Source organism: Melospiza melodia, chromosome 17 (genome assembly GCF_035770615.1).
Source record: "Melospiza melodia melodia isolate bMelMel2 chromosome 17, bMelMel2.pri, whole genome shotgun sequence".
Lineage (NCBI taxonomy): Eukaryota > Metazoa > Chordata > Aves > Passeriformes > Passerellidae > Melospiza > Melospiza melodia.
The window spans coordinates 15,609,441-15,681,529 of record NC_086210.1 but is presented as its reverse complement, the minus strand read 5'-3'; positions in this window follow the sequence as shown (position 1 = coordinate 15,681,529).

Sequence of the window (72,089 nt, the reverse complement as noted above, 5' to 3'; positions counted from 1 at the left end):
CCCGGCCACGGGGTAGACCTGGTGTCCCGCCGGATCCGGGGTAGACCTGTTGTCCCCGGCCACGGGGTAGACCTGGTGTCCCGCCGGACCCGGGGTAGACCTGGTGTCCCCGGCCACGGGGTAGACCTGGTGTCCCCGGCCACGGGGTAGACCTGGTGTCCCGCCGGATCCGGGGTAGACCTGGTGTCCCGGGCTCCGGGGTAGACCTGGTGTCCCCGGCCACGGGGTAGACCTGGTGTCCCGCCGCATCCGGGGTAGACCTGGTGTCCCGCCGGCCCCGGGGTAGACCTGGTGTCCCCGGCCACGGGGTAGACCTGGTGTCCCCGGCCACGGGGTAGACCTGGTGTCCCGCCGGATCCGGGGTAGACCTGGTGTCCCGGGCTCCGGGGTAGACCTGGTGTCCCCGGCCACGGGGTAGACCTGGTGTCCCGCCGCATCCGGGGTAGACCTGGTGTCCCGCCGGCCCCGGGGTAGACCTGGTGTCCCCGGCCACGGGGTAGACCTGGTGTCCCGGCGGCCCCGGGGTAGACCTGGTGTCCCGGGCGGCGGGGTAGACCTGGTGTCCCCGGCCGCGGGGTAGACCTGGTGTCCCGCCGGCCCCGGGGTAGACCTGGTGTCCCGCCGGCCCCGGGGTAGACCTGGTGTCCCGGGCCCCGGGGTAGACCTGGTGTCCCGGCCGCCGGGGTAGACCTGGTGTCCCGCCGGCCCCGGGGTAGACCTGGTGTCCCCGGCCACGGGGTAGACCTGGTGTCCCGCCGGATCCGGGGTAGACCTGTTGTCCCCGGCCACGGGGTAGACCTGGTGTCCCGCCGGACCCGGGGTAGACCTGGTGTCCCCGGCCACGGGGTAGACCTGGTGTCCCCGGCCACGGGGTAGACCTGGTGTCCCGCCGGATCCGGGGTAGACCTGGTGTCCCGGGCTCCGGGGTAGACCTGGTGTCCCCGGCCACGGGGTAGACCTGGTGTCCCGCCGCATCCGGGGTAGACCTGGTGTCCCGCCGGCCCCGGGGTAGACCTGGTGTCCCCGGCCACGGGGTAGACCTGGTGTCCCCGGCCACGGGGTAGACCTGGTGTCCCGCCGGATCCGGGGTAGACCTGGTGTCCCGGGCTCCGGGGTAGACCTGGTGTCCCCGGCCACGGGGTAGACCTGGTGTCCCGCCGCATCCGGGGTAGACCTGGTGTCCCGCCGGCCCCGGGGTAGACCTGGTGTCCCCGGCCACGGGGTAGACCTGGTGTCCCGGCGGCCCCGGGGTAGACCTGGTGTCCCGGGCGGCGGGGTAGACCTGGTGTCCCCGGCCGCGGGGTAGACCTGGTGTCCCGCCGGCCCCGGGGTAGACCTGGTGTCCCGCCGGCCCCGGGGTAGACCTGGTGTCCCGGGCCCCGGGGTAGACCTGGTGTCCCGGCCGCCGGGGTAGACCTGGTGTCCCGCCGGCCCCGGGGTAGACCTGGTGTCCAAGGCCCCGGGGTAGACCTGGTGTCCCCGGCCACGGGGTAGACCTGGTGTCCCGCCGCATCCGGGGTAGACCTGGTGTCCCGCCGGATCCGGGGTAGACCTGGTGTCCCCGGCCACGGGGTAGACCTGGTGTCCCGCCGGCCCCGGGGTAGACCTGGTGTCCCGGGCGGCGGGGTAGACCTGGTGTCCCCGGCCCCGGGGTAGACCTGGTGTCCCGGGCCCCGGGGTAGACCTGGTGTCCCGGGCCCCGGGGTAGACCTGGTGTCCAAGGCTCCGGGGTAGACCTGGTGTCCCGCCGGCCCCGGGGTAGACCTGGTGTCCAAGGCCCCGGGGTAGACCTGGTGTCCCCGGCCACGGGGTAGACCTGGTGTCCCGCCGCATCCGGGGTAGACCTGGTGTCCCGGGCGGCGGGGTAGACCTGGTGTCCCGCCGGATCCGGGGTAGACCTGGTGTCCCCGGCCACGGGGTAGACCTGGTGTCCCGCCGGCCCCGGGGTAGACCTGGTGTCCCGGGCGGCGGGGTAGACCTGGTGTCCCCGGCCCCGGGGTAGACCTGGTGTCCCGGGCCCCGGGGTAGACCTGGTGTCCCGGGCCCCGGGGTAGACCTGGTGCCTCACCGTCCCCATCGAGCCCGGAGCCGGGCAAAGCTCACAGCCTCATATCACCCCGGAGCCAGACGGCTCGATCGGCCCCGTCCCGCGCAATGAACCCCACCCCGCTTTCCAGATTAATACCTACTTCATGGCCGCTCTAGTCGCTTGGAACGAGAAACTCATCCGGAAAAAACAAACAGACAATAACGATTGGCACATTTTATTTCTCCTCCTTTCGTATCCAGAGCACTCCCAGCCGAGCCGACGGGCAACCCGTGCCCCGTGGTCTGCCTGCTGACACGCTGAACTGGCGAAACAGCGCCCCCGCCCCCGCCCCCGCCCTGTCCCACCCACGCCCTCCTGAGAGCCTACACAGCCCGGCCCCCCTGGCCCCGATGCGGCTCGCCCCGCCCCGCCCCGCCCCGCCCCGCCCACCGGTAGAGGCGGCCGCCGCCGGCACCACCGCCAGCACACAGGCGGCCACTTTCGGGCGGGTTCTTTCACGGTCCGCAGAGGTCTTCCGCCCTCGACCTCAGTCCAGGGGGCCGTGGGGGCTCGGTGCCGAGGCGCCCGGGGCCGGCACGAAGCCGCCGGCCCTTGGCCCTCGTCCGCACACAGACACAGATACAGCGCCACACCCACCGACCCCCCCCCCCCCCCGTGCGCACGCTCACTCCCCAAGGTCATCCCTTCAGGCCACCACACCGCCCCCTCGCCGCCCCCCGCCACCTGCCCCCGCCCCCCCGCCGGGCAGCGGGGCACGCCCACCCGCCCGCCCGCCTGCCTGGCTGCCCGTCCGCATGCACGCTCTCGCGTGCCCTCACTCCCTGGCCCTGGCCCCGTCCCCGTCCCCGCCACCGCCCCCTGCCCTTACCCCTGCCCTTGCCGTCTCTGACGGAGCCGCCCACGCCCGTCGGCGGTTGGGGGCACCCCACCCAGCCTCTCCCATCAGCCTCCCTGGCGCCGTCTGCATACTTTTCCCGCTTGCTAGGCACCCGTAGAGGAAGGCCGGCCAGGGACCACAGGTCTAGCCACGGGCTAGGCGGCCGTGAGCTAGGGCCGGCGCGGGACACCAGGTCTACCCCGGGGCCAGCGGGACACCAGGTCTACCCCGGGTATTAGGACACCAGGTCTACCCCGGGGCCTTGGACACCAGGTCTACCCCAGGCCCTGGGACACCAGGTCTACCCCGGGCCCTTGGACACCAGGTCTACCCCGGGCCCTTGGACACCAGGTCTACCCCGGGCCCTTGGACACCAGGTCTACCCCGGGCCCTGGGACACCAGGTCTACCCCGGGCCCTGGGACACCAGGTCTACCCCGGGGCCCGGGACACCAGGTCTACCCCGGGGCCTTGGACACCAGGTCTACCCCGGGGCCCGGGACACCAGGTCTACCCCGGGCCCTTGGACACCAGGTCTACCCCGGGCCCTGGGACACCAGGTCTACCCCGGGGCCTTGGACACCAGGTCTACCCCGGGGCCCGGGACACCAGGTCTACCCCGGGGCCTTGGACACCAGGTCTACCCCGGGGCCCGGGACACCAGGTCTACCCCGGGGCCTTGGACACCAGGTCTACCCCGGGCCCTGGGACACCAGGTCTACCCCGGGCCCTTGGACACCAGGTCTACCCCGGGGCCCGGGACACCAGGTCTACCCCGGGGCCTTGGACACCAGGTCTACCCCGGGGCCCGGGACACCAGGTCTACCCCGAATGCGGCGGGACACCAGGTCTACCACGGGGCCGGCGGGGCACCAGGTCTACCCCGGGGCCGGCGGGACACCAGGTCTACCCCGTGGCCGGGGACACCAGGTCTACCCCGTGTCCGGCGGGAAACCAGGTCTACCCCGTTGTCGCGGACACCAGGTGTACCCCGGAGCCCGGGACACCAGGTCTACCCCGGATCCGGCGGGACACCAGGTCTACCCCGCCGCCCGGTACACCAGGTCTACCCCGTTGCCGGCGGGACACCAGGTCCACCCCGTGGCCGGGGACACCAGGTCTACCCCGGGTCCGGCCGGACACCAGGTCTACCCCGTGGCCGGGGAAACCAGGTCTACCCCGTATGCGGCGGGACACCAGGTCTACCCCGTGGCCGGGGACACCAGGTCTACCCCGGAGCCCGGGACACCAGGTCTACCCCGGATCCGGCGGGACACCAGGTCTACCCCGTGGACGGGGACACCAGCTCTACCCCGGGACCGGCGGGACACCAGGTCTGCCCCGTGGCCGGGGACACCAGGTCTACCCCGTGGCCAGGGACACCAGGTCTACCCCGGGTCCGGCGGGACACCAGGTCTACCCCGTGGCCGGGTACACCAGGTCTACCCCGAATGCGACGGGATACCAGGTCTACCCCGGGTCCGGCGGGACACCAGGTCTACCCCGTGGACGGGGACACCACGTCTACCCCAGGCCGGCGGGACACCAGGTCTACCCCGTGGCCGGTGACACCAGGTCTACCCCGTGTCCGGCGGGACACCAGGTCTACCCGGTGGCCAGGGACACCAGGTCTACCCCGGATCCCGGGACACCAGGTCTACCCCGGATACGGCGGGGCACCATGTCTACCCCGTGGGCGGGGACACCAGGTCTACCCCGGGTCCGGCGGTACACCAGGTCTACCCCGTGGACGGGGAAACTAGGTCTACCCCGGTGCCGGCGGGACACCAGGTCTACCCCGTGGCCGGGGACACCAGGTCTACCCCGTGGCCGGGGACACCAGGTCTACCCCGGAGCCCGGGACACCAGGTGAACCCGTGTCCGGCGGGACACCAGGTCTACACCGTGGCCGGGGACACCAGGTCTCTCCCGAATGCGGCGGGACACCAGGTCTACCACGTGGCCGGGGACACCAGGTCTACCCCGGATCCAGCGAGAAACCAGGTCTACCCCGTGGCCGGCGGGACACCAGGTCTACCCCGTGGCCGGGGACACCAGGTCTACCCCGGCGCCCGGGACACCAGGTCTACCCCGGGGCCTTGGACACCAGGTCTACCCCGGGGCCCGGGACACCAGGTCTACCACGGGGCCGGCGGGACACCAGGTCTACCCCGGGGCCGGGTACACCAGGTCTACCACGAATGCGGCGGGACACCAGGTCTACCACGGGGCCGGCGGGACACCAGGTCTACCCCGGGGCCGGCGGGACACCAGGTCTACCCCGTGGCCGGAAACACCAGGTCTACCCCGTGTCCGGCGGGAAACCAGGTCTACCCCGTGGTCGCGGACACCAGGTGTACCCCGGATCCCGGGACACCAGGTCTACCCCGGATCCGGCGGGACACCAGGTCTACCCCGCCGCCCGGTACACCAGGTCTACCTGGGGCCGGCGGGACACCAGGTCTACCCCGTGGCCGGGGACACCAGGTCTACCCCGGGTCCGGCCGGACACCAGGTCTACCCCGTGGACGGGGACACCAGCTCTACCCCGGGACCGGCGGGACACCAGGTCTACCCCGTGGCCGGGGACACCAGGTCTACCCCGGATCCGGCGGGACACCAGGTCTACCCCGTGGACGGGGACACCACGTCTACCCCAGGCCGGCGGGACACCAGGTCTACCCCGGGCCGGGGGCCGCCAGGTCTACCCCGCCGCCCGGGGAAACCAGGTCTACCCCGCGGTGGGGCGCGAAACCAGGTCTACCCCACCGCCCGGGACACCAGGTCTACCCCGGGCCGCGCGACACCAGGTCTACCCCGCCGCCCGGGAGACCAGGTCTACCCCGGGGCTGCGGGACACCAGGTCTAACGCGGGGCCGGCGGGACACCAGGTCTACCCCGCCGCCCGGGACACCAGGTCTACCCCGGGGCCCGGGACACCAGGTGTACCCCGGGCCGCGGGACACCAGGTCTACCCCGCCGCCCGGGACACCAGGTCTTCCCCGGGCCGCGGGACACCAGGTCTACCCCGCCGCCCGGGACACCAGGTCTACCCCGTGGCCGGGGACACCAGGTCTACCCCGTGGCCAGGGACACCAGGTCTACCCCGGGTCCGGCGGGACACCAGGTCTACCCCGTGGCCGGGTACACCAGGTCTACCCCGAATGCGGCGGGATACCAGGTCTACCACGGGTCCGGCGGGACACCAGGTCTACCCCGTGGCCGGGGACACCAGGTCTACCCCGGATGCGGCGGGACACCAGGTCTACCACGTGGCCGGGGACACCAGGTCTACCCTGGGCCCGGCGGGACACCAGGTCTACCACGTGGCCGGCGGGAAACCAGGTCTACCCCGTGGCCGGGGACACCATGTCTACCCCGGGGCCCGGGACACCAGGTCTACCCCGTGGCCTTGGACACCAGGTCTACCCCGGGGGCCGGGACACCAGGTCTACCACGGGACGGCGGTACACCAGGTCTAACCCGGGGCCGGCGGGACACCAGGTCTACCCCGTGGCCGGGGACACCAGGTCTACCCCGTGTCCGGCGGGACACCAGGTCTACCACGTGGCCGGGGACACCAGGTCTACCCCGTGTCCGGCGAGACACCAGGTCTACCCCGTGGCCGGCGGGACACCACGTCTACCCCGTGGCCGGGGACACCAGGTCTACCCCGGGGCCCGGGACACCAGTTCTAACCCGGGGCCGGCGGGACACCAGGTCTACCCCTCCGCCCGGGACACCAGGTCTACCCCGGGGCCCGGGACACCAGGTCTACCCCGGGTCGCGGGACACCAGGTCTACCCCGCCGCCCGGTACACCAGGTCTACCCCTGGGCCTTGGACAACAGGTCTACCCCGCCGCCCGGCACACCAGGTCTACCCCGCCGCACGGGACACCAGGTCTACCCCGGGCCGCGGGACACCAGGGCTACCCCGCCGCCCGGGACACCAGGTCTACCCCGCCGCCCGGGACACCAGGTCTACCCCGTGGAAGAGGACACCAGATCTACCCCGGGGCCGGCGGGACACCAGGTCTACCCCGTGGCCAGGGACACCAGGTCTACCCCAGATCCCGGGACACCAGGTCTACCCCGGATGCGGCGGGACACCAGGTCTACCCCGTGGCCGGGGACACCAGGTCTACCCCGGGTCCCGCGGGACACCAGGTCTACCCCGTGGACGGTGACACCAGGTCTACCCCGGGTCCGGCGGGACACCAGGTCTACCCCGTGGCCAGGGACACCAGGTCTACCCCGTGTCGGGCGGGACACCAGGTCTACCCCGTGGCCGGGGACACCAGGTCTACCCCGGTGCCGGCGGGACACCAGGTCTACCCCGTGGCCGGGGACACCAGGTCTACCCCGGGTCCGGCGGGACACCAGGTCTACCCCGGATGCGTCGGGACACCAGGTCTACCCCGGGGCCCGGGACACCAGGTCTACCCTGGATCCCGGGACAACAGGTCTACCCCGGGGCCTTGGACACCAGGTCTACCCCGGGGCCCGGGACACCAGGTCTACCCCGCCGCCCGGGACACCAGGTCTACCCCGGGCCGCGGGACACCAGGTCTACCCCGCCGCCTGGGACACCAGGTCTACCCCGTGGCCGGGGACACCAGGTCTACCCCGTGGCCAGGGACACCAGATCTACCCCGAATCCGGCGGGACACCAGGTCTACCCCGTGGCCGGGTACACCAGGTCTACCCCGAATGCGGCGGGATACCAGGTCTACCCCGGGTCCGGCGGGACACCAGGGCTACCCCGTGGCCGGGGACACCAGGTCTACCCCGGATGCGGCGGGACACCAGGTCTACCCCGGGGCCTTGGCACCAGGTCTACCCCGGGGCCCGGGACACCAGGTCTACCCCGCCGCCCGTGACACCAGGTCTACCCCGGATGCGGCGGGACACCAGGTCTACCCCGCCGCCCGGGAAACCAGGTCTACCCCGTGGCCGGGGACACCAGGTCTACCCCGTGGCCAGGGACACCAGGTCTACCCCGGGTCCGGCGGGACACCAGGTCTACCCCGTGGACGGGTACACCAAGTCTACCCCGAATGCGGCGGGATACCAGGTCTACCCCGTGTCCGGCGGGACACCAGGTCTACCCCGTGGCCGGGTACACCAGGTCTACCCCGAATGCGGCGGGACACCAGGTCTACCACGGGGCCGGCGGGACACCAGGTCTACCCCGAATGGGGCGGGACACCAGGTCTACCACGGGGCCGGCGGGACACCAGGTCTACCCCGGGGCCGGCGGGACACCAGGTCTACCCCGTGGCCGGGGACACCAGGTCTACCCCGTGTCCGGCGGGAAACCAGGTCTACCCCGTGGTCGGGGATACCAGGTCTACCCCGGGTCCGGGACACCAGGTCTACCCCGGGGCCTTGGACACCAGGTCTACCCCGTGGGCGGGGACACCATGTCTACCAAGGGGCCGGCGGGACACCAGGTCTACCCCGTGGCCGGGGACACCAGGTCTACCCCGGAGCCCGGGACACCAGGTCTACCCCGAATCCGGCGGGACACCAGGTCTACCCCGTGTATGGGGACACCAGGTCTACCCCGGAGACCGGGACACCAGGTCTACCCCGGGTCCGGCGGGACACCATGTCTACCCCGTGGCCGGGGACACCAGGTCTACCACGTGGCCGGCGGGACACCAGGTCTACCCCGTGGCCGGTGACACCAGGTCTACCCCGGGTCCGGCGGGACACCAGGTCTACCCCGTGGCCAGGGACACCAGGTCTACCCCGGATCCCGGGACACCAGGTCTACCCCGGATACGGCGGGGCACCAGGTCTACCCCGTGGGCGGGGACACCAGGTCTACCCCGGGTCCGGCGGTACACCAGGTCTACCCCGTGGCCGGGGAAACTAGGTCTACCCCGGTGCCGGCGGGACACCAGGTCTACCCCGTGGCCGGGGACACCAGGTCTACCCCGTGGCCGGGGACACCAGGTCTACCCCGGAGCCCGGGACACCAGGTGAACCCGGTTCCGGCGGGACACCAGGTCTACACCGTGGCCGGGGACACCAGGTCTCCCCCGAATGCGGCGGGACACCAGGTCTACCACGTGGCCGGGGACACCAGGTCTACCCCGGATCCAGCGAGACACCAGGTCTACCCCGTGGCCGCCGGGACACCAGGTCTACCCCGTGGCCGGGGACACCAGGTCTACCCCGGCGCCCGGGACACCAGGTCTACCCCGGGGCCTTGGACACCAGGTCTACCCCGGGGCCCGGGACACCAGGTCTACCACGGGGCCGGCGGGACACCAGGTCTACCCCGGGGCCGGCGGGACACCAGGTCTACCCCGTGGCCGGGGACACCAGGTCTACCCCGTGTCCGGCGGGAAACCAGGTCTACCCCGTGGGCGCGGACACCAGGTCTACCCCGGAGCCCGGGACACCAGGTCTACCCCGGATACGGCGGGACACCAGATCTACCCCGCCGCCCGGGACACCAGGTCTACCCCGGGGCCGGCGGGACACCAGGTCTACCCCGTGGCCGGGGACACCAGGTCTACCCCGGGTCCGGCCGGACACCAGGTCTATCCCGTGGCCGTGGACACCAGGTCTACCCCGGAGCCCGGGACACCAGGTCTACCCCGGATCCGGCGGGACACCAGGTATACCCCGTGGACGGGGACACCAGCTCTACCCCGGGGCCCGGCGGGACACCAGGTCTACCCCGTGGACGGGGACACCAGGTCTACCCCGGATCCGGCGGGACACCAGGTCTACCCCGTGGCCGGGGACACCACGTCTACCCCGTGGCCGGCGGGACACCAGGTCTACCCCGGGCCGCGGGACACCAGGTCTACCCCGCCGCCCGGGAAACCAGATCTACCCCGTGGCCGGCGGGACACCAGGTCTACCCCACCGCCCGGGAAACCAGGTCTACCCCGTGTGCCGGGACACCAGGTCTACCCCGCCGCCCGGGAGACCAGGTCTACCCCGGGGCCTGCGGGACACCAGGTCTAACCCGGGGCCGGCGGGACACCAGGTCTACCCCGCCGCCCGGGACACCAGGTCTACCCCGGGGTCCGGTACACCAGGTCTACCCCGGGCCGCGGGACACCAGGTCTACCCCGACGCCCGGGACACCAGGTCTACCCCTGGGCCTTGGACAACAGGTCTACCCCGCCGCCAGGGACACCAGGTCTACCCCGCCGCCCGTGACACCAGGTCTACCCCGGGCCGCGGGACACCAGGTCTACCCCTCCGCCCGGGATACCAGGTCTACCCCGCCGCCCGGGACACCAGGTCTACCCCGTGGTCGAGGACACCAGATCTACCCCGGGGTCGGCGGGACACCAGGTCTACCCCGTGGCAGGGGACACCAGGTCTACCCCGGATCCGGCGGGACACCAGGTCATCCCCGTGGACGGGGACACCAGGTCTACCCCGGATGCGGCGGGACACCAGGTCTACCCCGTGGCCGGGGACACCAGGTCTACCCCGGGGCCGGCGGGACACCAGGTCTACCCCGTGGCCGGTGACACCAGGTCTACCCCGAGTCCGGCGGGACACCAGGTCTACCCCGTGGCCAGGGACACCAGGTCTACCCCGGGGCCGGCGGGACACCAGGTCTACCCCGGTGCCGGCGGGAAACCAGGTCTACCCCGTGGCCGGGGACACCAGGTCTACCCCGTGTCCGGCGGGACACCAGGTCTACCCCGGATGCGTCGGGACAGCAGGACTACCCCGGGGCCCGGGACACCAGGTCTACCCTGGGGCCCGGGACACCAGGTCTACCCCGGGGCCTTGGACACCAGGTCTACCCCGGGGCCCGGGACACCAGGTCTACCCCGCCGCCCGGTACACCAGGTCCACCCCGGGCCGCGGGAAACCAGGTCTACCCCGCCGCCCGGGACACCAGGTCTACCCCGTGGCCGGGGACACCAGGTCTACCCCGTGGCCAGGGACACCAGGTCTACCCCGGGTCCGGCGGGACACCAGGTTTACCCCGTGGCCGGGTACACCAGGTCTACCCCGAATGCGGCGGGATACCAGGTCTACCCCGGGTCCGGCGGGACACCAGGTCTACCCCGTGGCCGGGGACACCAGGTCTACCCCGGATGCGGCGGGACACCAGGTCTACCACGTGGCCGGGGACACCAGGTCTACCACGGGTCCGGCGGGACACCAGGTCTACCCCGTGGCCGGGGACACCAGGTCTAACCCGGATGCGGCGGGACACCAGGTCTACCACGTGGCCGGGGACACCAGGTCTACCCCGGGTCCGGCGGGACACCAGGTCTACCCCGTGGCCGGCGGGACACCAGGTCTACCCCGTGGCCGGGGATACCAGGTCTACCCCGGGTCCGGGACACCAGGTCTACCCCGGGGCCTTGGACACCAGGTCTACCCCGTGGCCGGGGACACCATGTCTACCACGGGGCCGGCGGGACACCAGGTCTACCTCGTGGCCGGGGACACCAGGTCTACCCCGGAGCCCGGGACACCAGGTCTACCCCGAATCCGGCGGGACACCAGGTCTACCCCGTGGACGGGGACACCAGGTCTACCCCGGATCCGGCGGGACACCAGGTCTACCCCGTGGCCGGGGACACCACGTCTACCCCGTGGCCGGCGGGACACCAGGTCTACCCCGGGCCGCGGGACACCAGGTCTACCCCGCCGCCCGGGAAACCAGATCTACCCCGTGGCCGGCGGGACACCAGGTCTACCCCACCGCCCGGGAAACCAGGTCTACCCCGTGTGCCGGGACACCAGGTCTTCCCCGCCGCCCGGGAGACCAGGTCTACCCCGGGGCCTGCGGGACACCAGGTCTAACCCGGGGCCGGCGGGACACCAGGTCTACCCCGCCGCCCGGGACACCAGGTCTACCCCGGGGTCCGGTACACCAGGTCTACCCCGGGCCGCGGGACACCAGGTCTACCCCGACGCCCGGGACACCAGGTCTACCCCTGGGCCTTGGACAACAGGTCTACCCCGCCGCCAGGGACACCAGGTCTACCCCGCCGCCCGTGACACCAGGTCTACCCCGGGCCGCGGGACACCAGGTCTACCCCTCCGCCCGGGATACCAGGTCTACCCCGCCGTCCGGGACACCAGGTCTACCCCGTGGTCGAGGACACCAGATCTACCCCGGGGTCGGCGGGACACCAGGTCTACCCCGTGGCAGGGGACACCAGGTCTACCCCGGATCCGGCGGGACACCAGGTCATCCCCGTGGACGGGGACACCAGGTCTACCCCGGATGCGGCGGGACACCAGGTCTACCCCGTGGCCGGGGACACCAGGTCTACCCCGGGGCCGGCGGGACACCAGGTCTACCCCGTGGCCGGTGACACCAGGTCTACCCCGAGTCCGGCGGGACACCAGGTCTACCCCGTGGCCAGGGACACCAGGTCTACCCCGGGGCCGGCGGGACACCAGGTCTACCCCGGTGCCGGCGGGAAACCAGGTCTACCCCGTGGCCGGGGACACCAGGTCTACCCCGTGTCCGGCGGGACACCAGGTCTACCCCGGATGCGTCGGGACAGCAGGACTACCCCGGGGCCCGGGACACCAGGTCTACCCTAGGGCCCGGGACACCAGGTCTACCCCGGGGCCTTGGACACCAGGTCTACCCCGGGGCCCGGGACACCAGGTCTACCCCGCCGCCCGGTACACCAGGTCCACCCCGGGCCGCGGGAAACCAGGTCTACCCCGCCGCCCGGGACACCAGGTCTACCCCGTGGCCGGGGACACCAGGTCTACCCCGTGGCCAGGGACACCAGGTCTACCCCGGGTCCGGCGGGACACCAGGTTTACCCCGTGGCCGGGTACACCAGGTCTACCCCGAATGCGGCGGTATACCAGGTCTACCCCGGGTCCGGCGGGACACCAGGTCTACCCCGTGGCCGGGGACACCAGGTCTACCCCGGATGCGGCGGGACACCAGGTCTACCACGTGGCCGGGGACACCAGGTTTACCACGGGTCCGGCGGGACACCAGGTCTACCCCGTGGCCGGGGACACCAGGTCTAACCCGGATGCCGCGGGACACCAGGTCTACCACGTGGCCGGGGACACCAGGTCTACCCCGGGTCCGGCGGGACACCAGGTCTACCCCGTGGCCGGCGGGACACCAGGTCTACCCCGTGGCCGGGGATACCAGGTCTACCCCGGGTCCGGGACACCAGGTCTACCCCGGGGCCTTGGACACCAGGTCTACCCCGTGGCCGGGGACACCATGTCTACCACGGGGCCGGCGGGACACCAGGTCTACCTCGTGGCCGGGGACACCAGGTCTACCCCGGAGCCCGGGACACCAGGTCTACCCCGAATCCGGCGGGACACCAGGTCTACCCCGTGTACGGGGACACCAGGTCTACCCCGGAGACCGGGACACCAGGTCTACCCCGGGTCCGGCGGGACACCATGTCTACCCCGTGGCCGGGGACACCAGGTCTACCACGGGGCCGGCGGGACACCAGGTCTACCCCGTGGCCGGTGATACCAGGTCTACCCCGGGTCCGGCGGGACACCAGGTCTACCCCGTGGCCAGGGACACCAGGTCTACCCCGGATCCCGGGACACCAGGTCTACCCCGGATACGGCGGGGCACCATGTCTACCCCGTGGGCGGGGACACCAGGTCTACCCCGGGTCCGGCGGGACACCAGGTCTACCCCGTGGCCGGGGAAACTAGGTCTACCCCGGTGCCGGCGGGACACCAGGTCTACCCCGTGGCCGGGGACACCAGGTCTACCCCGGGTCCGGCGGGACACCAGGTCTACCCCGGATGCGTCGGGACACCAGGTCTACCCCGGGGCCCGGGACACCAGGTCTACCCTGGGGCCCGGGACACCAGGTCTACCCCGGGGCCTTGGCACCAGGTCTACCCCGGGGCCCGGGACACCAGGTCTACCCCGCCGCCCGTGACACCAGGTCTAACACGGGCCGCGGGACACCAGGTCTACCCCGCCGCCCGGGACACCAGGTCTACCCCGTAGCCGGGGACACCAGGTCTACCCCGTGGCCAGGGACACCAGGTCTACCCCGGGTCCGGCGGGACACCAGGTCTACCCCGTGGCCGGGTACACCAGGTCTACCCCGAATGCGGCGGGACACCAGGTCTACCACGGGGCCGGCGGGACACCAGGTCTACCCCGGGGCCGGCGGGACACCAGGTCTACCCCGTGGCCGGGGACACCAGGTCTACGCCGTGTCCGGCGGGAAACCAGGTCTACCCCGTGGTCGCGGACACCAGGTGTACCCCGGAGCCCGGGACACCAGGTCTACCCCGGATCCGGCGGGACACCAGGTCTACCCCGCCGCCCGGTACACCAGGTCTACCCGGAGCCGGCGGGACACCAGGTCTACCCCGTGGCCGGGGACACCAGGTCTACCCCGGGTCCGGCCGGACACCAGGTCTACCCCGTGGACGGGGACACCAGCTCTACCCCGGGACCGGCGGGACACCAGGTCTACCCCGTGGCCGGGGACACCAGGTCTACCCCGGATCCGGCGGGACACCAGGTCTAACCCGTGGACGGGGACACCAGGTCTACCCCCGGCCGGCGGGACACCACGTCTACCCCGGGCCGGGGGCCACCAGGTCTACCCCGCCGCCCGGGAAACCAGGTCTACCCCGCGGCCGGCGCGAAACCAGGTCTACCCCACCGCCCCGGGACACCAGGTCTACCCCGGGCCGCGGGACACCAGGTCTACCCCGCCGCCCGGGAGACCAGGTCTACCCCGGGGCCTGCGGGACACCAGGTCTAACGCGGGGCCGGCGGGACACCAGGTCTACCCCGTGGCCGGTGACACCAGGTCTACCCCGAGTCCGGCGGGACACCAGGTCTACCCCGTGGCCAGGGACACCAGGTCTACCCCGGGGCCGGCGGGACACCAGGTCTACCCCGGTGCCGCCGGGACACCAGGTCTACCCCGTGGCCGGGGACACCAGGTCTACCCCGTGTCCGGCGGGACACCAGGTCTACCCCGGATGCGTCGGGACAGCAGGTCTACCACGGGGCCCGGGACACCAGGTCTACCCTGGGGCCCGGGACACCAGGTCTACCCCGGGGCCTTGGACACCAGGTCTACCCCGGGGCCCGGGACACCAGGTCTACCCCGCCGCCCGGTACACCAGGTCCACCCCGGGCCGCGGGAAACCAGGTCTACCCCGCCGCCCGGGACACCAGGTCTACCCCGTGGCCGGGGACACCAGGTCTACCCCGTGGCCAGGGACACCAGGTCTACCCCGGGTCCGGCGGGACACCAGGTTTACCCCGTGGCCGGGTACACCAGGTCTACCACGAATGCGGCGGGATACCAGGTCTACCACGGGTCCGGCGGGACACCAGGTCTACCCCGTGGCCGGGGACACCAGGTCTACCCCGGATGCGGCGGGACACCAGGTCTACCACGTGGCCGGGGACACCAGGTCTACCACGGGTCCGGCGGGACACCAGGTCTACCCCGTGGCCGGGGACACCAGGTCTAACCCGTATGCGGCGGGACACCAGGTCTACCACGTGGCCGGGGACACCAGGTCTACCCCGGGTCCGGCGGGACACCAGGTCTACCCCGTGGCCGGCGGGACACCAGGTCTACCCCGTGGCCGGGGATACCAGGTCTACCCCGGGTCCGGGACACCAGGTCTACCCCGGGGCCTTGGACACCAGGTCTACCCCGTGGCCGGGGACACCATGTCTACCACGGGGCCGGCGGGACACCAGGTCTACCTCGTGGCCGGGGACACCAGGTCTATCCCGGAGCCCGGGACACCAGGTCTACCCCGAATCCGGCGGGACACCAGGTCTACCCCGTGTACGGGGACACCAGGTCTACCCCGGAGACCGGGACACCAGGTCTACCCCGGGTCCGGCGGGACACCATGTCTACCCCGTGGCCGGGGACACCAGGTCTACCACGGGGCCGGCGGGACACCAGGTCTACCCCGTGGCCGGTGATACCAGGTCTACCCCGGGTCCGGCGGGACACCAGGTCTACCCCGTGGCCAGGGACACCAGGTCTACCCCGGATCCCGGGACACCAGGTCTACCCCGGATACGGCGGGGCACCATGTCTACCCCGTGGGCGGGGACACCAGGTCTACCCCGGGTCCGGCGGGACACCAGGTCTACCCCGTGGCCGGGGAAAGTAGGTCTACCCCGGTGCCGGCGGGACACCAGGTCTACCCCGTGGCCGGGGACACCAGGTCTACCCCGGGTCCGGCGGGACACCAGGTCTACCCCGGATGCGTCGGGACACCAGGTCTACCCCGGGGCCCGGGACACCAGGTCTACCCTGGGGCCCGGGACACCAGGTCTACCCCGGGGCCTTGGCACCAGGTCTACCCCGGGGCCCGGGACACCAGGTCTACCCCGCCGCCCGTGACACCAGGTCTACCACGTGCCGCGGGACACCAGGTCTACCCCGCCGCCCGGGACACCAGGTCTACCCCGTAGCCGGGGACACCAGGTCTACCCCGTGGCCAGGGACACCAGGTCTACCCCGGGTCCGGCGGGAAACCAGGTCTACCCCGTGGCCGGGTACACCAGGTCTACCCCAATGCGGCGGGACACCAGGTCTACCACGGGGCCGGCGGGACACCAGGTCTACCCCGGGGCCGGCGGGACACCAGGTCTACCCCGTGGCCGGGGACACCAGGTCTACCCCGTGTCCGGCGGGAAACCAGGTCTACCCCGTGGTCGCGGACACCAGGTGTACCCCGGAGCCCGGGACACCAGGTCTACCCCGGATCCGGCGGGACACCAGGTCTACCCCGCCGCCCGGTACACCAGGTCTACCCGGGGCCGGCGGGACACCAGGTCTACCCCGTGGCCGGGGACACCAGGTCTACCCCGGGTCCGGCCGGACACCAGGTCTACCCCGTGGACGGGGACACCAGCTCTACCCCGGGACCGGCGGGACACCAGGTCTACCCCGTGGCCGGGGACACCAGGTCTACCCCGGATCCGGCGGGACACCAGGTATAACCCGTGGACGGGGACACCACGTCTACCCCAGGCCGGCGGGACACCAGGTCTACCCCGGGCCGGGGGCCACCAGGTCTACCCCGCCGCCCGGGAAACCAGGTCTACCCCGCGGCCGGCGCGAAACCAGGTCTACCCCACCGCCCGGGACACCAGGTCTACCCCGGGCCGCGGGACACCAGGTCTACCCCGCCGCCCGGGAGACCAGGTCTACCCCGGGGCCTGCGGGACACCAGGTCTAACGCGGGGCCGGCGGGACACCAGGTCTACCCCGCCGCCCGGGACACCAGGTCTACCCCGGGGCCCGGGACACCAGGTGTACCCCGGGCCGCGGGACACCAGGTCTACCCCGCCGCCCGGGACACCAGGTCTTCCCCGGGCCGCGGGACACGAGGTCTACCCCGCCGCCCGGGACACCAGGTCTACCCCGTGGCCGGGGACACCAGGTCTACCCCGTGGCCAGGGACACCAGGTCTACCCCGGGTCTGGCGGGACACCAGGTCTACCCCGTGGCCGGGTACACCAGGTCTACCCCGAATGCGGCGGGATACCAGGTCTACCACGGGTCCGGCGGGACACCAGGTCTACCCCGTGGCCGGGGACACCTGGTCTACCCCGGATGCGGCGGGACACCAGGTCTACCACGTGGCCGGGGACACCAGGTCTACCCTGGGTCCGGCGGGACACAAGGTCTACCACGTGGCCGGCGGGACACCAGGTCTACCCCGTGGCCGGGGACACCAGGTCTACCCCGGGGCCCGGGACACCAGGTCAACCCCGTGGCCTTGGACACCAGGTCTACCCCGGGGGCCGGGACACCAGGTCTACCACGGGGACGGCGGTACACCAGGTCTAACCCGGGGCCGGCGGGACACCAGGTCTACCCCGTGGCCGGGGACACCAGGTCTACCCCGTGTCCGGCGGGACACCAGGTCTACCACGTGGCCGGGGACACCAGGTCTACCCCGGGTCCGGCGAGACACCAGGTATACCCCGTGGCCGGCGGGACACCACGTCTACCACGTGGCCGGGGAAACAAGGTCTACCCCGGGGCCCGGGACACCAGGTCTAACCCGGGTCCGGCGGGACACCAGGTCTACCCCTCCGCCCGGGACACCAGGTCTACCCCTGGGCCCGGGACACCAGGTCTACCCCGGGTCGCGGGACACCAGGTCTACCCCGCCGCCCGGTACACCAGGTCTACCCCTGGGCCTTGGACAACAGGTCTATCCCGCCGCCCGGGACACCAGGTCTACCCCGCCGCACGGGACACCAGGTCTACCCCGGGCCGCGGGACACCAGGTCTACCCCGCTTCCCGGGACACCAGGTCTACCCCGCCGCCCGGGACACCATGTCTACCCCGTGGAAGAGGACACCAGATCTACCCCGGGGCCGGCGTGACACCAGGTCTACCCCGTGGCCAGGGACACCAGGTCTACCCCGGATCCCGGGACACCAGGTCTACCCCGAATGCGGCGGGACACCAGGTCTACCCCGTGGCCGGGGACACCAGGTCTACCCCGGGGCCGGCGGGACACCAGGTCTACCGCGTGGACGGTGACACCAGGTCTACCCCGGGTCCGGCGGGACACCAGGTCTACCCCGTGGCCAGGGACACCAGGTCTACCCCGTGTCCGGCAGGACACCAGGTCTACCCCGTGGCCGGGGACACCAGGTCTACCCCGGTGCCGCCGGGACACCAGGTCTACCCCGTGGCCGGGGACACCAGGTCTACCCCGGGTCCGGCGGGACACCAGGTCTACCCCGGATGCGTCGGGACACCAGGTCTACCCCGGGGCCCGGGACACCAGGTCTACCCTGGATCCCGGGACAACAGGTCTACCCCGGGGCCTTGGACACCAGGTCTACCCCGGGGCCCGGGACACCAGGTCTACCCCGCCGCCCGGGACACCAGGTCTACCCCGGGCCGCGGGACACCATGTCTACACCGCCGCCCGGGACACCAGGTCTACCCCGTGGCCGGGGACACCAGGTCTACCCCGTGGCCAGGGACACCAGGTCTACCCCGGGTCCGGCGGGACACCAGGTCTACCCCGTGGCCGGGTACACCAGGTCTACCAGGAATGCGGCGGGATACCTGGTCAACCCCGGGTCCGGCGGGAAACCAGGGCTACCCCGTGGCCGGGGACACCAGGTCTACCCCGGATGCGGCGGGAAACCAGGTCTACCCCGGGGCCTTGGCACCAGGTCTACCCCGGGGCCCGGGACACCAGGTCTACCCCGCCGCCCGTGACACCAGGTCTACCCCGGATGCGGCGGGACACCAGGTCTACCCCGCCGCCCGGGAAACCAGGTCTACCCCGTGGCCGGGGACACCAGGTCTACCCCGTGGCCAGGGACACCAGGTCTACCCCGGGTCCGGCGGGACACCAGGTCTACCCCGTGGCCGGGTACACCAGGTCTAACCCGAATGCGGCGGGATACCAGGTCTACCCCGTGTCCGGCGGGACACCAGGTCTACCCCGTGGCCGGGTACACCAGGTCTACCCCGAATGCGGCGGGACACCAGGTCTACCACGGGGCCGGCGGGACACCAGGTCTACCACGAATGCGGCGGGACACCAGGTCTACCACGGGGCCGGCGGGACACCAGGTCTACCCCGGGGCCGGCGGGACACCAGGTCTACCCGTGGCCGGGGACACCAGGTCTACCCCGTGTCCGGCGGGAAACCAGGTCTACCCCGTTGTCGCGGACACCAGGTGTACCCCGGAGCCCGGGACACCAGGTCTACCCCGGATCCGGCGGGACACCAGGTCTACCCCGCCGCCCGGTACACCAGGTCTACCCCGGTGCCGGCGGGACACCAGGTCTACCCCGTGGCCGGGGACACCAGGCCTACCCCGGGTCCGGCCGGACACCAGGTCTACCCCGTGGCCGGGGAAACCAGGTCTACCCCGAATGCGGCGGGACACCAGGTCTACCCCGTGGCCGGGGACACCAGGTCTACCCCGGAGCCCGGGACACCAGGTCTACCCCGGATCCGGCGGGACACCAGGTCTACACCGTGGACGGGGACACCAGCTCTACCCCGGGACCGGCGGGACACCAGGTCTACCCCGTGGCCGGGGACACCAGGTCTACCCCGTGGCCAGGGACACCAGGTCTACCCCGGGTCCGGCGGGACACCAGGTCTACCCCGTGGCCGGGTACACCAGGTCTACCCCGAATGCGACGGGATACCAGGTCTACCCCGGGTCCGGCGGGACACCAGGTCTACCCCGTGGCCGGGTACACCAGGTCTACCCCGAATGCGGCGGGACACCAGGTCTACCACGGGGCCTGCGGGACACCAGGTCTGCACCGAATGCGGCGGGACACCAGGTCTACCACGGGGCCGGCGGGACACCAGGTCTACCCCGTGGCCGGGGACACCAGGTCTACCCCGTGTCCGGCGGGAAACCAGGTCTACCCCGTTGTCGCGGACACCAGGTGTACCACGGAGCCCGGGACTCCAGGTCTACCCCGGATCCGGCGGGACACCAGGTCTACCCCGCCGCCCGGTACACCAGGTCTACCCCGGTGCCGGCGGGACACCAGGTCTACCCCGTGACCGGGGACACCAGGTCTACCCCGGGTCCGGCCGGCCACCAGGTCTACCCCGTGGACGGGGAAACCAGGTCTACTCCGGATGCGGCGGGACACCAGGTCTACCCCGTGGCCGGGGACACCAGGTCTACCCCGGAGCCCGGGACACCAGGTCTACCCCGGATCCGGCGGGACACCAGGTCTACCCCGTGGACGGGGACACCTGCTCTACCCCGGGACCGGCGGGACACCAGGTCTACCCCGTGGCCGGAGACACCAGGTCTACCCCGGATCCGGCGGGACACCAGGTCTACCCCGTGGCCGGGGACACCACGTCTACTCCGTGCCGGCGGGACACCAGGTCGACCCCTCCGCCCGGGACACCAGGTCTACCCCGGGGCCCGGGACACCAGGTCTACCCCGGGTCGCGGGACACCAGGTCTACCCCGCCGCCCGGTACACCAGGTCTACCCCTGTGCCTTGGACAACAGGTCTACCCCGCCGCCCGGGACACCAGGTCTACCCCGCCGCACGGGACACCAGGTCTACCCCGGGCCGCGGGACACCAGGTCTACCCCGCTTCCCGGGACACCAGGTCTACCCCGCCGCCCGGGACACCAGGTCTACCCCGTGGAAGAGGACACCAGATCTACCCCGGGGCCGGCGGTACACCAGGTCTACCCCGTGGCCAGGGACACCAGGTCTACCCCGGATCCCGGGACACCAGGTCTACCCCGAATGCGGGGGACACCAGGTCTACCCCGTGGCCGGGGACACCAGGTCTACCCCGGGGCCGGCGGGACACCAGGTCTACCCCGTGGACGGTGACACCAGGTCTACCCCGGATCCGGCGGGACACCAGGTCTACCCCGTGGCCAGGGACACCAGGTCTACCCCGTGTCCGGCAGGACACCAGGTCTACCCCGTGGCCGGGGACACCAGGTCTACCCCGGTGCCGGCGGGACACCAGGTCTACCCCGTGGCCGGGGACACCAGGTCTACCCCGGGTCCGGCGGGACACCAGGTCTACCCCGGATGCGTCGGGACACCAGGTCTACCCCGGGGCCCGGGACACCAGGTCTACCCTGGATCCCGGGACAACAGGTCTACCCCGGGGCCTTGGACACCAGGTCTACCCCGGGGACCGGGACACCAGGTCTACCCCGCCGCCCGGGACACCAGGTCTACCCCGGGCCGCGGGACACCAGGTCTACCCCGCCGCCCGGGACACCAGGTCTACCCCGTGGCCGGGGACACCAGGTCTACCCCGTGGCCAGGGACACCAGGTCTACCCCGGGTCCGGCGGGACACCAGGTCTACCCCGTGGCCGGGTACACCAGGTCTACCCCGAATGCGGCGGGATACCTGGTCTACCCCGGGTCCGGCGGGAAACCAGGGCTACCCCGTGGCCGGGGACACCAGGTCTACCCCGGATGCGGCGGGAAACCAGGTCTACCCCGGGGCCTTGGCACCAGGTCTACCCCGGGGCCCGGGACACCAGGTCTACCCCGCCGCCCGTGACACCAGGTCTACCCCGGATGCGGCGGGACACCAGGTCTACCCCGCCGCCCGGGAAACCAGGTCTACCCCGTGGCCGGGGACACCAGGTCTACCCCGTGGCCAGGGACACCAGGTCTACCCCGGGTCCGGCGGGACACCAGGTCTACCCCGTGGCCGGGTACACCAGGTCTAACCCGAATGCGGCGGGATACCAGGTCTACCCCGTGTCCGGCGGGACACCAGGTCTACCCCGTGGCCGGGTACACCAGGTCTACCCCGAATGCGGCGGGACACCAGGTCTACCACGGGGCCGGCGGGACACCAGGTCTACCCCGAATGCGGCGGGACACCAGGTCTACCACGGGGCCGGCGGGACACCAGGTCTACCCCGGGGCCGGCGGGACACCAGGTCTACCCCGTGGCCGGGGACACCAGGTCTACCCCGTGTCCGGCGGGAAACCAGGTCTACCCCGTTGTCGCGGACACCAGGTGTACCCCGGAGCCCGGGACACCAGGTCTACCCCGGATCCGGCGGGACACCAGGTCTACCCCGCCGCCCGGTACACCAGGTCTACCCCGGTGCCGGCGGGACACCAGGTCTACCCCGTGGCCAGGGACACCAGGTCTACCCCGTGGCCGGGGACACCAGGTCTACCCCGGAGCCCGGGACACCAGGTCTACCCCGGATCCGGCGGGACACCAGGTCTACCCCGTGGACGGGGACACCAGCTCTACCCCGGGACCGGCGGGACACCAGGTCTACCCCGTGGCCGGGGACACCAGGTCTACCCCGTGGCCAGGGACACCAGGTCTACCCCGGTCCGGCGGGACACCAGGTCTACCCCGTGGCCGGCTACACCAGGTCTACCCCGAATGCGACGGGATACCAGGTCTACCCCGGGTCCGGCGGGAGACCAGGTCTACCCCGTGGCCGGGTACACCAGGTCTACCCCGAATGCGGCGGGACACCAGGTCTACCACGGGGCCGGCGGGACACCAGGTCTGCCCCGAATGCGGCGGGACACCAGGTCTACCACGGGGCCGGCGGGACACCAGGTCTACCCCGTGGCCGGGGACACCAGGTCTACCCCGTGTCCGGCGGGAAACCAGGTCTACCCCGTTGTCGCGGACACCAGGTGTACCACGGAGCCCGGGACACCAGGTCTACCCCGGATCCGGCGGGACACCAGGTCTACCCCGCCGCCCGGTACACCAGGTCTACCCCGGTGCCGGCGGGACACCAGGTCTACCCCGTGGCCGGGGACACCAGGTCTACCCCGGGTCCGGCCGGACACCAGGTCTACCCCGTGGCCGGGGAAACCAGGTCTACTCCGTATGCGGCTGGACACCAGGTCTACCCCGTGGCCGGGGACACCAGGTCTACCCCGGAGTCCGGGACACCAGGTCTACCCCGGATCCGGCGGGACACCAGGTCTACCCCGTGGAGGGGACACCTGCTCTACCCCGGGACCGGCGGGACACCAGGTCTACCCCGTGGCCGGGGACACCAGGTCTACCCCGGATCCGGCGGGACACCAGGTCTACCCCGTGGCCGGGGACACCACGTCTACTCCGTGCCGGCGGGACACCAGGTCTACCCCGGGCCGGGGGACACCAGGTCTACCCCGCCGCCCGGGAAACCAAGTCTACCCCGCGGCCGGCGGGACACCAGGTCTACCCCACCGCCCGGGACACCAGGTCTACCCCGGGCCGCGGGACACCAGGTCTACCCCGTGGCCTTGGAAACCAGGTCTACCCCGGGGCCGGGACACCAGGTCTACCACGGGGACGGCGGTACACCAGGTCTAACCCGGGGCCGGCGTGACACCAGGTCTACCCCGTGGCCGGGGACACCAGGTCTACCCGTGTCCGGCGGGACACCAGGTCTACCACGTGGCCGGGACACCAGGTCTACCCCGTGGCCGGGGACACCACGTCTACTCCGTGCCGGCGGGACACCAGGTCGACCCCTCCGCCCGGGACACCAGGTCTACCCCGGGGCCCGGGACACCAGGTCTACCCCGGGTCGCGGGACACCAGGTCTACCCCGCCGCCCGGTACACCAGGTCTACCCCTGTGCCTTGGACAACAGGTCTACCCCGCCGCCCGGGACACCAGGTCTACCCCGCCGCACGGGACACCAGGTCTACCCGGGCCGCGGGACACCAGGTCTACCCCGCTTCCCGGGACACCAGGTCTACCCCGCCGCCCGGGACACCAGGTCTACCCCGTGGAAGAGGACACCAGATCTACCCCGGGGCCGGCGGTACACCAGGTCTACCCCGTGGCCAGGGACACCAGGTCTACCCCGGATCCCGGGACACCAGGTCTACCCGAATGCGGCGGGACACCAGGTCTACCCCGTGGCCGGGGACACCAGGTCTACCCCGGGGCCGGCGGGACACCAGGTCTACCCCGTGGACGGTGACACCAGGTCTACCCCGGATCCGGCGGGACACCAGGTCTACCCGTGCCAGGACACCAGGTCTACCCCGTGTCCGGCAGGACACCAGGTCTACCCGTGCCGGGGACACCAGGTCTACCCGGTGCCGGCGGGACACCAGGTCTACCCCGTGGCCGGGGACACCAGGTCTACCCGGGTCCGGCGGGACACCAGGTCTACCCCGGATGCGTCTGGACACCAGGTCTACCCCGGGGCCCGGGACACCAGGTCTACCCTGGATCCGGGACAACAGGTCTACCCGGGGCCTTGGACACCAGGTCTACCCCGGGGACCGGGACACCAGGTCTACCCCGCCGCCCGGGACACCAGGTCTACCCCGGGCCGCGGGACACCAGGTCTACCCCGCCGCCCGGGACACCAGGTCTACCCGTGGCCGGGGACACCAGGTCTACCCCGTGGCCAGGGACACCAGGTCTACCCCGGGTCCGGCGGGACAACCAGGTCTACCCCGTGGCCGGGTACACCAGGTCTACCCGAATGCGGCGGATACCTGGTCTACCCCGGGTCCGGCGGGAAACCAGGGCTACCCCGTGGCCGGGGACACCAGGTCTACCCCGGATGCGGCGGGAAACCAGGTCTACCCCGGGCCTTGGCACAGGTCTACCCCGGGTCCGGCGGGACACCAGGTCTACCCCGTGGCCGGGGAAACAAGGTCTACACCGGGGCCCGGGACACCAGGTCTAACCCGGGGCCGGCGGGAAACCAGGTCTACCCCGCCGCCCGGGACACCAGGTCTACCCCGGGGCCCGGGACACCAGGTCTACCCCGGGCCGCGGGACACCAGGTCTACCCCGCCGCCCGGTACACCAGGTCTACCCCTGGGCCTTGGACAACAGGTCTACCCCGCCGCCCGGGACACCAGGTCTACCCCGCCGCACGGGACACCAGGTCTACCCGGGCCGCGGGACACCAGGTCTACCCCGCCGCCCGGGACACCAGGTCTACCCCGCCGCCCGGACACCAGGTCTACCCCGTGGAAGAGGACACCAGATCTACCCCGGGGCCGGCGGGACACCAGGTCTACCCGTGGCCAGGGACACCAGGTCTACCCCGGATCCCGGGACACCAGGTCTACCCCGGATGCGGCGGGACACCAGGTCTACCCCGTGGCCGGTACACCAGGTCTACCCCGGGGCCGGCGGGACACCAGGTCTACCCGTGGGCGGTGACACCAGGTCTACCCCGGGTCCGGCGGGACACCAGGCCTACCCCGTGGCCAGGGACACCAGGTCTACCCCGTGTCCGGCGGGACACCAGGTCTACCCCGTGGCCGGGGACACCAGGTCTACCCCGGTGCCGGCGGGACACCAGGTCTACCCCGTGGCCGGGGACACCATGTCTACCCCGGGTCCGGCGGGACACCAGGTCTACCCCGGATGCGTCGTGACACCAGGTCTACCCGGGGCCCGGGACACCAGGTCTACCCTGGATCCCGGGACAACAGGTCTATCCCCGGGCCTTGGACACCAGGTCTACCCGGGGCCCGGGACACCAGGTCTACCCCGCCGCCGGGACACCAGGTCTTCCGGGCCGCGGGACACCAGGTCTACCCCGCCGCCCGGGACACCAGGTCTACCCCGTGGCCGGGGACACCAGGTCTACCCCGTGGCCAGGGACACCAGGTCTACCCCGGGTCCGGCGGGACACCAGGTCTACCCCGTGGCCGGGTACACCAGGTCTACCCCGAATGCGGCGGGATACCAGGTCTACCCGGGTCGGCGGGACACCAGGGCTACCCCGTGGCCGGGGACACCAGGTCTACCCCGGATGCGGCGGGACACCAGGTCTACCACGTGGCCGGGACACCAGGTCTACCCTGGGAACGGCGGACACCAGGTCTACCCCGTGGCCGGCGGGACACCAGGTCTGCCCCGTGGCCGGGGACACCAGGTCTACCCCGTGGCCCGGGACACCAGGTCTACCCCGTGGCCTTGGACACCAGGTCTACCCCGGGGGCCGGGACACCAGGTCTAGCACGGGGACGGCGGTACACCAGGTCTAACCCGGGGCGGCGGGACACCAGGTCTACCCGTGGCCGTGGGCACCAGCCTACCCCGTGTCCGGCGGGACACCAGGTCTACCCTTGGCCGGGGAGACCAGGTCTACCCCGGAGCCCGGGACACCAGGTCTACCCCGAATCGGCGGGACACCAGGTCTACCCCGTGGCCGGGGACACCAGGTCTACCCCGGAGACCGGGACACGAGGTCTACGCGGGTCCGGCGGGACACCAGGTCTACCTCGTGGCCGGGGACACCAGGTCTACCACGGGGCCGGCGGGACACCAGGTCTACCCGTGGCCGGGGACACCAGGTCTACCCCGGGTCCGGCGGGAAACCAGGTCTACCCCGTGGCCGGGGACACCAGGTCTACCCCGGGGCCGGCGGGACACCAGGTCTACCTCGTGGCCGGGGACACCAGGTCTACCACGGTGGCCGGCGCGACACCAGGTCTATCCCGCCGTCTGGGACACCAGGTCTACCCCGGGCCGCGGGAGACCAGGTCTCCCCCGCCGCCCGGGACCCCAGGTTTACCCCGTGGCCGGCGGGACACCAGGTCTACCCCGTGGCCGGCGGGACACCAGGTCTACCCGCCGCCCGGGACACCAGTTCTACCCCGGGGCCCGGGACACCAGGTCTACCCCGTGCCGCGGGACACCAGGTCTACCCCGCCGCCCGAGACACCAGGTCTACCCGGGGCCTTGGACAACAGGTCTACCCCGCCACCCGGAAAACCAGGTCTACCCCGCCGCCCCGGCCACCAGGTCTACCCCGGGCCGCGGGACACCAGGTCTACCCCGCCGCACTGGACACCAGGTCTACCCCGCCGCCCGGGACACCAGGTCTACCCAGTGGCCGAGGACACCAGATCTCCCCGGGGCCGGCGGGACACCAGGTCTACCCCGTGGCCGGGGACACCAGGTCTACCCCGGATGCGGCGCGAAACCAGGTCTACCCCGTGGCCGGGGACACCAGATCTACCCCGTGGCCTTGGACACCAGGTCTACCCCGTGGCCGGCGGGACACCAGGTCTACCCCGGGTCCCGGGACACCAGGTCTACCCCGGGGCCCGGGACACCAGGTCTACCCCGGGTCCGGCGGGACACCAGGTCTACCCCGGGGCCGGCGGGACACCAGGTCTACCTCGTGGCCGGGGACACCAGGTCTACCACGGGGCCGGCGCGACACCAGGTCTATCCCGCCGTCTGGGACACCAGGTCTACCCCTGGCCGCGGGAGACCAGGTCTACCCCGCCGGCCCGGGACCCCAGGTCTACCCGGGGCCGGCGGGACACCAGTCTACCCCGTGGCCGGCGGGACACCAGGTCTACCCCGCCGCCCGGGACACCAGTTCTACCCCGGGCCCGGGACACCAGGTCTACCCCGTGCCGCGGGACACCAGGTCTACCCCGCCGCCCGAGACACCAGGTCTACCCCGGGGCCTTGGACAACAGGTCTACCCCGCCACCCGGGAAACCAGGTCTACCCCGCCGCCAGGCCGCACCAGGTCTACCCCGGGCCGCGGACACCAGGTCTACCCCTCCGCACGGGACACCAGGTCTACCCCGCCGCCCGGGACACCAGGTCTACCCAGTGGCCGAGGACACCAGATCTCCCCCGGGCCGGCGGACACCAGGTCTGCCCCGTGGCCGGGGACACCAGGTCTAACCCCGGATGCGGCGCGAAACCAGGTCTACCCCGTGGCCGGGGACACCAGGTCTACCCCGGGTCCGGCGAGACACCAGGTATACCCCGTGGCCGGCGGGACACCACGTCTACCACGTGGCCGGGGAACAAGGTCTACCCCGGGGCCCGGGACACCAGGTCTAACCCGGGTCCGGCGGGACACCAGGTCTACCCCTCCGCCCGGGACACCAGGTCTACCCCTGGGCCCGGGACACCAGGTCTACCCCGGGTCGCGGGACACCAGTCTACCCCGCCGCCCGGATACACCAGGTCTACCCCTGGGCCTTGGACAACAGGTCTATCCCGCCGCCCGGGACACCAGGTCTACCCCGCCGCACGGGACACCAGGTCTACCCGGGCCGCGGGACACCAGGTCTACCCCGCTTCCCGGGACACCAGGTCTACCCCGCCGCCCGGGACACCATGTCTACCCCGTGGAAGAGGACAAGCCCGGGACACCATGTCTACCCCGTGGAAGAGGACACCAGATCTACCCCGGGGCCGGCGGGACACCAGGTCTACCCCGTGGCCAGGGACACCAGGTCTACCCCGGATCCCGGGACACCAGGTCTACCCCGAATGCGGCGGGACACCAGGTCTACCCCGTGGCCGGGGACACCAGGTCTACCCCGGGGCCGGCGGGACACCAGGTCTACCGCGTGGACGGTGACACCAGGTCTACCCCGGGTCCGGCGGGACACCAGGTCTACCCCGTGGCCAGGGACACCAGGTCTACCCCGTGTCCGGCAGGACACCAGGTCTACCCCGTGGCCGGGGACACCAGGTCTACCCCGGTGCCGCCGGGACACCAGGTCTACCCCGTGGCCGGGGACACCAGGTCTACCCCGGGTCCGGCGGGACACCAGGTCTACCCCGGATGCGTCGGGACACCAGGTCTACCCCGGGGCCCGGGACACCAGGTCTACCCTGGATCCCGGGACAACAGGTCTACCCCGGGGCCTTGGACACCAGGTCTACCCCGGGGCCCGGGACACCAGGTCTACCCCGCCGCCCGGGACACCAGGTCTACCCCGGGCCGCGGGACACCAGGTCTACACCGCCGCCCGGGACACCAGGTCTACCCCGTGGCCGGGGACACCAGGTCTACCCCGTGGCCAGGGACACCAGGTCTACCCCGGGTCCGGCGGGACACCAGGTCTACCCCGTGGCCGGGTACACCAGGTCTACCAGGAATGCGGCGGGATACCTGGTCAACCCCGGGTCCGGCGGGAAACCAGGGCTACCCCGTGGCCGGGGACACCAGGTCTACCCCGGATGCGGCGGGAAACCAGGTCTACCCCGGGGCCTTGGCACCAGGTCTACCCCGGGGCCCGGGACACCAGGTCTACCCCGCCGCCCGGGACACCAGGTCTACCCCGGATGCGGCGGGACACCAGGTCTACCCCGCCGCCCGGGAAACCAGGTCTACCCCGTGGCCGGGGACACCAGGTCTACCCCGTGGCCAGGGACACCAGGTCTACCCCGGGTCCGGCGGGACACCAGGTCTACCCCGTGGCCGGGTACACCAGGTCTAACCCGAATGCGGCGGGATACCAGGTCTACCCCGTGTCCGGCGGGACACCAGGTCTACCCCGTGGCCGGGTACACCAGGTCTACCCCGAATGCGGCGGGACACCAGGTCTACCACGGGGCCGGCGGGACACCAGGTCTACCCCGAATGCGGCGGGACACCAGGTCTACCACGGGGCCGGCGGGACACCAGGTCTACCCCGGGGCCGGCGGGACACCAGGTCTACCCCGTGGCCGGGGACACCAGGTCTACCCCGTGTCCGGCGGGAAACCAGGTCTACCCCGTTGTCGCGGACACCAGGTGTACCCCGGAGCCCGGGACACCAGGTCTACCCCGGATCCGGCGGGACACCAGGTCTACCCCGCCGCCCGGTACACCAGGTCTACCCCGGTGCCGGCGGGACACCAGGTCTACCCCGTGGCCGGGGACACCAGGCCTACCCCGGGTCCCGCCGGACACCAGGTCTACCCCGTGGCCGGGGAAACCAGGTCTACCCCGAATGCGGCGGGACACCAGGTCTACCCCGTGGCCGGGGACACCAGGTCTACCCCGGAGCCCGGGACACCAGGTCTACCCCGGATCCGGCGGGACACCAGGTCTACACCGTGGACGGGGACACCAGCTCTACCCCGGGACCGGCGGGACACCAGGTCTACCCCGTGGCCGGGGACACCAGGTCTACCCCGTGGCCAGGGACACCAGGTCTACCCCGGGTCCGGCGGGACACCAGGTCTACCCCGTGGCCGGGTACACCAGGTCTACCCCGAATGCGACGGGATACCAGGTCTACCCCGGGTCCGGCGGGACACCAGGTCTACCCCGTGGCCGGGTACACCAGGTCTACCCCGAATGCGGCGGGACACCAGGTCTACCACGGGGCCTGCGGGACACCAGGTCTGCACCGAATGCGGCGGGACACCAGGTCTACCACGGGGCCGGCGGGACACCAGGTCTACCCCGTGGCCGGGGACACCAGGTCTACACCGTGTCCGGCGGGAAACCAGGTCTACCCCGTTGTCGCGGACACCAGGTGTACCACGGAGCCCGGGACTCCAGGTCTACCCCGGATCCGGCGGGACACCAGGTCTACCCCGCCGCCCGGTACACCAGGTCTACCCCGGTGCCGGCGGGACACCAGGTCTACCCCGTGACCGGGGACACCAGGTCTACCCCGGGTCCGGCCGGCCACCAGGTCTACCCCGTGGACGGGGAAACCAGGTCTACTCCGGATGCGGCGGGACACCAGGTCTACCCCGTGGCCGGGGACACCAGGTCTACCCCGGAGCCCGGGACACCAGGTCTACCCCGGATCCGGCGGGACACCAGGTCTACCCCGTGGACGGGGACACCTGCTCTACCCCGGGACCGGCGGGACACCAGGTCTACCCCGTGGCCGGAGACACCAGGTCTACCCCGGATCCGGCGGGACACCAGGTCTACCCCGTGGCCGGGGACACCACGTCTACTCCGTGCCGGCGGGACACCAGGTCGACCCCTCCGCCCGGGACACCAGGTCTACCCCGGGGCCCGGGACACCAGGTCTACCCCGGGTCGCGGGACACCAGGTCTACCCCGCCGCCCGGTACACCAGGTCTACCCCTGTGCCTTGGACAACAGGTCTACCCCGCCGCCCGGGACACCAGGTCTACCCCGCCGCACGGGACACCAGGTCTACCCCGGGCCGCGGGACACCAGGTCTACCCCGCTTCCCGGGACACCAGGTCTACCCCGCCGCCCGGGACACCAGGTCTACCCCGTGGAAGAGGACACCAGATCTACCCCGGGGCCGGCGGTACACCAGGTCTACCCCGTGGCCAGGGACACCAGGTCTACCCCGGATCCCGGGACACCAGGTCTACCCCGAATGCGGCGGGACACCAGGTCTACCCCGTGGCCGGGGACACCAGGTCTACCCCGGGGCCGGCGGGACACCAGGTCTACCCCGTGGACGGTGACACCAGGTCTACCCCGGATCCGGCGGGACACCAGGTCTACCCCGTGGCCAGGGACACCAGGTCTACCCCGTGTCCGGCAGGACACCAGGTCTACCCCGTGGCCGGGGACACCAGGTCTACCCCGGTGCCGGCGGGACACCAGGTCTACCCCGTGGCCGGGGACACCAGGTCTACCCCGGGTCCGGCGGGACACCAGGTCTACCCCGGATGCGTCGGGACACCAGGTCTACCCCGGGGCCCGGGACACCAGGTCTACCCTGGATCCCGGGACAACAGGTCTACCCCGGGGCCTTGGACACCAGGTCTACCCCGGGGACCGGGACACCAGGTCTACCCCGCCGCCCGGGACACCAGGTCTACCCCGGGCCGCGGGACACCAGGTCTACCCCGCCGCCCGGGACACCAGGTCTACCCCGTGGCCGGGGACACCAGGTCTACCCCGTGGCCAGGGACACCAGGTCTACCCCGGGTCCGGCGGGACACCAGGTCTACCCCGTGGCCGGGTACACCAGGTCTACCCCGAATGCGGCGGGATACCTGGTCTACCCCGGGTCCGGCGGGAAACCAGGGCTACCCCGTGGCCGGGGACACCAGGTCTACCCCGGATGCGGCGGGAAACCAGGTCTACCCCGGGGCCTTGGCACCAGGTCTACCCCGGGGCCCGGGACACCAGGTCTACCCCGCCGCCCGTGACACCAGGTCTACCCCGGATGCGGCGGGACACCAGGTCTACCCCGCCGCCCGGGAAACCAGGTCTACCCCGTGGCCGGGGACACCAGGTCTACCCCGTGGCCAGGGACACCAGGTCTACCCCGGGTCCGGCGGGACACCAGGTCTACCCCGTGGCCGGGTACACCAGGTCTAACCCGAATGCGGCGGGATACCAGGTCTACCCCGTGTCCGGCGGGACACCAGGTCTACCCCGTGGCCGGGTACACCAGGTCTACCCCGAATGCGGCGGGACACCAGGTCTACCACGGGGCCGGCGGGACACCAGGTCTACCCCGAATGCGGCGGGACACCAGGTCTACCACGGGGCCGGCGGGACACCAGGTCTACCCCGGGGCCGGCGGGACACCAGGTCTACCCCGTGGCCGGGGACACCAGGTCTACCCCGTGTCCGGCGGGAAACCAGGTCTACCCCGTTGTCGCGGACACCAGGTGTACCCCGGAGCCCGGGACACCAGGTCTACCCCGGATCCGGCGGGACACCAGGTCTACCCCGCCGCCCGGTACACCAGGTCTACCCCGGTGCCGGCGGGACACCAGGTCTACCCCGTGGCCAGGGACACCAGGTCTACCCCGTGGCCGGGGACACCAGGTCTACCCCGGAGCCCGGGACACCAGGTCTACCCCGGATCCGGCGGGACACCAGGTCTACCCCGTGGACGGGGACACCAGCTCTACCCCGGGACCGGCGGGACACCAGGTCTACCCCGTGGCCGGGGACACCAGGTCTACCCCGTGGCCAGGGACACCAGGTCTACCCCGGGTCCGGCGGGACACCAGGTCTACCCCGTGGCCGGCTACACCAGGTCTACCCCGAATGCGACGGGATACCAGGTCTACCCCGGGTCCGGCGGGACACCAGGTCTACCCCGTGGCCGGGTACACCAGGTCTACCCCGAATGCGGCGGGACACCAGGTCTACCACGGGGCCGGCGGGACACCAGGTCTGCCCCGAATGCGGCGGGACACCAGGTCTACCACGGGGCCGGCGGGACACCAGGTCTACCCCGTGGCCGGGGACACCAGGTCTACCCCGTGTCCGGCGGGAAACCAGGTCTACCCCGTTGTCGCGGACACCAGGTGTACCACGGAGCCCGGGACACCAGGTCTACCCCGGATCCGGCGGGACACCAGGTCTACCCCGCCGCCCGGTACACCAGGTCTACCCCGGTGCCGGCGGGACACCAGGTCTACCCCGTGGCCGGGGACACCAGGTCTACCCCGGGTCCGGCCGGACACCAGGTCTACCCCGTGGCCGGGGAAACCAGGTCTACTCCGTATGCGGCGGGACACCAGGTCTACCCCGTGGCCGGGGACACCAGGTCTACCCCGGAGTCCGGGACACCAGGTCTACCCCGGATCCGGCGGGACACCAGGTCTACCCCGTGGAGGGGACACCTGCTCTACCCCGGGACCGGCGGGACACCAGGTCTACCCCGTGGCCGGGGACACCAGGTCTACCCCGGATCCGGCGGGACACCAGGTCTACCCCGTGGCCGGGGACACCACGTCTACTCCGTGCCGGCGGGACACCAGGTCTACCCCGGGCCGGGGGACACCAGGTCTACCCCGCCGCCCGGGAAACCAAGTCTACCCCGCGGCCGGCGGGACACCAGGTCTACCCCACCGCCCGGGACACCAGGTCTACCCCGGGCCGCGGGACACCAGGTCTACCCCGTGGCCTTGGAAACCAGGTCTACCCCGGGGCCGGGACACCAGGTCTACCACGGGGACGGCGGTACACCAGGTCTAACCCGGGGCCGGCGTGACACCAGGTCTACCCCGTGGCCGGGGACACCAGGTCTACCCGTGTCCGGCGGGACACCAGGTCTACCACGTGGCCGGGGACACCAGGTCTACCCCGGGTCCGGCGAGACACCAGGTCTACCCCGGGTCCGGCGGGACACCAGGTCTACCCCGTGGCCGGGGAAACAAGGTCTACACCGGGGCCCGGGACACCAGGTCTAACCCGGGGCCGGCGGGAAACCAGGTCTACCCCGCCGCCCGGGACACCAGGTCTACCCCGGGGCCCGGGACACCAGGTCTACCCCGGGCCGCGGGACACCAGGTCTACCCCGCCGCCCGGTACACCAGGTCTACCTCTGGGCCTTGGACAACAGGTCTACCCCGCCGCCCGGGACACCAGGTCTACCCCGCCGCACGGGACACCAGGTCTACCCCGGGCCGCGGACACCAGGTCTACCCCGCCGCCCGGGACACCAGGTCTACCCCGCCGCCCGGACACCAGGTCTACCCCGTGGAAGAGGACACCAGATCTACCCCGGGGCCGGCGGGACACCAGGTCTACCCCGTGGCCAGGGACACCAGGTCTACCCCGGATCCCGGGACACCAGGTCTACCCCGGATGCGGCGGGACACCAGGTCTACCCCGTGGCCGGGTACACCAGGTCTACCCCGGGCCGGCGGGACACCAGGTCTACCCCGTGGGCGGTGACACCAGGTCTACCCCGGGTCCGGCGGGACACCAGGCCTACCCCGTGGCCAGGGACACCAGGTCTACCCCGTGTCCGGCGGGACACCAGGTCTACCCCGTGGCCGGGGACACCAGGTCTACCCCGGTGCCGGCGGGACACCAGGTCTACCCCGTGGCCGGGGACACCATGTCTACCCCGGGTCCGGCGGGACACCAGGTCTACCCCGGATGCGTCGTGACACCAGGTCTACCCCGGGGCCCGGGACACCAGGTCTACCCTGGATCCCGGGACAACAGGTCTATCCCCGGGGCCTTGGACACCAGGTCTACCCCGGGGCCCGGGACACCAGGTCTACCCCGCCGCCCGGGACACCAGGTCTTCCCGGGCCGCGGGACACCAGGTCTACCCCGCCGCCCGGGACACCAGGTCTACCCCGTGGCCGGGGACACCAGGTCTACCCCGTGGCCAGGGACACCAGGTCTACCCCGGGTCCGGCGGGACACCAGGTCTACCCCGTGGCCGGGTACACCAGGTCTACCCCGAATGCGGCGGGATACCAGGTCTACCCCGGGTCCGGCGGGACACCAGGGCTACCCCGTGGCCGGGGACACCAGGTCTACCCCGGATGCGGCGGGACACCAGGTCTACCACGTGGCCGGGACACCAGGTCTACCCTGGGAACGGCGGGACACCAGGTCTACCCCGTGGCCGGCGGGACACCAGGTCTGCCCCGTGGCCGGGGACACCAGGTCTACCCCGTGGCCCGGGACACCAGGTCTACCCCGTGGCCTTGGACACCAGGTCTACCCCGGGGGCCGGGACACCAGGTCTAGCACGGGGACGGCGGTACACCAGGTCTAACCCGGGGCGGCGGGACACCAGGTCTACCCCGTGGCCGTGGGCACCAGGCCTACCCCGTGTCCGGCGGGACACCAGGTCTACCCCTTGGCCGGGGAGACCAGGTCTACCCCGGAGCCCGGGACACCAGGTCTACCCCGAATCCGGCGGGACACCAGGTCTACCCCGTGGCCGGGGACACCAGGTCTACCCCGGAGACCGGGACACGAGGTCTACCGCGGGTCCGGCGGGACACCAGGTCTACCTCGTGGCCGGGGACACCAGGTCTACCACGGGGCCGGCGGGACACCAGGTCTACCCCGTGGCCGGGGACACCAGGTCTACCCCGGGTCCGGCGGGAAACCAGGTCTACCCCGTGGCCGGGGACACCAGGTCTACCCCGGGGCCGGCGGGACACCAGGTCTACCTCGTGGCCGGGGACACCAGGTCTACCACGGGGCCGGCGCGACACCAGGTCTATCCCGCCGTCTGGGACACCAGGTCTACCCCGGGCCGCGGGAGACCAGGTCTCCCCCGCCGCCCGGGACCCCAGGTTTACCCCGTGGCCGGCGGGACACCAGGTCTACCCCGTGGCCGGCGGGACACCAGGTCTACCCCGCCGCCCGGGACACCAGTTCTACCCCGGGGCCCGGGACACCAGGTCTACCCCGTGCCGCGGGACACCAGGTCTACCCCGCCGCCCGAGACACCAGGTCTACCCCGGGGCCTTGGACAACAGGTCTACCCCGCCACCCGGAAAACCAGGTCTACCCCGCCGCCCGGCCACCAGGTCTACCCCGGGCCGCGGGACACCAGGTCTACCCCGCCGCACTGGACACCAGGTCTACCCCGCCGCCCGGGACACCAGGTCTACCCAGTGGCCGAGGACACCAGATCTCCCCCGGGGCCGGCGGGACACCAGGTCTACCCCGTGGCCGGGGACACCAGGTCTACCCCGGATGCGGCGCGAAACCAGGTCTACCCCGTGGCCGGGGACACCAGATCTACCCCGTGGCCTTGGACACCAGGTCTACCCCGTGGCCGGCGGGACACCAGGTCTACCCCGGGTCCCGGGACACCAGGTCTACCCCGGGGCCCGGGACACCAGGTCTACCCCGGGTCCGCGGGACACCAGGTCTACCCCGGGGCCGGCGGGACACCAGGTCTACCTCGTGGCCGGGGACACCAGGTCTACCACGGGGCCGGCGCGACACCAGGTCTATCCCGCCGTCTGGGACACCAGGTCTACCCCTGGCCGCGGGAGACCAGGTCTACCCCGCCGCCCGGGACCCCAGGTCTACCCCGGGGCCGGCGGGACACCAGGTCTACCCCGTGGCCGGCGGGACACCAGGTCTACCCCGCCGCCCGGGACACCAGTTCTACCCCGGGGCCCGGGACACCAGGTCTACCCCGTGCCGCGGGACACCAGGTCTACCCCGCCGCCCGAGACACCAGGTCTACCCCGGGGCCTTGGACAACAGGTCTACCCCGCCACCCGGGAAACCAGGTCTACCCCGCCGCCCCGGCCACCAGGTCTACCCCGGGCCGCGGGACACCAGGTCTACCCCTCCGCACGGGACACCAGGTCTACCCCGCCGCCCGGGACACCAGGTCTACCCAGTGGCCGAGGACACCAGATCTCCCCCGGGGCCGGCGGGACACCAGGTCTGCCCCGTGGCCGGGGACACCAGGTCTACCCCGGATGCGGCGCGAAACCAGGTCTACCCCGTGGCCGGGGACACCAGGTCTACCCCGGGTCCGGCGAGACACCAGGTATACCCCGTGGCCGGCGGGACACCACGTCTACCACGTGGCCGGGGAAACAAGGTCTACCCCGGGGCCCGGGACACCAGGTCTAACCCGGGTCCGGCGGGACACCAGGTCTACCCCTCCGCCCGGGACACCAGGTCTACCCCTGGGCCCGGGACACCAGGTCTACCCCGGGTCGCGGGACACCAGGTCTACCCCGCCGCCCGGTACACCAGGTCTACCCCTGGGCCTTGGACAACAGGTCTATCCCGCCGCCCGGGACACCAGGTCTACCCCGCCGCACGGGACACCAGGTCTACCCCGGGCCGCGGGACACCAGGTCTACCCCGCTTCCCGGGACACCAGGTCTACCCCGCCGCCCGGGACACCATGTCTACCCCGTGGAAGAGGACACCAGATCTACCCCGGGGCCGGCGGGACACCAGGTCTACCCCGTGGCCAGGGACACCAGGTCTACCCCGGATCCCGGGACACCAGGTCTACCCCGAATGCGGCGGGACACCAGGTCTACCCCGTGGCCGGGGACACCAGGTCTACCCCGGGGCCGGCGGGACACCAGGTCTACCGCGTGGACGGTGACACCAGGTCTACCCCGGGTCCGGCGGGACACCAGGTCTACCCCGTGGCCAGGGACACCAGGTCTACCCCGTGTCCGGCAGGACACCAGGTCTACCCCGTGGCCGGGGACACCAGGTCTACCCCGGTGCCGCCGGGACACCAGGTCTACCCCGTGGCCGGGGACACCAGGTCTACCCCGGGTCCGGCGGGACACCAGGTCTACCCCGGATGCGTCGGGACACCAGGTCTACCCCGGGGCCCGGGACACCAGGTCTACCCTGGATCCCGGGACAACAGGTCTACCCCGGGGCCTTGGACACCAGGTCTACCCCGGGGCCCGGGACACCAGGTCTACCCCGCCGCCCGGGACACCAGGTCTACCCCGGGCCGCGGGACACCAGGTCTACACCGCCGCCCGGGACACCAGGTCTACCCCGTGGCCGGGGACACCAGGTCTACCCCGTGGCCAGGGACACCAGGTCTACCCCGGGTCCGGCGGGACACCAGGTCTACCCCGTGGCCGGGTACACCAGGTCTACCAGGAATGCGGCGGGATACCTGGTCAACCCCGGGTCCGGCGGGAAACCAGGGCTACCCCGTGGCCGGGGACACCAGGTCTACCCCGGATGCGGCGGGAAACCAGGTCTACCCCGGGGCCTTGGCACCAGGTCTACCCCGGGGCCCGGGACACCAGGTCTACCCCGCCGCCCGTGACACCAGGTCTACCCCGGATGCGGCGGGACACCAGGTCTACCCCGCCGCCCGGGAAACCAGGTCTACCCCGTGGCCGGGGACACCAGGTCTACCCCGTGGCCAGGGACACCAGGTCTACCCCGGGTCCGGCGGGACACCAGGTCTACCCCGTGGCCGGGTACACCAGGTCTAACCCGAATGCGGCGGGATACCAGGTCTACCCCGTGTCCGGCGGGACACCAGGTCTACCCCGTGGCCGGGTACACCAGGTCTACCCCGAATGCGGCGGGACACCAGGTCTACCACGGGGCCGGCGGGACACCAGGTCTACCCCGAATGCGGCGGGACACCAGGTCTACCACGGGGCCGGCGGGACACCAGGTCTACCCCGGGGCCGGCGGGACACCAGGTCTACCCCGTGGCCGGGGACACCAGGTCTACCCCGTGTCCGGCGGGAAACCAGGTCTACCCCGTTGTCGCGGACACCAGGTGTACCCCGGAGCCCGGGACACCAGGTCTACCCCGGATCCGGCGGGACACCAGGTCTACCCCGCCGCCCGGTACACCAGGTCTACCCCGGTGCCGGCGGGACACCAGGTCTACCCCGTGGCCGGGGACACCAGGCCTACCCCGGGTCCGGCCGGACACCAGGTCTACCCCGTGGCCGGGGAAACCAGGTCTACCCCGAATGCGGCGGGACACCAGGTCTACCCCGTGGCCGGGGACACCAGGTCTACCCCGGAGCCCGGGACACCAGGTCTACCCCGGATCCGGCGGGACACCAGGTCTACACCGTGGACGGGGACACCAGCTCTACCCCGGGACCGGCGGGACACCAGGTCTACCCCGTGGCCGGGGACACCAGGTCTACCCCGTGGCCAGGGACACCAGGTCTACCCCGGGTCCGGCGGGACACCAGGTCTACCCCGTGGCCGGGTACACCAGGTCTACCCCGAATGCGACGGGATACCAGGTCTACCCCGGGTCCGGCGGGACACCAGGTCTACCCCGTGGCCGGGTACACCAGGTCTACCCCGAATGCGGCGGGACACCAGGTCTACCACGGGGCCTGCGGGACACCAGGTCTGCACCGAATGCGGCGGGACACCAGGTCTACCACGGGGCCGGCGGGACACCAGGTCTACCCCGTGGCCGGGGACACCAGGTCTACCCCGTGTCCGGCGGGAAACCAGGTCTACCCCGTTGTCGCGGACACCAGGTGTACCACGGAGCCCGGGACTCCAGGTCTACCCCGGATCCGGCGGGACACCAGGTCTACCCCGCCGCCCGGTACACCAGGTCTACCCCGGTGCCGGCGGGACACCAGGTCTACCCCGTGACCGGGGACACCAGGTCTACCCCGGGTCCGGCCGGCCACCAGGTCTACCCCGTGGACGGGGAAACCAGGTCTACTCCGGATGCGGCGGGACACCAGGTCTACCCCGTGGCCGGGGACACCAGGTCTACCCCGGAGCCCGGGACACCAGGTCTACCCCGGATCCGGCGGGACACCAGGTCTACCCCGTGGACGGGGACACCTGCTCTACCCCGGGACCGGCGGGACACCAGGTCTACCCCGTGGCCGGAGACACCAGGTCTACCCCGGATCCGGCGGGACACCAGGTCTACCCCGTGGCCGGGGACACCACGTCTACTCCGTGCCGGCGGGACACCAGGTCTACCCCTCCGCCCGGGACACCAGGTCTACCCCGGGGCCCGGGACACCAGGTCTACCCCGGGTCGCGGGACACCAGGTCTACCCCGCCGCCCGGTACACCAGGTCTACCCCTGTGCCTTGGACAACAGGTCTACCCCGCCGCCCGGGACACCAGGTCTACCCCGCCGCACGGGACACCAGGTCTACCCCGGGCCGCGGGACACCAGGTCTACCCCGCTTCCCGGGACACCAGGTCTACCCGCCGCCCGGGACACCAGGTCTACCCCGTGGAAGAGGACACCAGATCTACCCCGGGGCCGGCGGTACACCAGGTCTACCCCGTGGCCAGGGACACCAGGTCTACCCCGGATCCCGGGACACCAGGTCTACCCCGAATGCGGCGGGACACCAGGTCTACCCCGTGGCCGGGGACACCAGGTCTACCCCGGGGCCGGCGGGACACCAGGTCTACCCCGTGGACGGTGACACCAGGTCTACCCCGGATCCGGCGGGACACCAGGTCTACCCCGTGGCCAGGGACACCAGGTCTACCCCGTGTCCGGCAGGACACCAGGTCTACCCCGTGGCCGGGGACACCAGGTCTACCCCGGTGCCGGCGGGACACCAGGTCTACCCCGTGGCCGGGGACACCAGGTCTACCCCGGGTCCGGCGGGACACCAGGTCTACCCCGGATGCGTCGGGACACCAGGTCTACCCCGGGGCCCGGGACACCAGGTCTACCCTGGATCCCGGGACAACAGGTCTACCCCGGGGCCTTGGACACCAGGTCTACCCCGGGGACCGGGACACCAGGTCTACCCCGCCGCCCGGGACACCAGGTCTACCCCGGGCCGCGGGACACCAGGTCTACCCCGCCGCCCGGGACACCAGGTCTACCCCGTGGCCGGGGACACCAGGTCTACCCCGTGGCCAGGGACACCAGGTCTACCCCGGGTCCGGCGGGACACCAGGTCTACCCCGTGGCCGGGTACACCAGGTCTACCCCGAATGCGGCGGGATACCTGGTCTACCCCGGGTCCGGCGGGAAACCAGGGCTACCCCGTGGCCGGGGACACCAGGTCTACCCCGGATGCGGCGGGAAACCAGGTCTACCCCGGGGCCTTGGCACCAGGTCTACCCCGGGGCCCGGGACACCAGGTCTACCCCGCCGCCCGTGACACCAGGTCTACCCCGGATGCGGCGGGACACCAGGTCTACCCCGCCGCCCGGGAAACCAGGTCTACCCCGTGGCCGGGGACACCAGGTCTACCCCGTGGCCAGGGACACCAGGTCTACCCCGGGTCCGGCGGGACACCAGGTCTACCCCGTGGCCGGGTACACCAGGTCTAACCCGAATGCGGCGGGATACCAGGTCTACCCCGTGTCCGGCGGGACACCAGGTCTACCCCGTGGCCGGGTACACCAGGTCTACCCCGAATGCGGCGGGACACCAGGTCTACCACGGGGCCGGCGGGACACCAGGTCTACCCCGAATGCGGCGGGACACCAGGTCTACCACGGGGCCGGCGGGACACCAGGTCTACCCTGGGGCCGGCGGGACACCAGGTCTACCCCGTGGCCGGGGACACCAGGTCTACCCCGTGTCCGGCGGGAAACCAGGTCTACCCCGTTGTCGCGGACACCAGGTGTACCCCGGAGCCCGGGACACCAGGTCTACCCCGGATCCGGCGGGACACCAGGTCTACCCGCCGCCCGGTACACCAGGTCTACCCCGGTGCCGGCGGGACACCAGGTCTACCCCGTGGCCAGGGACACCAGGTCTACCCCGTGGCCGGGGACACCAGGTCTACCCCGGAGCCCGGGACACCAGGTCTACCCCGGATCCGGCGGGACACCAGGTCTACCCCGTGGACGGGGACACCAGCTCTACCCCGGGACCGGCGGGACACCAGGTCTACCCCGTGGCCGGGGACACCAGGTCTACCCCGTGGCCAGGGACACCAGGTCTACCCCGGGTCCGGCGGGACACCAGGTCTACCCCGTGGCCGGCTACACCAGGTCTACCCCGAATGCGACGGGATACCAGGTCTACCCCGGGTCCGGCGGGACACCAGGTCTACCCCGTGGCCGGGTACACCAGGTCTACCCCGAATGCGGCGGGACACCAGGTCTACCACGGGGCCGGCGGGACACCAGGTCTGCCCCGAATGCGGCGGGACACCAGGTCTACCACGGGGCCGGCGGGACACCAGGTCTACCCCGTGGCCGGGGACACCAGGTCTACCCCGTGTCCGGCGGGAAACCAGGTCTACCCCGTTGTCGCGGACACCAGGTGTACCACGGAGCCCGGGACACCAGGTCTACCCCGGATCCGGCGGGACACCAGGTCTACCCCGCCGCCCGGTACACCAGGTCTACCCCGGTGCCGGCGGGACACCAGGTCTACCCCGTGGCCGGGGACACCAGGTCTACCCCGGGTCCGGCCGGACACCAGGTCTACCCCGTGGCCGGGGAAACCAGGTCTACTCCGTATGCGGCGGGACACCAGGTCTACCCCGTGGCCGGGGACACCAGGTCTACCCCGGAGTCCGGGACACCAGGTCTACCCCGGATCCGGCGGGACACCAGGTCTACCCCGTGGAGGGGACACCTGCTCTACCCCGGGACCGGCGGGACACCAGGTCTACCCCGTGGCCGGGACACCAGGTCTACCCCCGGATCCGGCGGGACACCAGGTCTACCCCGTGGCCGGGGACACCACGTCTACTCCGTGCCGGCGGGACACCAGGTCTACCCCGGGCCGGGGGACACCAGGTCTACCCCGCCGCCCGGGAAACCAAGTCTACCCCGCGGCCGGCGGGACACCAGGTCTACCCCACCGCCCGGGACACCAGGTCTACCCCGGGCCGCGGGACACCAGGTCTACCCCGTGGCCTTGGAAACCAGGTCTACCCCGGGGCCGGGACACCAGGTCTACCACGGGGACGGCGGTACACCAGGTCTAACCCGGGGCCGGCGTGACACCAGGTCTACCCCGTGGCCGGGGACACCAGGTCTACCCGTGTCCGGCGGGACACCAGGTCTACCACGTGGCCGGGGACACCAGGTCTACCCCGGGTCCGGCGAGACACCAGGTCTACCCCGGGTCCGGCGGGACACCAGGTCTACCCCGTGGCCGGGGAAACAAGGTCTACACCGGGGCCCGGGACACCAGGTCTAACCCGGGGCCGGCGGGAAACCAGGTCTACCCCGCCGCCCGGGACACCAGGTCTACCCCGGGGCCCGGGACACCAGGTCTACCCCGGGCCGCGGGACACCAGGTCTACCCCGCCGCCCGGTACACCAGGTCTACCCCTGGGCCTTGGACAACAGGTCTACCCCGCCGCCCGGGACACCAGGTCTACCCCGCCGCACGGGACACCAGGTCTACCCCGGGCCGCGGGACACCAGGTCTACCCCGCCGCCCGGGACACCAGGTCTACCCCGCCGCCCGGACACCAGGTCTACCCCGTGGAAGAGGACACCAGATCTACCCCGGGGCCGGCGGGACACCAGGTCTACCCCGTGGCCAGGGACACCAGGTCTACCCCGGATCCCGGGACACCAGGTCTACCCCGGATGCGGCGGGACACCAGGTCTACCCCGTGGCCGGGTACACCAGGTCTACCCCGGGGCCGGCGGGACACCAGGTCTACCCCGTGGGCGGTGACACCAGGTCTACCCCGGGTCCGGCGGGACACCAGGCCTACCTCGTGGCCAGGGACACCAGGTCTACCCCGTGTCCGGCGGGACACCAGGTCTACCCCGTGGCCGGGGACACCAGGTCTACCCCGGTGCCGGCGGGACACCAGGTCTACCCCGTGGCCGGGGACACCATGTCTACCCCGGGTCCGGCGGGACACCAGGTCTACCCCGGATGCGTCGTGACACCAGGTCTACCCCGGGGCCCGGGACACCAGGTCTACCCTGGATCCCGGGACAACAGGTCTATCCCCGGGGCCTTGGACACCAGGTCTACCCCGGGGCCCGGGACACCAGGTCTACCCCGCCGCCCGGGACACCAGGTCTTCCCGGGCCGCGGGACACCAGGTCTACCCCGCCGCCCGGGACACCAGGTCTACCCCGTGGCCGGGGACACCAGGTCTACCCCGTGGCCAGGGACACCAGGTCTACCCCGGGTCCGGCGGGACACCAGGTCTACCCCGTGGCCGGGTACACCAGGTCTACCCCGAATGCGGCGGGATACCAGGTCTACCCCGGGTCCGGCGGGACACCAGGGCTACCCCGTGGCCGGGGACACCAGGTCTACCCCGGATGCGGCGGGACACCAGGTCTACCACGTGGCCGGGACACCAGGTCTACCCTGGGAACGGCGGGACACCAGGTCTACCCCGTGGCCGGCGGGACACCAGGTCTGCCCCGTGGCCGGGGACACCAGGTCTACCCCGTGGCCCGGGACACCAGGTCTACCCCGTGGCCTTGGACACCAGGTCTACCCCGGGGGCCGGGACACCAGGTCTAGCACGGGGACGGCGGTACACCAGGTCTAACCCGGGGCGGCGGGACACCAGGTCTACCCCGTGGCCGTGGGCACCAGGCCTACCCCGTGTCCGGCGGGACACCAGGTCTACCCCTTGGCCGGGGAGACCAGGTCTACCCCGGAGCCCGGGACACCAGGTCTACCCCGAATCCGGCGGGACACCAGGTCTACCCCGTGGCCGGGGACACCAGGTCTACCCCGGAGACCGGGACACGAGGTCTACCGCGGGTCCGGCGGGACACCAGGTCTACCTCGTGGCCGGGGACACCAGGTCTACCACGGGGCCGGCGGGACACCAGGTCTACCCCGTGGCCGGGGACACCAGGTCTACCCCGGGTCCGGCGGGAAACCAGGTCTACCCCGTGGCCGGGGACACCAGGTCTACCCCGGGGCCGGCGGGACACCAGGTCTACCTCGTGGCCGGGGACACCAGGTCTACCACGGGGCCGGCGCGACACCAGGTCTATCCCGCCGTCTGGGACACCAGGTCTACCCCGGGCCGCGGGAGACCAGGTCTCCCCCGCCGCCCGGGACCCCAGGTTTACCCCGTGGCCGGCGGACACCAGGTCTACCCCGTGGCCGGCGGGACACCAGGTCTACCCCGCCGCCCGGGACACCAGTTCTACCCCGGGGCCCGGGACACCAGGTCTACCCCGTGCCGCGGGACACCAGGTCTACCCCGCCGCCCGAGACACCAGGTCTACCCCGGGGCCTTGGACAACAGGTCTACCCCGCCACCCGGAAAACCAGGTCTACCCCGCCGCCCCGGCCACCAGGTCTACCCCGGGCCGCGGGACACCAGGTCTACCCCGCCGCACTGGACACCAGGTCTACCCCGCCGCCCGGGACACCAGGTCTACCCAGTGGCCGAGGACACCAGATCTCCCCCGGGGCCGGCGGGACACCAGGTCTACCCCGTGGCCGGGGACACCAGGTCTACCCCGGATGCGGCGCGAAACCAGGTCTACCCCGTGGCCGGGGACACCAGATCTACCCCGTGGCCTTGGACACCAGGTCTACCCCGTGGCCGGCGGGACACCAGGTCTACCCCGGGTCCCGGGACACCAGGTCTACCCCGGGGCCCGGGACACCAGGTCTACCCCGGGTCCGGCGGGACACCAGGTCTACCCCGGGGCCGGCGGGACACCAGGTCTACCTCGTGGCCGGGGACACCAGGTCTACCACGGGGCCGGCGCGACACCAGGTCTATCCCGCCGTCTGGGACACCAGGTCTACCCCTGGCCGCGGGAGACCAGGTCTACCCCGCCGCCCGGGACCCCAGGTCTACCCCGGGGCCGGCGGGACACCAGGTCTACCCCGTGGCCGGCGGGACACCAGGTCTACCCCGCCGCCCGGGACACCAGTTCTACCCCGGGGCCCGGGACACCAGGTCTACCCCGTGCCGCGGGACACCAGGTCTACCCCGCCGCCCGAGACACCAGGTCTACCCCGGGGCCTTGGACAACAGGTCTACCCCGCCACCCGGGAAACCAGGTCTACCCCGCCGCCCCGGCCACCAGGTCTACCCCGGGCCGCGGGACACCAGGTCTACCCCTCCGCACGGGACACCAGGTCTACCCCGCCGCCCGGGACACCAGGTCTACCCAGTGGCCGAGGACACCAGATCTCCCCCGGGGCCGGCGGGACACCAGGTCTGCCCCGTGGCCGGGGACACCAGGTCTACCCCGGATGCGGCGCGAAACCAGGTCTACCCCGTGGCCGGGGACACCAGATCTACCCCGTGGCCTTGGACACCAGGTCTACCCCGTGGCCGGCGGGACACCAGGTCTACCCCGGGTCCCGGGACACCAGGTCTACCCCGGGGCCCGTGACACCAGGTCTACCCCGTGTCCGGCGGGACACCAGGTCTACCCCGTGGCCGGGGACACCAGTTCTACCCCGCATGCGGCGGGACACCAGGTCTACCCCGGGTCCGGCGGGACACCAGGTCTACCCCGTGGCCGGGGACACCAGATCTACCCCGGATGCGGCGGGACACCAGGTCTACCACGTGGCCGGGGACACCAGGTCTACCCCGGGTCCGGCGGGACACCAGGTCTACCCCGTGGCCGGCGGGACACCAGGTCTCCCCCGTGGCCGGGGATACCATGTCTACCCCGGGGCCCGGGACACCAGGTCTACCCCGGGGCCTTGGACACCAGGTCTACACCGGGGCCCGGGACACCAGGTCTACCACGGGGCCGGCGGGACACCAGGTCTACCCCGTGGCCGCGGACACCAGGTCTACCCCGGAGCCCGGGACACCAGGACTACCCCGGATCCGGCGGGACACCAGGTCTACCCCGTGGCCGGGGAAACCACGTCTACCCCGTGGCCGGCGGGACACCAGGTCTACACCGGGCCGCGGGACACCAGGTCTACCCCGCCGCCCGGGAAACCAGGTCTACCACGCGGCCGGCGGGACACCAGGTCTACCCCACCGCCCGGGACACCAGGTCTACCCCGGCCGCGGGACACCAGGTCTACCCCGCCGACCGGGAGACCAGGTCTACACCGGGGCCTGCGGGACACCAGGTCTAACCCGGGGCCGGCGGGACACCAGGTCTACACCGCCGCCCGGGTTAACCAGGTCTACCCCGGGGCCCGGGACACCAGGTCTACCCCGGGCCGCGGGAAACCAGGTCTACCCCGCCGCCCGGGAAACCAGGTCTACCCCTGGGCCTTGCACAACAGGTCTACCCCGCCGCCCGGGACACCAGGTCTACCCCGCCGCCCGGGACACCAGGTCTACCCCGGGCCGCGGGACACCAGGTCTACCCCGCCGCCCGGGACACCAGGTCTACCCCGCCGCCCGGGAAACCAGGTCTACCCCGTGCCCGAGGACACCAGATCTACCCCGGGGCCGGCGGGACACCAGGTCTACCCCGTTGCCGGGGACACCAGGTCTACCCCGTATCCGGCGGGACACCAGGTCTACCCCGTGGCCGGGGACACCAGGTCTACCCCCGATGCGGCGGAACACCAGGTCTACCCCGTGGCCGGGGACACCAGGTCTACCCCGGGGCCGGCGGGACACCAGGTCTACCCCGGGTCCGGCGTGACACCAGGTCAACCCCGTGGCCGGGGACACCAGGTCTACCCCGGGTCCGGCCGGACACCAGGTCTACCCCGTGGCCGTGGACACCAGGTCTACCCCGGAGCCCGGGACACCAGGTCTACCCCGGGTCCGGCGGGACACCAGGTCTACCCCGTGGCCGGGGACACCAGGTCTGCCCCGGATGCGGCGGGACACCAGGTCTACCCCGGATGCGTCGGGACACCAGGTCTACCCCGTGGCCGTGGACACCAGGTCTCCCCCGAATGCGGCGGGACACCAGGTCTACCACGTGGCCGGGGACACCAGGTCTACCCCGTGTGCGGGGACACCAGGTCTACCCCGGGGCCGGCGGGACACCAGGTCTACCCCGGGGCCCCGGACACCAGGTCTACCCTTGCGCCGGCGGGACACCAGGTCTACCCCGTGGCCGGGGACACCAGGTCTACCCCGGAGCCCAAGACACCAGGTCTACCCCGGGTCCGGCGGGACACCAGGTCTACCCCGTGGACGGGGACACCAGGTCTACCCCGGTTCCGCCGGGACACCAGGTCTACCCCGTGGCCGGCGGGACACCAGGTCTACCCCGTGGCCGGGGACACCAGGTCTACCCCGGGGCCCGGGACACCAGGTCAACCCTGGGGCCTTGGATACCAGGTCTACCCCGGGGACCGGGACACCAGGTGTACCACGGGGCCGGCGGGACACCAGGTCTACCCCGGGGACGGCGGGACACCAGGTCTACCCCGTGGCCGGGGACACCAGGTCTACCCCGTGTCCGGCGGGATACCAGGTCTACCCCGTGGCCGGGACACCAGGTCTGCACCGTGTCCGGCGGGACACCAGGTCTACCCCGTGGCCGGGGACACCAAGTCTACCCCGGAGCCCGGGACACCAGGTCTACCCCGAATCCGGCGGGACACCAGGTCTACCCCGTGGCCGGGGACACCAGGTCTACCCCGGAGACCGGGACACCAGGTCTACCCCGGGTCCGGCGGGACACCATGTCTACCCCGTGGCCGGGGACACCAGGTCTACCACGTTGCCGGCGGGACACCAGGTCTACCCCGTGGCCGGTGACACCAGGTCTACCCCGGTTCCGGTGGGACACCAGGTCTACCCCGTGGCCAGGGACACCAGGTCTACCCCGGATCCCGGGACACCAGGTCTACCCCGGATACGGCGGGACACCAGGTCTACCCCGGAGCCCGGGACACCAGGTCTACCCCGGGTCCGGCGGGACACCAGGTCTACCCCGTGGCCGGGGACACCAGGTCTCCCCCGAATGCGGCGGGACACCAGGTTTACCACGTGGCCGGGGACACCAGGTCTACCCCGGGTCCGGCGAGACACCAGGTCTACCACGTGGCCGGCGGGACACCAGGTCTACCCCGTGGCCGGGGACACCAGGTCTACCCCGGGGCCCGTGACACCAGGTCTACCCCGGGGCCTTGGACACCAGGTCTACCCCGGGGCCCGGGACACCAGGTCTACCCTTGCGCCGGCGGGACACCAGGTCTACCCCGGGGCCGGCGGGACACCAGGTCTACCCCGTGGCCGGGGACACCAGGTCTACCCCGGGTCCGGCCGGACACCAGGTCTACCCTGTGGCCGTGGACACCAGGTCTACCCCGGAGCCCGGGACACCAGGTCTACCCCGGATCCGGCGGGACACCAGGTCTACCCCGTGGCCGGGGACACCAGGTCTACCCCGGATGCGGCGGGACACCAGGTCTACCCCGTGGCCGGGGACACCAGGTCTACCCCGGAGCCCGGGACACCAGGTCTACCCCGGATCCGGCGGGACACCAGGTCTACCCCGTGGTCGGGGACAACAGCTCTACCCCGGGCCCCGGCGGGACACCAGGTCTACCCCGTGGCCGGGGACACCAGGTCTACCCCGGGTCCGGCGGGACACCAGGTCTACCCCGTGGCCGGGGACACCAGTTCTACCCCGGATGCGGCGGGACACCAGGTCTACCCCGGGTCCGGCGGGACACCAGGTCTACCCCGTGGCCGGGGACACCAGGTCTACCCCGGATGCGGCGGGACACCAGGTCTTCCACGTGGCCGGGGACACCAGGTCTACCCCGGGTCCGGCGGGACACCAGGTCTACCCCGTGGCCGGCGGGACACCAGGTCTACCCCGTGGCCGGGGATACCAGGTCTACCCCGGGGCCCGGGACACCAGGTCTACCCCGGGGCCTTGGACACCAGGTCTACTCCGGGGCCCGGCACACCAGGTCTACCACGGGGCCGGCGGGACACCAGGTCTACCCCGTGGCCGCGGAAACCAGGTCTACCCCGGAGCCCGGGACACCAGGTCTACCCCGGATCCGGCGGGACACCAGGTCTACCCCGTGGCCGGGGACACCACGTCTACCCCGTGGCCGGCGGGACACCAGGTCTACCCCGGGCCGCGGGACACCAGGTCTACCCCGCCGCCCGGGAAACCAGGTCTACCACGCGGCCGGCGGGACACCAGGTCTACCCCACCGCCCGGGACACCAGGTCTACCCCGGCCGCGGGACACCAGGTCTACCCCGCCGCCCGGGAGACCAGGTCTACCCCGGGGCCTGCGGGACACCAGGTCTAACCGGGGGCCGGCGGGACACCAGGTCTACCCCGCCGCCCGGGAAACCAGGTCTACCCCGGGGCCCGGGACACCAGGTCTACCCCGGGCCGCGTGACACCAGGTCTACCCCGCCGCCCGGGAAACCAGGTCTACCCCTGGGCCTTGCACAACAGGTCTACCCCGCCGCCCGGGACACCAGGTCTCCCCCGCCGCCCGGGACACCAGGTCTACCCCGGGCCGCGGGACACCAGGTCTACCCCGCCGCCCGGGACACCAGGTCTACCCCGCCGCCCGGGACACCAGGTCTACCCCGTGCCCGAGGACACCAGATCTACCCAGGGGCCGGCGGGACGCAAGGTCTACCCCGTTGCCGGGGACACCAGGTCTACCCCGTATCCGGCGGGACACCAGGTCTACCCCGTGGCCGGGGACACCAGGTCTACCCCGGATCCGGCGGGACACCAGGTCTACCCCGTGGCCGGGGACACCAGGTCTACCCCGGGGCCGGCGGGACACCAGGTCTACCCCGAGTCCGGCGGGAAACCAGGTCTACCCCGTGGCCGGGGACACCAGGTCTACCCCGGTTCCGACCGGACACCAGGTCTACCCCGTGGCCGTGGACACCAGGTCTACCCCGGAGCCCGGGACACCAGGTCTACCCCGGGTCCGGCGGGACACCAGGTCTACCCCGTGGCCGGGGACACCAGGTCTGCCCCGTATGCGGCGGGACACCAGGTCTACCCCGAATGGGTCGGGACACCAGGTCTACCCCGTGGCCGTGGACACCAGGTCTCCCCCGAATGCGGCGGGACACCAGGTCTACCACGTGGCCGGGGACACCAGGTCTACCCCGTGTGCGGGGACACCAGGTCTACCCCGGGGCCGGCGGGACACCAGGTCTACCCCGGGGCCCCGGACACCAGGTCTACCCTTGCGGCGGCGGGACACCAGGTCTACCCCGTGGCCGGGGACACCAGGTCTACCCCGGAGCCCGGGACACCAGGTCTACCCCGGGTCCGGCGGGACACCAGGTCTACCCCGTGGACGGGGACACCAGGTCTACCCCGGTTCCGCCGGGACACCAGGTCTACCCCGTGGACGGCGGGACACCAGGTCTACCCCGTGGCCGGGGACACCAGGTCTACCCCGGGGCCCGGGACACCAGGTCAACCCTGGGGCCTTGGACACCAGGTCTACCCCGGGGACCGTAACACCAGGTGTACCACGTGGCCGGCGGGACACCAGGTCTACCCCGGGGCCGGCGGGACACCAGGTCTACCCCGTGGCCGGGGACACCAGGTCTACCCCGTGTCCGCCGGGATACCAGGTCTACCCCGTGGCCGGGGACACCAGGTCTACCCCGTGTCCGGCGGGACACCAGGTCTACCCCGTGGCCGGGGACACCAGGTCTACCCCGGAGCCCGGGACACCAGGTCTACCCCGAATCCGGCGGGACACCAGGTCTACCCCGTGGCCGGGGACACCAGGTCTACCCCGGAGACCGGGACACCAGGTCTACCCCGGGTCCGGCGGGACACCATATCTACCCCGTGGCCGGGGACACCAAGTCTACCACGGTGCCGGCGGGACACCAGGTCTACCCCGTGGACGGTGACACCAGGTCTACCCCGGTTCCGGCGGGACTCCAGGTCTACCCCGTGGCCAGGGACACCAGGTCTACCCCTTATCCCGGGACACCAGGTCTACCCCGTATACGGCGGGACACCAGGTCTACCCCGGAGCCCGGGACACCAGGTCTACCCCGGGTCCGGCGGGACACCAGGTCTACCCCGTGGCCGGGGACACCAGGTCTCCCCCGTATGCGGCGGGACACCAGGTCTACCACGTGGCCGGGGACACCAGGTCTACCCCGGGTCCGGCGAGACACCAGGTCTACCACGTGGCCGGCGGGACACCAGGTCTACCCCGTGGCCGGGGACACCAGGTCTACCCCGGGGCCGGCGGGACACCAGGTCTACCCCGGGGCCTTGGACACCAGGTCTACCCCGGGGCCCGGGACACCAGGTCTACCCTTGCGCCGGCGGGACACCAGGTCTACCCCGGGGCCGGCGGGACACCAGGTCTACCCCGTGGCCGGGGACACCAGGTCTACCCCGTGTCCGGCGGGAAACCAGGTCTACCCCGTGGCCGGGGACACCAGGTCTACCCCGGGTCCGGCGGGACACCAGGTCTACCCCATGGCCGGCGGGACACCAGGTCTACCCCGTGGCCGGGGACACCAGGTCTACCCCGGGGCCCGGGACACCAGGTCTACCCCGGGGCCTTGGACACCAGGTCTACTCCGGGGCCCGGGACACCAGGTCTACCACGGGGCCGGCGGGACACCAGGTCTACCCCGTGGCCGCGGACACCAGGTCTACCCCGGAGCCCGGGACACCAGGTCTACCCCGGATCCGGCGGGACACCAGGTCTACCCCGTGGCCGGGGACACCACGTCTACCCCGTGGCCGGCGGGACACCAGGTCTACCCCGGGCCGCGGGACACCAGGTCTACACCGCCGCCCGGGAAACCAGGTCTACCACGCGGCCGGCGGGACACCAGGTCTACCCCACCGCCCGGGACACCAGGTCTACCCCGGCCGCGGGACACCAGGTCTACCCCGCCGCCCGGGAGACCAGGTCTACCCCGGGGCCTGCGGGACACCAGGTCTAACCCGGGGCCGAAGGGACACCAGGTCTACCCCGCCGCCCGGGAAACCAGGTCTACCCCGGGGCCCGGGACACCAGGTCTACCCCGGGCCGCGTGACACCAGGTCTACCCCGCCGCCCGGGAAACCAGGTCTACCCCTGGGCCTTGCACAACAGGTCTACCCCGCCGCCCGGGACACCAGGTCTACCCCGCCGCCCGGGACACCAGGTCTACCCCGGGCCGCGGGAAACCAGGTCTACCCCGCCGCCCGGGACACCAGGTCTACCCCGCCGCCCGGGAAACCAGGTCTACCCCGTGCCCGAGGACACCAGATCTACCCCGGGGCCGGCGGGACACCAGGTCTACCCCGTTGCCGGGGACACCAGGTCTACCCCGTATCCGGCGGGACACCAGGTCTACCCCGTGGCCGGGGACACCAGGTCTACCCCGGATCCGGCGGGACACCAGGTCTACCCCGTGGCCGGGGACACCAGGTCTACCCCGGGGCCGGCGGGACACCAGGTCTACCCCGGGTCCGGCGGGAAACCAGGTCTACCCCGTGGACGGGGACACCAGGTCTACCCCGGGTCCGGCCGGACACCAGGTCTACCCCGTGGCCAGGGACACCAGGTCTACCCCGTATCCCGGGACACCAGGTCTACCCCGTATACGGCGGGACACCAGGTCTACCCCGGAGCCCGGGACACCAGGTCTACCCCGGGTCCGGCGGGACACCAGGTCTACCCCGTGGCCGGGGACACCAGGTCTCCCCCGTATGCGGCGGTACACCAGGTCTACCACGTGGCCGGGGACACCAGGTCTACCCCGGGTCCGGCGAGACACCAGGTCTACCACGTGGCCGGCGGGACACCAGGTCTACCCCGTGGCCGGGGACACCAGGTCTACCCCGGGGCCTGCGGGACACCAGGTCTACCCCGGGGCCTTGGACACCAGGTCTACCCCGGGGCCCGGGACACCAGGTCTACCCTTGCGCCGGCGGGACACCAGGTCTACCCCGGGGCCGGCGGGACACCAGGTCTACCCCGTGGCCGGGGACACCAGGTCTACCCCGTGTCCGGCGGGAAACCAGGTCTACCCCGTGGTCGCGGACACCAGGTGTACCCCGGAGCCCGGGACGCCAGGTCTACCCCGGATCCGGCGGGACACCAGGTCTACCCCGCCGCCCGGGACACCAGGTCTACCCCGGGGCCGGCGGGACACCAGGTCTACCCCGTGGCCGGGGACACCAGGTCTACCCCGGGTCCGGCCGGACACCAGGTCTACCCTGTGGCCGTGGACACCAGGTCTACCCCGGAGCCCGGGACACCACGTCTACCCCGGATCCGGCGGGAAACCAGGTCTACCCCGTGGCCGGGGACACCAGGTCTACCCCGGATGCGGCGGGACACCTGGTCTATCCCGTGGCCGGGGACACCAGGTCTACCCCGGAGCCCGGGACACCAGGTCTACCCCGGATCCGGCGGGACACCAGGTCTACCCCGTGGTAGGGGACAACAGCTCTACCCCGGGGCCCGGCGGGACACCAGGTCTACCCCGTGGCCGGGGACACCAGGTCTACCCCGGGTCCGGCGGGACACCAGGTCTACCCCGTGGCCGGGGACACCAGGTCTACCCCGGGTCCGGCGGGACACCAGGTCTACCCCATGGCCGGCGGGACACCAGGTCTACCCCGTGGCCGGGGACACGAGGTCTACCCCGGATGCGGCGGGACACCAGGTCTACCCCGGGTCCGGCGGGACACCAGGTCTACCCCGTGGCCGGGGACACGAGGTCTACCCCGGATGCGGCGGGACACCAGGTCTACCACGTGGCCGGGGACACCAGGTCTACCCCGGGTCCGGCGGGACACCAGGTCTACCCCATGGCCGGCGGGACACCAGGTCTACCCCGTGGCCGGGGACACCAGGTCTACCCCGGGGCCCGGGACACCAGGTCTACCCCGGGGCCTTGGACACCAGGTCTACTCCGGGGCCCGGGACACCAGGTCTACCACGGGGCCGGCGGGACACCAGGTCTACCCCGTGGCCGCGGACACCAGGTCTACCCCGGAGCCCGGGACACCAGGTCTACCCCGGATCCGGCGGGACACCAGGTCTACCCCGTGGCCGGGGACACCACGTCTACCCCGTGGCCGGCGGGACACCAGGTCTACCCCGGGCCGCGGGACACCAGGTCTACACCGCCGCCCGGGAAACCAGGTCTACCACGCGGCCGGCGGGACACCAGGTCTACCCCACCGCCCGGGACACCAGGTCTACCCCGGCCGCGGGACACCAGGTCTACCCCGCCGCCCGGGAGACCAGGTCTACCCCGGGGCCTGCGGGACACCAGGTCTAACCCGGGGCCGGAGGGACACCAGGTCTACCCCGCCGCCCGGGAAACCAGGTCTACCCCGGGGCCCGGGACACCAGGTCTACCCCGGGCCGCGTGACACCAGGTCTACCCCGCCGCCCGGGAAACCAGGTCTACCCCTGGGCCTTGCACAACAGGTCTGCCCCGCCGCCCGGGACACCAGGTCTACCCCGCCGCCCGGGACACCAGGTCTACCCCGGGCCGCGGGAAACCAGGTCTACCCCGCCGCCCGGGACACCAGGTCTACCCCGCCGCCCGGGACACCAGGTCTACCCCGTGCCCGAGGACACCAGATCTACCCCGGGGCCGGCGGGACACCAGGTCTACCCCGTTGCCGGGGACACCAGGTCTACCCCGTATCCGGCGGGACACCAGGTCTACCCCGTGGCCGGGGACACCAGGTCTACCCCGGATCCGGCGGGACACCAGGTCTACCCCGTGGCCGGGGACACCAGGTCTACCCCGGGGCCGGCGGGACACCAGGTCTACCCCGGGTCCGGCGGGAAACCAGGTCTACCCCGTGGACGGGGACACCAGGTCTACCCCGGGTCCGGCCGGACACCAGGTCTACCCCGTGGCCGTGGACACCAGGTCTACCCCGGAGCCCGGGACACCAGGTCTACCCCGGGTCCGGCGGGACACCAGGTCTACCCCGTGGCCGGGGACACCAGGTCTGCCCCGGATGCGGCGGGACACCAGGTCTACCCCGGATGCGTCGGGACACCAGGTCTACCCCGTGGCCGGGGACACCAGGTCTCCCCCGAATGCGGCGGGACACCAGGTCTACCACGTGGCCGGGGACACCAGGTCTACCCCGTGTGCGGGGACACCAGGTCTACCCCGGGGCCGGCGGGACACCAGGTCTACCCCGTGGCCCCGGACACCAGGTCTACCCTTACGCCGGCGGGACACCAGGTCTACCCCGTGGCCGGGGACACCAGGTCTACCCCGGGTCCGGCGGGACACCAGGTCTACCCCGTCGCCGGGGACACCTTGTCTGCCACGTATGCGGCGGGACACCAGGTCTACCACGTGGCCGGGGACACCAGGTCTACCCCGGGTCCGCCGGGACACCAGGTCTACCCCGTGGCCGGCGGGACACCAGGTCTACCCCGTGGCCGGGGACACCAGGTCTACCCCGGGGCCCGGGACACCAGGTCAACCCTGGGGCCTTGGATACCAGGTCTACCCCGGGGACCGGGACACCAGGTGTACCACGGGCCCGGCGGGACACCAGGTCTACCACGGGGCCGGCGGGACACCAGGTCTACCCCGTGGCCGGGGACACCAGGTCTACCCCGTGTCCGGCGGGACACCAGGTCTACCCCGGGCCGCGGGACACCAGGTCTACCCCGCCGCCCGGGACACCAGGTCTACCCCGCCGCCCGGGACACCAGGTCTACCCCGTGGAAGAGGACACCAGATCTACCCCGGGGCCGGCGGGACACCAGGTCTACCCCGTGGCCAGGGACACCAGGTCTACCCCGGATCCCGGGACACCAGGTCTACCCCGGATGCGGCGGGACACCAGGTCTACCCCGTGGCCGGGGACACCAGGTCTACCCCGGGGCCGGCGGGACACCAGGTCTACCCCGTGGGCGGTGACACCAGGTCTACCCCGGGTCCGGCGGGACACCAGGTCTACCCCGTGGCCAGGGACACCAGGTCTACCCCGTGTCCGGCGGGACACCAGGTCTACCCCGTGGCCGGGGACACCAGGTCTACCCCGGTGCCGGCGGGACACCAGGTCTACCCCGTGGCCGGGCACACCAGGTCTACCCCGGGTCCGGCGGGACACCAGGTCTACCCCGGATGCGTCGGGACACCAGGTCTACCCCGGGGCCCGGGACACCAGGTCTACCCTGGATCCCGGGACAACAGGTCTACCCCGGGGCCTTGGACACCAGGTCTACCCCGGGGCCCCGGACACCAGGTCTACCCCGCCGCCCGGGACACCAGGTCAACCCCGGGCCGCGGGACACCAGGTCTACCCCGCCGCCCGGGACACCAGGTCTACCCCGTGGCCGGGGACACCAGGTCTACCCCGTGGCCAGGGACACCAGGTCTACCCCGGGTCCGGCGGGACACCAGGTCTACCCCGTGGCCGGGTGCACCAGGTCTACCCCGAATGCGGCGGGATACCAGGTCTACCCCGGGTCCGGCGGGACACCAGGGCTACCCCGTGGCCGGGGACACCAGGTCTACCCCGGATGCGGCGGGACACCAGGTCTACCACGTGGCCGGGACACCAGGTCTACCCTGGGTCCGGCGGGACACCAGGTCTACCCCGTGGCCGGCGGGACACCAGGTCTGCCCCGTGGCCGGGGACACCAGGTCTACCCCGTGGCCCGGGACACCTGGTCTACCCCGTGGCCTTGGACAGCAGGTCTACCCCGGGGGCCGGGACACCAGGTCTAGCACGGGGACGGCGGTACACCAAGTCTAACCCGGGGCCGGCGGGACATCAGGTCTACCCCGTGGCCGTGGACACCAGGCTTACCCCGTGTCCGGCGGGACACCAGGTCTACCCCGTGGCCGGGGACACCAGGTCTACCCCGGAGCCCGGGACACCAGGTCTACCCCGAATCCGGCGGGACACCAGGTCTACCCCGTGGCCGGGGACACAAGGTCTACCCCGGAGACCGGGACACGAGGTCTACCCCGGGTCCGGCGGGACACCAGGTCTACCTCGTGGCCGGGGACACCAGGTCTACCACGGGGCCGGCGGGACACCAGGTCTACCCCGTGGCCGGGGACACCAGGTCTACCCCGGGTCCGGCGGGAAACCAGGTCTACCCCGTGGCCGGGGACACCAGGTCTACCCCGGGGCCGGCGGGACACCAGGTCTACCTCGTGGCCGGGGACACCAGGTCTACCACGGGGCCGGCGCGACACCAGGTCTATCCCGCCGTCTGGGACACCAGGTCTACCCCGGGCCGCGGGAGACCAGGTCTACCCCGCCGCCCGGGACCCCAGGTCTACCCCGGGGCCGGCGGGACACCAGGTCTACCCCGTGGCCGGCGGGACACCAGGTCTACCCCGCCTCCCGGGACACCAGTTCTACCCCGGGGCCCGGGACACCAGGTCTACCCCGTGCCGCGGGACACCATGTCTACCCCGCCGCCCGAGACACCAGGTCTACCCCGGGGCCTTGGACAACAGGTCTACCCCGCCGCCCGGGAAACCAGGTCTACCCCGCCGCCCCGGCCACCAGGTCTACCCCGGGCCGCGGGACACCAGGTCTACCCCGACGCACGGGACACCAGGTCTACCCCGCCGCCCGGGACACCAGGTCTACCCAGTGGCCGAGGACACCAGATCTCCCCCGGGGCCGGCGGGACACCAGGTCTACCCCGTGGCCGGGGACACCAGGTCTACCCCGGATGCGGCGCGGAACCAGGTCTACCCCGTGGCCGGGGACACCAGATCTACCCCGTGGCCTTGGACACCAGGTCTACCCCGTGGCCGGCGGGACACCAGGTCTACCCCGTGTCCCGGGACACCAGGTCTACCCCGGGGCCCGGGACACCAGGTCTACCCCGGGTCCGGCGGGACACCAGGTCTACCCCGTGGACGGGGACACCAGTTCTACCCCGGATGCGGCGGGACACCAGGTCTACCACGGGTCCGGCGGGACACCAGGTCTACCCCGTGGCCGAGGACACCAGGTCTACCCCGGATGCGGCGGGACACCAGGTCTACCACGTGGCCGGGGACACCAGGTCTACCCCGGGTCCGGCGGGACACCAGGTCTACCCCGTGGCCGGCGGGACAACAGGTCTACCCCGTGGCCGGGGATACCAGGTCTACCCCGGGGCCCGGGACACCAGGTCTACCCCGGGGCCTTGGACACCAGGTCTACACCGGGGCCCGGGACACCAGGTCTACCACGGGGCCGGCGGGACACCAGGTCTACCCCGTGGCCGCGGACACCAGGTCTACCCCGGAGCCCGGGACACCAGGTCTACCCCGGATCCGGCGGGACACCAGGTCTACCCCGTGGCCGGGGAAACCACGTCTACCCCGTGGCCGGCGGGACACCAGGTCTACCCCGGGCCGCGGGACACCAGGTCTACCCCGCCGCCCGGGAAACCAGGTCTACCCCGCCGCCGGCGGGACACCAGGTCTACCCCACCGCCCGGGACACCAGGTCTACCCCGGGCCGCGGGACACCAGGTCTACCCCGCCGCCCGGGAGACCAGGTCTACCACGGGGCCTGCGGGACACCAGGTCTAACACGGGGCCGGCGGGACAACAGGTCTACCCCGCCGCCCGGGACACCAGGTCTACCCCGGGGCCCGGTACACCAGGTCTACCCCGGGCCGCGGGACACCAGGTCTACCCCGACGCCCGGGACACCAGGTCTACCCCTGGGCCTTGGACAACAGGTCTACCCCGCCGCCCGGGACAACAGGTCTGCCCCGCCGCCCGTGACACCAGGTCTACCCCGGGCCGCGGGACACCAGGTCTACCCCGACGCCCGGGATACCAGGTCTACCCCGCCGCCCGGGACACCAGGTCTACCCCGTGTTCGAGGACACCAGATCTACCCCGGGGCCGGCGGGACACCAGGTCTACACCGTGGCCGGGGACACCAGGTCTACCCCGTATCCGGCGGGACACCAGGTCTACCCCGTGGCCGGGGACACCAGGTCTACCCCGGATGCGGCGGGACACCAGGTCTACCCCGTGGACGGGGACATCAGGTCTATCCCGGGGCCGGCGGGACACCAGGTCTACCCCGGGTCCGGCGGGAAACCAGGTCTACCCCGTGGACGGGGACACCAAGTCTACACCGGGTCCGGCCGGACACCAGGTCTACCCCGTGGCCGTGGACACCAGGTCTACCCCGGAGCCCGGGACACCAGGTCTACCCCGGATCCGGCGGGACACCAGGTCTACCCCGTGGCCGGGGACACCAGGTCTACCCCGTTTGCGGCGGGACACCAGGTCTACCCCGTGGCCGTGGACACCAGGTCTACCCCGGTGCACGGGAGACCAGGTCTACCACGGATCCGGCGGGACACCAGGTCTACCCCGTGGACGGGGATACCAGGTCTACCCCGCCGCCCGGGAAACCAGGTCTACAACGCGGCCGGCGGGACACTAGGTCTACCCCGTGGCCGGGAACACCAGGTCTACCCCGGGCCGCGGGACACCAGGTCTACCCCGCCGCCCGGGAGACCAGGTCTACCCCGGGGCCTGCGGGATACCAGGTCTACCCCGGGGCCGGCGGGACACCAGGTCTACCCCGCCGCCCGGGACACCAGGTCTACCCCGCCGCCCGGGACACCAGGTCTACCCCGTGGCCGGGGACACCAGGTCTACCCCGTGGGCGGGGACACCAGGTCTACCCCGTGGCCGGCGGGACACCAGGTCTACCCCGGGGCCCCGGACACCAGGTTTACCCTGGGGCCGGCGGGACACCAGGTCTACCCCGTGGCCGGGGACACCAGGTCTACCCCGGAGGCCGGGACACCAGGTCTACCCCGGGTCCGGCGGGACACCAGGTCTACCCCGTGGCCGGGGACAGCAGGTCTACCCCGAATGAGGCGGGACACCAGGTCTACCCCGGGCCGCGGGAGACCAGGTCTACCCCGTGGCCTGGGACACCAGGTCTACCCCCGATGCGGCGGGACACCAGGTCTACCACGTGGCCGGGGACACCAGGACTACCCCGGGTCCGCCGGGACACCAGGTCTACCCCGTGGCCGGCGGGACACCAGGTCTACCCCGTGGCCGGGGAGACCAGGTCTACCCCGGGGCCCGGGACGCCAGGTCTACCCCGTGGCCTTGGACACCAGGTCTACCTCGGGGCCCGGGACACCAGGTCTACCACGGGGCCGGCGGCACACCAGGTCTAACCCGTGGCCGGCGGGACACCGGGTCTACCCCGTGGCCGGGGACACCAGGTCTACCCCGTGTCCAGCGGGACACCAGGTCTACCCCGTGGCCGGGGACACAAGGTCTACCCCGGAGCCCGGGACACCAGGTCTACCCCGAATCCGGCAGGACACCAGGTCTACCCCGTGGCCGGGGACACCAGGTCTACCCCGTAGACCGGGACACCAGGTCTACCCCGGGTCCGGCGGGAAACCAGGTCTACCCGTGGCCGTTGACACCAGGTCTACCCCGTGTCCGGCGGGACACAAGGTCTACCCCGAGGCCAGGGACACCAGGTCTACCCCGGATCCCTGGACAACAGGTCTACCCCGTATGCGGCGGGACACCACGTCTGCCCCGTTGCCGGGGACACCAGGTCTACCCCGTGGCCGGCGGGACACCAGGTCTACCCCGTGGCCGGTGACACCAGGTCTGCCCCGAGTCCGGCGGGACACCAGGCCTACCCCGTGGCCAGGGACACCAGGTCTACCCCGGGGCCGGCGGGACACCAGGTCTACCCCTTGGACGGGGACACCAGGTCTACCCCGGGTCCGGCGGGACACCAGGTCTACCCCGTGGACGGGGACACCAGGTCTACCCCGGGGCCGGCGGGACACCAGGTCTACCCCGTGGCCGGGGACACCAGGTCTACCCCGGGGCCGGCGGGACACCAGGTCTACCCCGTGGCCGGGGACACCAGGTCTACACCGGAGCCCGGGACACCAGGTCTACCCCGGTCCGGCGGGACACCAGGTCTACCCCGTGGCCGGGGACACCAGGTCTACCCCGTATGCGGCGGGACACCAGGTCTACCCCGTGGACGGCGGGACACCAGGTCTACCCCGTGGCCGGGGACACCAGGTCTACCCCGGGGCCCGGGACACCAGGTCTACCCCGGGGCCTTGGACACCAGGTCTACCCCGGGGCCCGGGACACCAGGTCTACCACGGGGCCGGCGGGACACCAGGTCTACCCCGTGGCCGGCGGGACACCAGGTCTACCCCGCCGCCCGGGAGACCAGGTCTACCCCGGGGCCTGCGGGACACCAGGTCTATCCCGGGGCCGGCGGGACACCAGGTCTACCCCGCCGCCCGGGACACCAGGTCTACCCCGGGGTCCGGTAAACCAGGTCTACCCCGGGCCGCGGGACACCAGATCTACCCCGACGCCCGGGACACCAGGTCTACCCCTGGGCCTTGGACAACAGGTCTACCCCGCCGCCCGGGAATCCAGGTCTACCCCGCCGCCCGTGACACCAGGTCTACCCCGGGCCGCGGGACACCAGGTCTACCCCGCCTCCCGGGATACCAGGTCTACCCCGCCGCCCGGGACACCAGGTCTACCCCGTGGTCGAGGACACCAGATCTACCACGGGGCCGGCGGGACACCAGGTCTACCCCGTGGCCGGGGACACCAGGTCTACCCCGGATCCGGCGGGACACCAGGTCATCCCCGTGGCCGGGGACACCAGGTCTACCCCGGATGCGGCGGGACACCAGGTCTGCCCCGTGGCCGGGGACACCAGGTCTACCCCGGGGCCGGCGGGACACCAGGTCTACCCCGTGGCCGGTGACACCAGGTCTACCCCGAGTCCGGCGGGACACCAGGTCTACACCGTGGCCAGGGACACCAGGTCTACCCCGGGGTCGGCGGGACACCTGGTCTACCCCGTGGCCGGGGACACCAGGTCTACCCCGGTGCCGGCGGGACACCAGGTCTGCCCCGTGGCCGGGGACACCAGGTCTACCCCGGGTCCGGCGGGAAACCAGGTCTACCCCGGATGCGTCGGGACAGCAGGTCTACCCCTGGGCCCGGGACACCAGGTCTACCCTGGGGCCCGGGACTCCAGGTCTACCCCGGGGCCTTGGACACCAGGTCTACCCCGGGGCCCGGGACACCAGGTCTACCCCGCTCCCCGGGACACCAGGTCTACCCCGGGCCGCGGGACACCAGGTCTACCCCGCCGCCCGGGACACCAGGTCTACCCCGTGGCCGGGGACACCAGGTCTACCCCGTGGCCAGGGACACCAGGTCTACCCCGGGTCCGGCGGGACACCAGGTTTACCCCGTGGCCGGGTACACCAGGTCTACCCCGAATGCGGCGGGATACCAGGTCTACCCCGGGTCCGGCGGGACACCAGGTCTACCCCGTGGCCGGGGACACCAGGTCTACCCCGGATGCGGCGGGACACCAGGTCTACCTCGTGGCCGGGGACACCAGTTCTACCCCGGGGCCGGCGGGACACCAGGTCTACCCCGTGGCCGGCGGGACACCAGGTCTACCCCGGGTCCGGCGGGACACCAGGTCTACCCCGTGGCCAGGGACACCAGGTCTACCCCGGATCCCGGGACACCAGGTCTACCCCGTATGCGGCGGGACACCACGTCTACCCCGTTGCCGGGGACACCAGGTCTACCCCGTGGCCGGCGGGACACCAGGTCTACCCCGTGGCCGGTGACACCAGGTCTACCCCGAGTCCGGCGGGACACCAGGTGTACCCCGTGGCCAGGGACACCAGGTCTACCCCGGGGCCGGCGGGACACCTGGTCTACCCCGTGGCCGGGGACACCAGGTCTACCCCGGTGCCGGCGGGACACCAGGTCTACCCCGTGGCCGGGGACACCAGGTCTACCCCGGGTCCGGCGGGACACCAGGTCTACCCCGGATGCGTCGGGACACCAGGTCTACCCCGGGGCCCGGGACGCCAGGTCTACCCCGGGGCCCGGGACACCAGGTCTACCCCGCCGCCCGGGACACCAGGTCTACCCCGGGCCGCGGGACACCAGGTCTACCCCGCCGCCCGGGACACCAGGTCTACCCCGTGGCCGGGGAAACCAGGTCTACCCCGTGGCCCGGGACACCAGGTCTACCCCGGGTCCGGCGGGACACCAGGTCTACCCCGTGGCCGGGTACACCAGGTCTACCCCGAATGCGGCGGGATACCAGGTCTACCCCGGGTCCGGCGGGACACCAGGTCTACCCCGTGGCCGGGGACACCAGGTCTACCCCGGATGCGGCGGGACACCAGGTCTACCACGTGGCCGGGGACACCAGGTCTACCCTGGGTCCGGCGGGACACCAGGTCTACCCCGTGGCCGGCGGGACACCAGGTCTACCCTGTGGCCGGGGACACCAGGTCTACCCCGGGCCCGGGACACCAGGTCTACCCCGTGGCCTTGGACACCAGGTCTACCCCGGGGGCCGGGACACCAGGTCTACCACGGGGACGGCGGTACACCAGGTCTAACCCGGGGCCGGCGGGACACCAGGTCTACCCCGTGGCCGGGGACACCAGGTCTACCCCGTGTCCGGCAGGACACCAGGTCTACCCTGTGGCCGGGGACACCAGGTCTACCCCGGAGACCGGGACACCAGGTCTACCCCGGGTCCGGCGGGACACAAGGTCTACCTCGTGGCCGGGTACACCAGGTCTACCACGTGGCCGGCGGGACACCAGGTCTACCCCGTGGCCGGGGACACCAGGTCTACCCCGTGGCCGGGGACACCAGGTCTACCCCGGTGCCGGCGGGACACCAGGTCTACCTCGTGGCCGGGGACACCAGGTCTACCACGGGGCCGGCGGGACACCAGGTCTACCTCGTGGCCGGGGACACCAGGTCTACCACGGGGCCGGCGCGACACCAGGTCTATCCCGCCGTCTGGGACACCAGGTCAACCCCGGGCCGCGGGAGACCAGGTCTGCCCCGCCGACCGGGACACCAGGTCTACCCCGGGGCCGGCGGGACACCAGGTCTACCCCGGGGCCGGCGGGACACCAGGTCTACACCGCCGCCCGGGTCACCATTTCTACCCCGGGGCCCGGGACACCAGGTCTTCCCCGTGCCGCGGGAAACCAGGTCTACCCCGCCGCCCGGGCCACCACGTCTACCCCGGGCCGCGGGAAACCAGGTCTTCCCCGCCGCCCGGGACACCAGGTCTACCCCGCCGCCCGGGACACCAGGTCTACCCCGGGGCCGGCGGGACACCAGGTCTACCTCGTGGCCGGGGACACCAGGTCTACCACGGGGCCGGCGCGACACCAGGTCTACCCCGCCGTCTGGGACACCAGGTCTACCCCGGGCCGCGGGAGACCAGGTCTACCCCGCCGCCCGGGACACCAGGTCTACCCCGTGGCCGAGGACACCAGGTCTACCCCGGGTCCGGCGGGACACCAGGTCTACCCCGTGGCCGGGGACACCAGGTCTACCCCGGATGCAGCGGGACACCAGGTCTACCCCGGGTCCGGCGGGACACCAGGTCTACCCCGTGGCGGGGACACCAGGTCTACCCCGGATGCGGCGGGACACCAGGTCTACCACGTGGCCGGGGACACCAGGTCTACCCCGGGTCCGGCGGGACACCAGGTCTACCCCGTGGCCGGCGGGAAACCAGGTCTACCCCGTGGTCGGGGATACCAGGTCTACCCCGGGTCCGGGACACCAGGTCTACCAAGGGGCCTTGGACACCAGGTCTACCCCGTGGGCGGGGACACCATGTCTACCACGGGGCCGGCGGGACACCATGTCTACCGCGTGGCCGGGGACACAAGGTCTACCCCGCAGCCCGGGACACCAGGTCTACCCCGAATCCGGCGGGACACCAGGTCTACCCCGTGTATGGGGACACCAGGTCTACCCCGGAGACCGGGACACCAGGTCTACCCCGGGTCCGGCGGGACACCATGTCTACCCCGTGGCCGGGGACACCAGGTCTACCCCGGGGCCGGCGGGACACCAGGTCTACCCCGTGGCCGGGGACACCAGGTCTACCCCGGGTCCGGCCGGACACCAGGTCTATCCCGTGGCCGTGGACACCAGGTCTACCCCGGAGCCCGGGACACCAGGTCTACCCCGGATGCGGCGGGACACCAGGTCTACCCCGTGGACGGGGACACCAGCTCTACCCCGGGGCCCGGCGGGACACCAGGTCTACCCCGTGGACGGGGACACCAGGTCTACCCCGGATCCGGCGGGACACCAGGTCTACCCCGTGGCCGGGGACACCACGTCTACCCCGTGGCCGGCGGGACACCAGGTCTACCCCGGGCCGCGGGACACCAGGTCTACCCCGCCGCCCGGGAAACCAGGTCTACCCCGCGGCCGGCGGGACACCAGGTCTACCCCACCGCCCGGGAAACCAGGTCTACCCCGGGTGCCGGGACACCAGGTCTACCCCGCCGCCCGGGAGACCAGGTCTACCCCGGGGCCTGCGGTACACCAGGTCTAACCCGGGGTCGGCGGGACACCAGGTCTACCCCGCCGCCCGGGACACCAGGTCTACCCCGGGGTCCGGTACACCAGGTCTACCCCGGGCCGCGGGACACCAGGTCTACCCCGACGCCCGGGACACCAGGTCTACCCCTGGGCCTTGGACAACAGGTCTACCCCGCCGCCCGGGACACCAGGTCTACCCCGCCGCCCGTGACACCAGGTCTACCCCGGGCCGCGGGACACCAGGTCTACCCCGCCGCCCGGGACACCAGGTCTACCCCGCCGCCCGGGACACCAGGTCTACCCCGTGGTCGAGGACACCAGATCTACCCCGGGGCCGGCGGGACACCAGGTCTACCCCGTGGCCGGGGACACCAGGTCTACCCCGGATCCGGCGGGACACCAGGTCATCCCCGTGGACGGGGACACCAGGTCTACAACGGATGCGGCGGGACACCAGGTCTACCCCGTGGCCGGGGACACCAGGTCTACCCCGGGGCCGGCGGGACACCAGGTCTACCCCGTGGCCGGTGACAACAGGTCTACCCCGAGTCCGGCGGGACAACAGGTCTACCCCGTGGCCAGGGACACCAGGTCTACCCCGGGGCCGGCGGGACACCTGGTCTACCCCGTGGCCGGGGACACCAGGTCTACCCCGTTGCCGGCGGGACACCAGGTCTACCCCGCCGCCCGGGACACCAGGTCTACCCCGTGGCCGGGGACACCAGGTCTACCCCGTGGCCAGGGACACCAGGTCTACCCCGGGTCCGGCGGGACACCAGGTTTACCCCGTGGCCGGGTACACCAGGTCTACCCCGAATGCGGCGGGATACCAGGTCTACCCCGGGTCCGGCGGGACACCAGGTCTACCCCGTGGCCGGGGACACCAGGTCTACCCCGGATGCGGCGGGACACCAGGTCTACCACGTGGCCGGGGACACCAGGTCTACCCCGGGTCCGGCGGGACACCAGGTCTACCCCGTGGCCGGGGACACCAGGTCTAACCCGGATGCGGCGGGACACCAGGTCTACCACGTGGCCGGGGACACCAGGTCTACCCCGGGTCCGGCGGGACACCAGGTCTACCCCGTGGCCGGCGGGACACCAGGTCTACCCCGTGGCCGGGGATACCAGGTCTAACCCAGGGTCCGGGACAACAGGTCTACCCCGGGGCCTTGGACACAAGGTCTACCCCGGAGCCCGGGACACCAGGTCTACACCGAATCCGGCGGGACACCAGGTCTACCCCGTGTACGGGGACACCAGGTCTACCCCGGAGACCGGGACACCAGGTCTACCCCGGGTCCGGCGGGACACCATGTCTACCCCGTGGCCGGGGACACCAGGTCTACCACGGGGCCGGCGGGACACCAGGTCTACCCCGTGGCCGGTGACACCAGGTCTACCCCGGGTCCGGCGGGACACCAGGTCTACCCCGTGGCCAGGGACACCAGGTCTACCCCGGATCCCGGGACACCAGGTCTACCCCGGATACGGCGGGGCACCATGTCTACCCCGTGGGCGGGGACACCAGGTCTACCCCGGGTCCTGCGGGACACCAGGTCTACCCCGTGGCCGGGGAAACAAGGTCTACCCCGGTGCCGGCGGGACACCAGGTCTACCCCGTGGCCGGGGACACCAGGTCTACCCCGGGTCCGGCGGGACACCAGGTCTACCCCGGATGCGTCGGGACACCAGGTCTACCCCGGGGCCCGGGACACAAGGTCTACCCTGGGGCCCGGGACACCAGGTCTACCCCGGGGCCTTGGCACCAGGTCTACCCCGGGGCCCGGGACACCAGGTCTACCCCGCCGCCCGTGACACCAGGTCTACCACGGGCCGCGGGACACCAGGTCTACCCCGCCGCCCGGGACACCAGGTCTACCCCGTAGCCGGGGACACCAGGTCTACCCCGGAGCCCGGGACACCAGGTCTACCCTGGATCCGGCGGGACACCAGGTCTACCCCGTGGCCGGGGACACCAGGTCTACCCCGGATGCGGCGGGAAACAAGGTCTACCCCGTGGCCGGGGACACCAGGTCTACCCCGGAGCCCGGGACACCATGTCTACCCCGGATCCGGCGGGACACCAGGTCTACCCCGTGGACGGGGACACCAGGTCTACCCCGGGGCCGGCGGGACACCAGGTCTACCCCGTGGCCGGGGACACCAGGTCTACCACGGGTCCGGCCGGACACCAGGTCTATCCCGTGGCCGTGGACACCAGGTCTACCCCGGAGCCCGGGACACCAGGTCTACCCCGTATCCGGCGGGACACCAGGTCTACCCCGTGGACGGGGACACCAGCTCTACCCCGGGTCCCGGCGGGACACCAGGTCTACCCCGTGGACGGGGACACCAGGTCTACCCCGGATCCGGCGGGACACCAGGTCTACCCCGTGGCCGGGGACACCACGTCTACCCCGTGGCCGGCGGGACACCAGGTCTACCCCGGGCCGCGGGACACCAGGTCTACCACGCCGCCCGGGAAACCAGGTCTACCCCGCGGCCGGCGGGACAACAGGTCTACCCCACCGCCCGGGACACCAGGTCTACCCCGGGTGCCGGGTCACCAGGTCTACCCCGCCGCCCGGGAGACCAGGTCTACCCCGGGGCCTGCGGACACCAGGTCTATCCCGGGGCCGGCGGGACACCAGGTCTACCCCGCCGCCCGGGACACCAGGTCTACCCCGGGGTCCGGTAAACCAAGTCTACCCCGGGCCGCGGGACACCAGGTCTACCCCGACGCCCGGGACACCAGGTCTACCCCTGGGCCTTGGACAACAGGTCTACCCCGCGCCCGGGAATCCAGGTCTACCCCGCCGCCCGTGACACCAGGTCTACCCCGGGCCGCGGGACACCAGGTCTACCCCGCCTCCCGGGATACCAGGTCTACCCCGCCGCCCGGGACACCAGGTCTACCCCGTGGTCGAGGACACCAGATCTACCACGGGGCCGGCGGGACACCAGGTCTACCCCGTGGCCGGGGACACCAGGTCTACCCCGGATCCGGCGGGACACCAGGTCATCCCCGTGGCCGGGGACACCAGGTCTACCCGGATGCGGCGGGACACCAGGTCTGCCCCGTGGCCGGGGACACCAGGTCTACCCCGGGGCCGGCGGGACACCAGGTCTACCCCGTGGCCGGTGACACCAGGTCTACCCCGAGTCCGGCGGGACACCAGGTCTACACCGTGGCCAGGGACACCAGGTCTACCCCGGGGTCGGCGGGACACCTGGTCTACCCCGTGGCCGGGGACACCAGGTCTACCCCGGTGCCGGCGGGACACCAGGTCTGCCCCGTGGCCGGGGACACCAGGTCTACCCCGGGTCCGGCGGGACACCAGGTCTACCCCGGATGCGTCGGGACAGCAGGTCTACCCCTGGGCCCGGGACACCAGGTCTACCCTGGGGCCCGGGACTCCAGGTCTACCCCGGGGCCTTGGACACCAGGTCTACCCCGGGGCCCGGGACACCAGGTCTACCCCGCTCCCCGGGACACCAGGTCTACCCCGGGCCGCGGGACACCAGGTCTACCCCGCCGCCCGGGACACCAGGTCTACCCCGTGGCCGGGGACACCAGGTCTACCCCGTGGCCAGGGACACCAGGTCTACCCCGGGTCCGGCGGGACACCAGGTTTACCCCGTGGCCGGGTACACCAGGTCTACCCCGAATGCGGCGGGATACCAGGTCTACCCCGGGTCCGGCGGGACACCAGGTCTACCCCGTGGCCGGGGACACCAGGTCTACCCCGGATGCGGCGGGACACCAGGTCTACCTCGTGGCCGGGGACACCAGTTCTACCCCGGGGCCGGCGGGACACCAGGTCTACCCCGTGGCCGGCGGGACACCAGGTCTACCCGGGTCCGGCGGGACACCAGGTCTACCCCGTGGCCAGGGACACCAGGTCTACCCCGGATCCGGGACACCAGGTCTACCCCGTATGCGGCGGGACACCACGTCTACCCCGTTGCCGGGGACACCAGGTCTACCCCGTGGCCGGCGGGACACCAGGTCTACCCCGTGGCCGGTGACACCAGGTCTACCCCGAGTCCGGCGGGACACCAGGTGTACCCCGTGGCCAGGACACCAGGTCTACCCCGGGGCCGGCGGGACACCTGGTCTACCCCGTGGCCGGGACACCAGGTCTACCCCGGTGCCGGCGGGACACCAGGTCTACCCCGTGGCCGGGGACACCAGGTCTACCCCGGGTCCGGCGGGACACCAGGTCTACCCCGGATGCGTCGGGACACCAGGTCTACCCCGGGGCCCGGGACGCCAGGTCTACCCCGGGGCCCGGGACACCAGGTCTACCCCGCCGCCCGGGACACCAGGTCTACCCCGGGCCGCGGGACACCAGGTCTACCCCGCCGCCCGGGACACCAGGTCTACCCCGTGGCCGGGGAACCAGGTCTACCCCGTGGCCCGGGACACCAGGTCTACCCCGGGTCCGGCGGGACACCAGGTCTACCCCGTGGCCGGGTACACCAGGTCTACCCCGAATGCGGCGGGATACCAGGTCTACCCCGGGTCCGGCGGGACACCAGGTCTACCCCGTGGCCGGGACACCAGGTCTACCCCGGATGCGGCGGGACACCAGGTCTACCAGGTCTACCACGTGGCCGGGGACACCAGGTCTACCCTGGGTCCGGCGGGACACCAGGTCTACCCCGTGGCCGGCGGGACACCAGGTCTACCCTGTGGCCGGGGACACCAGGTCTACCTCGGGGCCCGGGACACCAGGTCTACCCCGTGGCCTTGGACACCAGGTCTACCCCGGGGGCCGGGACACCAGGTCTACCACGGGGACGGCGGTACACCAGGTCTAACCCGGGGCCGGCGGGACACCAGGTCTACCCCGTGGCCGGGGACACCAGGTCTACCCCGTGTCCGGCAGGACACCAGGTCTACCCCGTGGCCGGGGACACCAGGTCTACCCCGGAGACCGGGACACCAGGTCTACCCCGGGTCCGGCGGGACACAAGGTCTACCTCGTGGCCGGGTACAACAGGTCTACCACGGGGCCGGCGGGACACCAGGTCTACCCCGTGGCCGGGGACACCAGGTCTACCCCGTGGCCGGGGACACCAGGTCTACCCCGGTGCCGGCGGGACACCAGGTCTACCTCGTGGCCGGGGACACCAGGTCTACCACGGGGCCGGCGGGACACCAGGTCTACCTCGTGGCCGGGGACACCAGGTCTACCACGGGGCCGGCGCGACACCAGGTCTATCCCGCCGTCTGGGACACCAGGTCAACCCCGGGCCGCGGGAGACCAGGTCTACCCCGCCGAGCGGGACACCAGGTCTACCCCGGGGCCGGCGGGACACCAGGTCTACCCCGGGGCCGGCGGGACACCAGGTCTACACCGCCGCCCGGGTCTCCATTTCTACCCCGGGGCCCGGGACACCAGGTCTTCCCCGTGCCGCGGGAAACCAGGTCTACCCCGCCGCCCGGGCCACCACGTCTACCCCGGGCCGCGGGAAACCAGGTCTTCCCCGCCGCCCGGGACACCAGGTCTACCCCGCCGCCCGGGACACCAGGTCTACCCCGGGGCCGGCGGGACACCAGGTCTACCTCGTGGCCGGGGAA